General features: G+C 40.5%; 1 protein-coding gene across 1 annotated transcript; it reads right to left on the bottom strand.

The window, feature by feature from the left end:
• Window positions 1-18,223: 18,223 nt before the first annotated feature.
• LOC132637608 (uncharacterized) lies at window positions 18,224-46,452 on the bottom strand. Its single transcript, XM_060354673.1, has 5 exons — window positions 46,098-46,452; window positions 44,816-46,053; window positions 44,432-44,683; window positions 19,284-19,366; window positions 18,224-18,602 (listed from the first exon to the last, which is right to left on the bottom strand). Exons 1-5 carry the CDS (start codon window positions 46,450-46,452, stop codon window positions 18,224-18,226), a joined length of 2,307 nt encoding a protein of 768 aa, XP_060210656.1.
• Between the last annotated feature and the right edge of the window lie 25,637 nt (window positions 46,453-72,089).

Below are 72,089 nucleotides of genomic sequence, written 5' to 3'. Positions count from 1 at the left end.
TGCAGCAGGCCACCCGGCTTCTGATGTTCAATCTTGACCTGCTGACAATTAGGACACTGGGCGACAAACTCTGCAATATCCCGCTTCATACCGTCCCACCAGTATAAGCATCGGAGGTCATGGTACATCTTCGTAGACCCAGGATGGACCGAATAGCGAGCATAATGTGCCTCGCTCATGACCTGCTGCCGAAGGCCTGCAATATCAGGTACACACAACCTGCCTCTATATAACATAGTGTCGTCCGGTGAAAACTCGAACGGAGTCCTCTCCTTATCATAGGCTATGTCCCTGTACCGAGCTAAGACAGGATCCTCGAACTGATGCCGCTTAATATCGTCCCTGATGGATGACTCAGAAACCCCTCGAACAGAAATCTGTGAACCTGAAGCCCTGGAGCTCTGGCCTGCTCCTGAATACCCTGGGCTATCAAATCTGCGACCGGTAGACTGGGGAGGTGCGCTCTGCGCCGGCTGAGATGAAAATCTGCTAGGCTGCTGCGGCTGTTGGGGTTGTCTGCCCCGAAAATCTCCAGATGACCTGGCCCTCTTGGGCTGTCTCCGATCCTGGCCCCTGTCAGGCTGGTGTCCCCCTTTACCCCGATCCTCCATGCCCTGGGCGTGGGCCTGAATACGGGCAATGTCCATACCGGGCTGAGCAGCCAATACTAAACAGCTATCAACAAAATACCGATCCAGCCCCATAATATATCTGTACATCCGGTCTGCCATAGTAGCCACCACAGCAGGTGCATATCGGGCCAAGGAATCAAACTCCAAACTATAGTCCCGGACACTGCGGCCTTTCTGCCTCAATAATAAGAATCTATCAGATCTGGCTCGTCGCAACTCTAGGGGCAGAAAATGTCCAAGAAATGCCTGAGAAAAATCGCCCCAAACTGCTGGAGGAGCGCCGTCCCCTCTGGATAGCCCCCATGACTCGTACCAGTTTGCTGCCACATCATATAACCGGTACGAAGCTAACGCGACTGACTCTGTCTCGGAAGCATTAATCAAATCTAGAGTGCGTCGCATCTTCCTAATAAACTCCTCAGGATCCTCCTCGGGCTTTGTCCCGAAGAACTCTGGAGGACTACAAGTCAAAAACTCACGGGCTCTCGAACTGTCACGCCTGACTGCCCAGTCACCTCCCAGTCCATGCCCCTGAACCTGCCCTGCCACAAGTCTCGTCAGCAACTGGACTGCCTCCCTCATAGACTGATCCTCAGTGCCTGGCCGCGGAGCTGGAGGCTCAGGTACTGGAACTGCGGGAGCTGGCGGTGGAGCCGCCCCCCGATCTGCAGCTACGGCTGCCCCTATCTCCTCCACGAGTGGCGGTGTAGAAGAACCCTCTGTCTGGGGCAAAGTCTCCGGAGTAATATGTGCCTGGGCCCTGGTAATCCGCTGGACCCGGCTAGTCTCTCCCAAGGCTGCTGACTTGGACTTTTGGGCCGCTGTTGCCTTTTTTGGAGGCATATCTGCAAACATAGCCACTCGTTAGGGAGGGGTCATCCTGATAACACAGCTCTATCGCACGATCTAAGACAGAAAAAAGGGTAGTATCCTAAATGCCCTGTAGCCTCCTATTTATAGGTGTGGTTCACAACACACCGATAAACAAGACTCTACTAGACACAGTCTGTGGACAATCCGAGGACAAACCGCTCTGATACCACTTATGTCACGACCCAACCCCGTGGGCCGCGACCAGTGCCCTAGCTGGGCACCTATACGCACCCGATACCCGAATTAGCATATTATCAGAATAATAATATAGTAATAACATTAGTGGATGCTACAGAATTTAACAGAAGAGCAGACTTGGCACACAGAAGCCGATAAGGCTATCATAAAACCAAACATCCCAAACATATGTACAGAACCCACACAGATGTATCCACAGACCTCTACGGAACATATCATAATCATAAGACGGGACAGGGCCCCGTCATACCCTGAACAAAGTACATATCCAGATAGCGGTGACAGACTGTACCAAAAGATGGGCTCTGTAGAAGAGAGCGCCCCAAAACAGCAGAAATGGGATCCTAAACGTGCGGATCAGCAAACCTGTCGTCTGTACCTGCGCGGCATGAAAACGCAACCCCCGAAGAAAGGGGGTCAGTACGAAATATGTACTGAATATGTAAAGCGGAATCACAGAAGTCTATCATAATGGTTACAGAAAATGAGTACAGAATCCAGAGTGTCAAATGCATATTTCCAAAACAGACAGAATGCGTACAGAAACATATGTCATATCATATCATATCCGGTCCCTGCCATGGGACTCGGCAGACAGAATGTGGCCACCCTCTCGACGCTGGTGCAACTATACAGAAGAATCAGAAAAAGGGGCGTGGCCCCGTATCATAAAATGTCATATCAAAATGGCCATAACAGATCAGATCAGAATAGGCAGACATGGCACATCATACTCCATAGACCCATGTACACGTATACCTGCCCCCTCACATTGGGACGCGGCGAACAATGCAGAGAATTACGCTTGACAACATATCCTGGCCCGGGCTCAGTGTGGGAAACATTGGGACATCCACGAATGGAGTAGTGAGAGACTAATGCAATTTAAAAATATCATAAGTGTTTTCAAAGACTCGATGAAGCGTAGCAAAGACAAACAAATCAAATGGAGTCGGACGGAATCATATTAAATGTATTCCGGATATCATAATAAATTACAGAAGTATAACTTTCCCGAAGTCATTCCGAGTGTCAAAATAATTTATAATATTTAACAGAATATTTAAAATAATATTCGTTAAGTGATTAGTAGGGTAATTAAAAATTTCTTTCAAAAATCGCTTAAAAAGGAAGCTTTAGCATATTAGGGGCAAAACCGTAAATAGCGGTCCCGCCTTGGGACAAACAAGACGGCGGGCTCAAATTGTGCCCTCTAAGCATATAGTATCACCTAAAAAGGTTATACAGACATTCTTTGACTTTCTGAATCATTTAGAGCAAAATTGCATAATTTCAGAAAAAGCGTATCAAAATGGTTCAATTCTACTGAAGGAAAAACTGAAATTTTGTCTTGCGGGATTCCGAGGGCCAAGAGGTCGTTCGAGGCCCGGATCCGACCCTAACACACTAGGGGCATGCCAAGGGAAGAATTGGGTTTGCTTTACATACCTTTTACGCTCCTTAATCCTTTCCAAACTCACTTCCCGTTTCGTCAAAAAACTGCAATTGGTCAAGTTTACCAATTGTAAGCTATGAATACCAAAGTTCCAACTTAATGCATATTGCGCTACCGAAATTTTGGCAGCACTTCCCCTATACATATAGCACCCCGAGAATTCAACTCGGCTATAATTCATCAACAACAACCCAAACGACAACATCAATAGCAACAATAAACATTAAAAATACAAATATCCTTCAACTAGTCATTTTTCTCACAAGTTGACATAATCTTCAATTCAACCCAAACTTTCGAACTAACATCATGATTTCACATCCATTATCACTCAAGATCATCACAATATAGATTTAGAGACATTTCATATCATTTTCCTTAAGATATACACTCGATATACATAATATACAACTTTCCGCCAAAATCATAACTTATGCAAAACACCAAATCTTTGGCATACAACTTCATAACAAGTTTCCAACTTCCAAATTGATCAATGATCATCTTAATTCACAACCAAACAACTTCGTTTCCTTAATGTCGGAAAATCATACTAAAACGACATAAGTGTTTACATTCCAATTCAATACAAACTTATATCATTCTAACTTCATTTCCATGCCAAGCATTACAACAACACTCCAATACACTAAACAAACTTAATCCATTTCATTCCCAAGCCAAATATACCACACGGCCATATGCTTATTTTTCCATATCAACTAAATTCATCCAACTTTCAATTCCCATATGCATTTCATCACAATTACAACTAGAACATAACATAAATTCAACACAACTTGGCTATACAACATATATATACACACGGCTACAAGCCACATACCAAACCCACATTGCAAACTTCCATTTTTCCATACAATCAACACATTTCTATATACTACAACACAATCAAAACTTCATAACACAATAAAAAGGTAGAAATTCTTACCTTTTCTTCAAGTTTTCTTCACTTGGAGATGTAGTCACTTTGATGATTCTAATGCTCCCCACTCCAATCCAACTACCAAGTTACAAAGGAACCTTCACTTAGTAGGAAATCAACAAGAATTGAATTTTTAAGACAAGATTTTTGCTAGCCAATTTTTCATGGCAAACCCGAAACCCTCTATCTTCTTGCTCTATTTTTTTTTGTTCTTGTTTATCATCTTTGTTGACTTGTCTTGATATTATCCTAACATATACTAGTTGATCACATGACTAGCACATGATCAACTAGGTGGGTTTGGGCCTAATTAAATGGCTTGGCTGGCCACCCCTACTCTCTTTGGGCCTCAATTTGTTTCACATTTTACAAGCCCAATAACTTGTGAATCATATTTTGTAATTCCCGAAACTAATTTCCAAAATTCCAAAATTACCCTTAGCCTTGTCCCACACTTTCATGACTCTATTCTTTCATGCATAACTCTTATGTTCAACAAAATATCAAATTTGACCCCATATCTCAAGAATCCATTATTTATCAATTTGTTTTCCAAACGTGTGAAAACACGGGATATAACACACCCCCTATCTCATATCGTATTATTATTACTAAGTGGGCCGTATGAATTGTACTATATTTGTTTTTCTACTTACCATTAACACTAGTAGCATAGTTATAAACATAGGCTAACAAACTCGGCTAGCACTTTATACAACAACGAGGACCATCAAAAGTACAAAACATCTAACTGTACATATCTGTCTACGAGGCTCTAAACATAGTACACATATACATAGGAAGGGCCGAGTACTGCCGTGCCCGAATATATACACAAAATAGTACCAAGGAACTGAGGCTCCGAGACAATTGGAGCGCTGCCACTTACTGCTGATAGAACTCCTAGGAATCAGGTCCGTCTACCTGCTGACCTGCGCGGGATGAAACGCAGCGTCCACAAGAAGGGACGTTAGTACAAATAGTGTACCGAGTATGTAAAGCATGGAAGATAATACAACAGAAACATAGAGTATGATTATCAATATCATAGGGTCATAGGACATATAATGAGACGAGAAAGTAACCTGTACATCGGAATACTTTTTTTCAAGCCGGATACCATGCATGCCTGCCCGTCTTTTGAAAACATTTCTTTTTCATATTCATAGAAAATAGAGCATATTACACATCGTATCATGTCATAGCATATCATAGCACCGAACAATGTCGGCTCGCCCACATTGCGCCGAAATACATCGGCTCGCCCATATATCCCGCGTCCGGGCATCCCGCGTCCGGGATGATAAGCCAGCTGACCAGGTGGCAATGAAACATGTTTCCCTTTCCATCCCCATGTATCCCTTCCCCCCACCCCATGTACATATTCATATTTCATATACATATATCATATAAGCATGCAGGAGAGCCCAAAGAAAATCATGTAGCCATCGGAGTGACGTAAGGTCGGTGACCTCCGATTACGTTATGGAACAATCGTGATTGCTTTGTCTCACTTTGAAGGAACGAGTATTTTAAGGCAAGACTACCAACGGAGAATAGTGTTAAAAGAAACATAGAATGAAATCATGGATGTCATTGCAATCAATTCATCTGCTTTAGAGCCTTTAGAGAGTGTTATCATAACCAAGGAATAGAATTAAAATCAAGAACTAGTTTGATACTTTCGTATTCCTATTGGGTCCTTAGCTTAAGACTCTTAGTCATGGAATCATTCTTGTCATACTTATCATAGACGTATTCTCTTCCTTAGCATCATCGTCATCATGGTCATCGTAGAAATATTTCCATTAGATTAGTCCAGTACTTATCGTTTGATAATCGGAACAAGGATCAAAAGTTTCCTTTGGATTCTACTCCAAAATAAGTCAAACGGAGCAATAGGGAAAATCCGGAAACAATGGGCCCACCTCGGGTCAAATGAGGCGGCGTACCAAATTTACGTACATTATATTTCATGACGTCACTTGTGAGGGTTTTGAGGTAGTCGGGTCATATTTATGCAAGTTCTAGATGTTTAGGAAGTTTTTCCAACATTTTACACAATTTCTAATTCAATTCTACTGAATGAAAAAGGGGAAACTTTAGGTGCGGATTCCGGAGAATGGAGTTGTCCCCGAGGCTCGTATCCAACCTAGTATGCCTAAGACATGCCATAGAAGGAAGGGTGAAGCCTTACATACCTCTTTCCGCTCCTTATGCTATTCCGAATTCAAGTTGCAAATCCGCCGAAATCTACAAATTGGTCACATTTACCAAACTTGATTAGAGCATTTAGAATTGGAATCTTAAGATAACACTTGTCTACCGAAATTTCGGCAGCACTTCCCCTGTAAATACACCATCCCCAAAATTCAACTTAGCCAATTTTCATCAACAACAATCCGGGAATTCAACCCGGCCAAACTATCAACATAATTTCAACAACCACACTAACAATTTCCATATTCAATCCAAGATACATTATAACAACTTAATCAATTTACTACTTCTTCCAAAACCTTCCAACTCCAATAAAAACAATAACAACCTTATAATATATATTCCAACAACACCATACTAATATCATTATCTTCCATGCATGTAAGAACATAATATTCAATTTACATAATCTTCCAAGACAAGCCTCCAACTACTAATACTTCACTAAGCTCATTAGGCTTTTATTTGCAATATAAAATCCACAACACAACAACCAACATACCAAATAAAACTTGCTCACATTCCTTCACGATTCACCAAATATACACGGCTATACATCATGCATATACAACTACAACCTCTCCAAAATCATTCAACTTCCATTATCAATATAACATTCAAAACAATAACAACCAATTACTAGATAAAATAATTAAAACATGATTTCTACACACACCCATGTTACCTCACGGCCACCACCCCCACTTCCATATTCCTCATGAATTTCATCCATCTTTGTACACTAGAACATGCAAAAATATCCATAACATGTAAAGAGAATGAATTCTTACCTTTCTCCTCACTTCTTCACTTGGCTAAAACTTCCAATTTGCAAGAATATGAATTTTTCTCCTTCCAAAAACCACCCCACCTTGCTAGGAATCCTTCAATTGGTAGGAAATGATTTTTGAAGAAATTTTTGTCAATTTCCTTGGCAATTTTTGCACTTGGCCGAAATGGCCCTTGAAGCTTCCTTTTTTTTTTTTTTTTTTTTTTTTGTGTTCTTGGTTTCTTGAAATGTCTAGAGAATTCTATGAATTTTATGAAGACTTGGTCTTCTTTTAAGTCATTCACTTAATTCCCGTATGGGCTTGGCCCATTAAGAAGGAAGTTGGATGGCCAACCTTGACCCAAAGTGATCTAGCCCATTTTTATTTTTTTTGCACTTCATGACAAATTTTAATTTTTCCAATTTCCAAATTTTCCCTTCGTCTTCCTCCATATTTCCACGAGTCATATTGCGAATATACCTTTTTACCCCTATCCTTACTAATACTTCCACTTCAAGATTTTCATAAGCAACTTGTATGCTTAACAAAATAAAAATATGGCCTTGCTTATTGTCTTCCCGCGATTGTCTTGAATTTTCCGCTTTCCCAAAAATACGGGATATAACAACATCACCCCGATAAAGTATAGTTATCCTTGAGTCTTTATGCATGCACTATGATGAGCATATTATGATGATGATATAACACCGCGCCTATATGGCCGGGAAGTCACCGCTATGGCGGGCAGCGTATACACCATTGCTAGATAGCATGGGAAGACACCACTAGTGGGCGGCATGAGATGATACCCCGGACGCGGGAGGCCTAGACGCAGGCTAATGATTATCACGCCGATCCGATACGGACGGACAGCTTATACATTTATGCATTTATGATATGATGATGATTATGAGTATGCCAGCATGCATCATTTCCTTTATATTTGACAGTAAGATACAAATGTTCCTTATTGATGCTTCCTTTATTTCGTTGATGTATCATTATTATTTATGCATCTCATACTCAGTACAATGTTCGTACTGACGTCCGTTTTCTTTGGACGCTGTGTTCATGCCCACAGGTAGTCAGGGTGGTGATCCTGATCCAGATTCGTAGAAACTATTAGCTGATTTGAAGAGCACTCCATTTTCCGGAGGTGCCATTGATTATTCTTTTGGTTTATATGTATATGTATATTTTGGGGCACGACAGGCTCTTGTCCCGTCCATATGTGTAGCAGTCGAGTAGTGGCTCGTAGATGCGCAGTGTGGGTTGTATGGTCTGACGAGGTTGCTACTATATATATATTACTTTGATGACCAAAAGGCTTGTGCATATAAAAGTATTTATGTTTCCGAATTAAAGATAATATTCTTATAATTTTGATAAAAGAACGTTTAATGAGCATGATAAGTAGTAGAACGAGGGGTGCTCGGTGGTTAGCCCCGGGTACCTATCACGGCCCCTAGTTAGGTCGTGACAAAAGTGGTATCAGAGCAGTTCAATCCTAGGAAGTGTCTACGAGTCGTGTCTAGTAGAGTCTTGTTTATGGTGTGTTGCGCGCCACATCAATAAACAGGAGGCTACAGGGCATTTAGGAAAAATGATCATCTTTATTCTTATGAGATCGTGCGATAGAGCTGTGTATAAGATTTTATCCTCCCTAATAGTGTGTTGTGATTTCAGAAATGCCGCCAAAGGGAAAAGCTACAGCCGCCCAAAAGGGCAAGAATACGACAAAAAGGCAGGTAGAAAGAGAGTTGCTAATGAATGTAGAAGAGGGAGATTCACACAATGAGGCCCTATCTAATACTTCCTCTACCCCGCCCAATGTAGACGAACAAGGAGGAGCTTCAGCTCCAGTTCCTCCACCGGTTCCTTCGGGTCAACAAGTAACTGAGGCTATTCATCTATTGACACAGTTTGTTCTCGCCCAGGAACAGCGGCAAAATGCGGGCCCAAGTGATCGGTCAGCTAGTACCAGTGCCCGTGATTTTATGAGCTTAAACCCTCCTTAGTTTTTCAGGTCAAAGCCGGATGAAGACCCACAAGGTTTCATTGATGAGATGTTGAGGACCTTGAAGATTATTCATGCCTCCGAGACTGAATCTGTGGAGTTGGCATCTTATAGACTCTGAGATATGGCGGTGTTGTGGTATAATAATTGGCTAACATCAAGGAAAGAAAATGTGCCTCCTCCCGTGTGGCAAGAATTCGTAGATGCTTTCATTCGCCATTATTTGCCACCCGAGGTCCGCCATGCTAGAGTGGATAGATTTCTAAATTTGAAGCAAGGAAATATGAGTGCCCGGGAGTATAGCTTGCAATTTAATTCCTTGGCTAGATATGCCCCGAATATGGTGGCCGATATGGGAGATAGGGTGCACAGGTTTGTGAGTGGCTTGGGGCCACATTTGTTCAAGGATTGTTTAACGGCCTCATTACAAGAAGGGATGGATATTTCTCGAATACAAGCCCATGCCTAGAACTTGGAGGGACGACAACAACCACAAAGAGATGATCGCGACATTGATAGAAGGCAAAGCAAGAGGGATAGATCTATGGGGGAAGGCAGTGATTATAGAGGGGGATCAATGCAGACATATTCTAGACATTCAGGCCAGTCGGTGACTAGTGCACCTCCTCGATTTACGGGTAGGAGATTTGATCGCTCCTTTCGTTCAGGACAAGGTCAGAGTTCGAGGGCCGCAGATTCTCTGTTCAGGGAAGATTATAGTCAGAGGAGACCTTCAGTACCGCGATGTAGCCAGTGCAGTAGATTACATTCCGGATAATGTCACCAGGGTTTGGATGCTTGCTATGCCTGTGGTCAGGTTAGGCATATGATGCGAGATTGACCGTCGACGAGCGGTAGAGTTGGGGTTCAGCCCACAGGATCAACAGTTGGTTCATCTTCAGTGCGCCCAATAGGGAAGACTCCCCAGATATCAGCAAGTCTAAGTAGAGGCAGAGGGGGAGCATCTACTTCAGGTGCCACTCAGCCCCGTGTTTATGCTTTAGCCGGACGACAGGATCTCGAGTCCTCCCCAGATGTGGTTACAGGTACATTATGCATATTTTCCCATGATGTATATGCCTTGATAGATCCGGGTTCTACTTTTTCCTATATTACCTCGTATGTTGCTGGTCGTATTGGGGTGTAACCTAAGCCAATCAAACCTTTTAAGGTAACTACTCCGGTTGGTGATCCCGTGGTAGCTAGACAAGTGTATAAAAACTGTGTACTTGTGATATGCAATCACCAGACCAAAGCTGATCTAATTGAGCTAGACATGTTAGATTTCGATGTGATTATGGGTATGGATTGGTTGGCCTCATGCTATGCTAATGTGAATTGCCGACTGAAAATAGTTTGATTTCAATTTTCGAGAAAGCCCATGCTTGAATGGAAGGGTAATACAGCCTCTCCAAAAGGTAGGTTTATTTCCTACCTTAAGGCAAGGAAGATGATAGCTAAAGGCTATATTTATCATCTAGTACGAGTTCATGACACCAAAACAAAGTCACCAACTTTCCAATCCGTTCGGGTAGTGAATGAATTTCCGGATGTATTTCCTGATGAGCTTCCAGGTCTTCCTCCAGAAAGAGAAATTGACTTCGCCATTGATGTGTTGCCGGACACCAAGCCTATTTCTATTCCTCCTTATCGAATGGCTCCGGCAGAATTGAAAGAGCTAAAGGCGCAATTGATAGATTTGCTTGAAAAGGGGTTTATTAGACCCAGTTCATCACCGTGGGGAGCACCAGTCTTGTTCGTGAGAAATAAAGACGGTTCCCTACGAATGTGCATCGATTATAGACAGTTGAACAAGGTGACGATAAAGAACAAATATCCTCTCCCAAGGATTGACGATTTATTCGATCAGCTGCAGGGTGCCAAGTGGTTTTCTAAAATAGACATGAGGTCGGGCTATCATCAAGTGAGGGTTAAAGAAGAAGATATTCCTAAAACAACCTTCAGAACAAGATATGGCCATTATGAGTTTCGGGTGATGTCGTTTGGGTTGACTAATGCTCCGGCCGTGTTTATGAATTTGATGAATAATGTGTTCAGGCCACTCTTGGACCTATTTGTGATAGTATTCATTGATGATATCCTGGTATATTCTCGCACGGAATCAGAGCATGCAGATCATTTACGTATCGTACTTGGAATTCTTCGAGCTTGAGAATTATATGCAAAATTTTCAAAGTGCAAGTTTTGGCTGAATTCCGTAACATTTCTGGTCCATGTTATTTCAGATGACGGTATTCGAGTTGATACTCAGAAAATTGAGGCTATGAAGACTTGGCCAAGGCCTACGACGCCTACAGAGGTTCGCAGTTTTCTAGGATTGGCAGGATACTACAGAAGGTTTGTAGAAGGGTTTTCATCTATTTCAGCTCCATTAACGAAGCTAACCCAAAAGTCAGCTAAATTTCAATGGAATGATGCGTGTGAACACAACTTCCAAGAGTTGAAGGACAGATTAACCTCAGCTCCAGTCTTAACACTTCCAGAAGGGTCCGATGGTTATGTAGTATACTGCGATGCTTCGGTGTTGGATTAGGATGCGTGTTAATGCAGCATGGTAGAGTCATTGCTTATGCTTCGAGGCAGCTGCGGAAACATGAAAAGAACTATCCAACTCATGACTTCGAATTAGCTGCAGTTATTCACGCGTTAAAAATGTGGAGACATTACTTGTATGGTGTGCATGTTGATATTTATACAGATCACAAGAGTCTACAATACATTTTCAAACAAAAGGAATTAAATCTGCGGCAAAGGCGGTGGTTAGAATTATTGAAAGATTATGATGTGAGTATTTTATACCACCCTGGAAAGGCAAATGTAGTAGCCGATGCGCTTAGCAGCCAATAAATGGGCAGCCTATGCGAAGTTCCTTCGGAAAAGAAATAATTGATTCATGAGCTCCATCAGCTAGCTAACCTTGGAGTATGTCTAATCGATTCAGGTAGTGCAAGAGTTAGTGTTAACAATCCCACGGTTTCGTCCCTGAATGTGGAAGTGAAAGAGCGTCAGCATGAAGATCCTATGTTAAGCCAGTATAGATCCTATGTTAAGCCAGTATAGATCTCCATTTAAAACTTCGATGGATGAGATTCTTAGATACCAAGGCAGGCTATGTTTTCCGAATGTTGCAGAATTGCGTCGACGAATTCTGGAAGAAGCCCATTATTCTCGGTATTCTATTCACCCAGGTGCAACAAAGATGTACCACGATCTCAAATTGATATATTGGTGGGATGGAATGAAGAGAGACATAGCAGAATTTGTAGCCCAATGCCCAAATTGCCAACAAGTAAAGATCGAACATCAAAAGCCAGGAGGGTTATTGCAAGCGATGGAAATTCCTACGTGGAAATGGGAAATTATCAATATGGATTTTATTGTAGGATTACCCCATTCCCGAGGAAAGTGTGATTCTATATGGGTAATTGTGGACAGATTAACAAAGGCATCTCATTTTTTTCCAGTTAGGACCACATACTCAGCAGAAGATTATGCGAGTTTATATCTCAAAGAAATTGTGCGACTTCATAGTATTCCACTATCCATTATTACAGATAGAGGAGCACAATTTACAGCCAAGTTCTGGAAATCTTTCTAGGAAGGTTTGGGTACTAAAGTAGGGCTCAGCACGACATTTCATCCGCAAACGGATGGGCAAGCCGAGCGTACTATTCAAACCTCGGAAGATATGCTCCCGGCATGTGTGATGGATTTCGCTGGTAGTTGGGATGATCACCTACCCCTTATTGAGTTTGCATATAACAATAGCTACTATTCCAGTATTCAAATGGCTCCGTATGAAGCTTTATATGGAAGGAAGTGTAGGTCCCCAATTGGATGGTTCGAAACAGGAGAAGTGCAGCTAATAGGCCCTGAATTGATTCAGTAAGAGGTAGAAAAAGTCAAAGTGATCCGAGATCGATTGTTGACAGCCCAAAGTCGCCAAAAATCTTACGCGGACAACCGCCGGCGAGACTTGGAATTTTAGGTTGATGATTGGGTATTTTTGAAGGTGTCGCCAATGAAAGGGGTGATGAGGTTTGGCAAGAAAAGGAAATTGAGTCCCCGCTACATTGGACCTTATAAAATTATCCGTAAGGTGGGCCAAGTAGCCTATGAATTAAACTTGCCTTCAGAGCTTAAGTCAGTTCATCCAGTCTTCCATGTCTCAATGCTCCGCAAGTGTATTGGAGATCCCACGAAAATTATCCCAATAGCTGATGTGCAAGTGACAGAATAGCTAGCATATGAAGAAGAGCCCATTTCCATTTTGGACAGGCAAGTGCGAAGACTTCAAAACAAGGAAGTAGCTTCAGTCAAAGTCTTGTGGTGAAACATCAACCGAGAAGAAATAACTTGTGAAGAAGAAGAGAGTATGAAGTTCAAGTACCCGCATTTATTCCAACCCCCAAGAGAGATTCAAGATGAAATACAAACATTATAAGGTATGTATGCTTTCTTTTATGCTTTTGGTCGTGTGTGGCCAATTTATGTTGCTATTATGTTGTGGCCCTGGGAGGCAATGTTATTATGGGTTGTTGTGACAGGATGGTAATGCCATATTATAGGGGAAACTCTGGCAAAATTTTTGTAGAATTCCCGAGTACTTAACATTCGAGGACGAATGTTCCAAAAAGGGGGGGAGAATGTTACACCTCGGAACTTTAGGTTGCTGAGCGGTGAAAGGACTAATGTAAGTTAAGGTGTACATGATGTTCCAACAAGTAAGAAGGGATACTTAATAATTCTAATTAAGATTCCAAAGAAGTTAGAGGCAAGGGAGAAAAGTTCGTTAAATGAAACTCCACCACAGTTCTGCGAAAGGGGGGTTCGACGGTCGTTCTTTATACCATCGGACGAGTCGAGCTTCATCGATTGTCCTGTAGAATTGAGCTAGAGAGAAGACCATTCGACGAACAGGTCGACGCTTCGTCGATCAGTTCAACGGACCGTCCTTCTCACTGTAGAATGAAAAGAAACGACAGATTGCTCACTGGAAATTTAACGACTTCGACCACCAGATCGACGCTCCGTCGATCGTACCGTATATCTCGGTCGGGACTGATTTCATGATTTAATATAAGGACAATTCCCCCATTTTATTTCATTTCATCTTCCACTCTCCTCTCTTCAAGAAACCTCTAGAACCTTCTCCATCATTCATGCACAAGAAATCAAAGGAAATCCATGATCAAATACACCAAATCCATGAAATCAAGTGTATGAAACCCATTAAAAGTTCATCTACACTAAGAAAACTCAAGGGAAGTGAGTTAGGGTTTTGGTGCAAGAAGAGAAGTTTCACTCAAGGCTTATTCCTACACTATCTAAGGTGTGTTTTATGGTATTTACATTTTATTTAAGGCATTGAAAAGTTGAAACACTTGGATTGTAGAAGGAGGTAGGAGATGGGTCATGAATGAGTGAATAGTGTCATTGTTGAACAATTTGTTGGGATGAATTATGAATGTTGGTATGTTGTGATTGAAAATATGTTATTGATGATATTTATACCATGGAATAAGTATTAAATAGGAGAAAACGCGATAGTGAGCAATAACCATAATTGTGGAGAAATTGAAGGAATATGGTGAATTGTGTAAAATGTAGATGATTGATGATTGTTGTTGCGATATTGTGAATATTGTTATGAACGTTTGGGAGTTGATATAGAATGTGGGAAAAGTAGTAGAAACAAAGGAAATGCTGCCCAATTTCTCCTAGAAATAGTAAAATGCTCTTATAGCCGAGTAACTAATGTTAATGCGAATCCTCTTGAAGGTAGAAACGCGAGCAACGAAGGAGGACGATCAAGCGATAGAATAGTTAAACGACAAAGGTATGTGAGGCTAGTCCTTTCTTTCTATGGCATGAATCCTATAGTATGACTTTCCTTCCTCTTCATGAATCTCTTAAATTTCGGAAAACTATGAGCCTGTATTCATGAATAGCTACACAAGGTAAGAGTTATGTTATGAGCTCAATAATGATGATGATGAGTTAAAGTATAGAGATTCTAGATGTTCATGATATGATGTTCCTAAAACGTTAATGATGTCATTTATTGCTTACACTCACCTTATATACTATTCCCTTTAAGGTGAGGCAGAATGTTAATGAGTGGTTCATAATGAAATCGGGGGATCACGACCTTACGTCACCCCGATAAAGTATAGTTATCCTTGAGTCTTTATGCATGCACTATGATGAGCATATTATGATGATGATATAACACCGTGCCTATATGGCTGGGCAATCACCGCTAAGGCGGGCAGCGTATACACCATTGCCAGATGGCATGGGCAGACACCACTAGTGGGCGGCATGAGATGATACCCCGGACGCGGGAGGCCTGGACGCAGGCTAATGATTATCACGCCGATCCGATACGGACGGGCAACTTATACATTTATGCATATATGATATGATGATGATTATGAGTAAGCCAGCATGCATCATTTCCTTTATATTTGACAGTCAGATACAAATGTTCCTTATTAATGCTTCCTTTATTTCGTTGATGTATCATTATTGTTTATGCTTCTCATACTCAGTACAATGTTCGTACTAACGTCCGTTTTCTTTGGATGCTGTGTTCATGCCCACAGGTAGACCGGGAGGTGATCTTGATCCAGATTCGTAGAAGCTATTAGCTAATTTGAAGAGCACTCCATTTTCCGGAGGTGCCATTGATTATTCTTTTGGTTTATTTGTATATGTATGTTTAGGGGCACGACGGGGTCTTGTCCCGTCCATATGTGTAGCACTCAAGTAGAGGCTCGTAGATGCGCAGTGTGGGTTGTATGGTCTCACGAGGTTGCTACTATATATATATATATGTATGTATGTATATATATTATTTTGATGCCCAAAAGGCTTGTGCATATAAAAATATTTATGTTTCCGAATTAAAGATAATTTTCTTATAATTTGAGTATGATATAAATAGTAGAACGAGGGGTGCTCGGTGGTTAGCCTCGGGTACCCGTCATGGCCCCTAGTTGGGTCGTGACATTAATATAGCAGAGTTGACAGAAATATGAGAAAAGGTAAATGAGATTCAGCAACCGAAAATAGTGACATAACACATTCAGAACTTCCAGATTAAGTGATCCCTGAAAGGAAGTTTCTCACAGTCACAATCAGAAATTCAAGTCAATTACTTACTAAGTTTTCTCGTTGGACTCCTGTTAAGATAACATTTGGAGCATGTAGCCTTTTTCGACTAAGAAATTGCAAGGAACGGATGAAGAAAATTCAGACAGTAGTTCTAATGATGGTAAAAACCAAAACACTAAAGAACGTAACGACTGCTTTGTTTTTCACAAGTAACACAAATAGTAGAGCAAAGTTCATAAACAAACTAAGGAAAATTTATATTGAGATATTTGGCATCGGCATAAGTCATTATCATAACTGAGTTTTGCAGTGATATAACTAATTATACAAAAGTAAAAAAGTACGCATGGGTAAGTAGACAAATCAATTATTGAGAATGAAAAAATTGTTCTTGTTCTGATGTTATTCGATCGGTTCAAAGATTTGACATTTAATAGCCCACAAATTCTTACATAAAATCAATCTGGCTATTGATTATGAAGTGAATGATGTTGCTTTGTAAGAATTCACCCCCTCATTTATCAAGTTCATCAAAAATGTTGTTGGAAGTATTAGTAGTAACTTTAAAGATAAGTAAAAGAAGCAATCGGAACCTGCAGAATGTTTGAGCTTGACGTCACTTCGTTGTGAGAGACTTCATCTATTCCCTTTCTTGATAGATTTGCTTCACATCTCCACTTTTGTGAGTAGTTCCTCGTTCCATATATCTGCATCTTCTAGCAAAGGGACCTACAAAAAAAAGAAACTATTTTCATAAAACATATCCAACTGGTTAATTCATTTACTTAAGAATCAAGAAGAAAGTAACTTTTGAATCTAATACAAGTAAAGTAATTATACAATTCATATATACGAATACAATTCGTAGCGAAATATTTCAAAAAAGGAAGATAACAATGCAGTTTGCTAACCTTCTTCAGGGGATAATGAAGGATTGATAAATGTAAGAGCACTTCCTTTTGGAGGCTGCATATACACTTCCAGTGATAAGACTGTATTACTTGTTTGATGGAGGGATTTCACTTTTTTGATTCAGTACTTTTATCTCATAGTTGGGCCAAGAATAATTGTTTTCTCTCAGTTGGGCCAAGAATAGTTGTTTTCAACATTTCTTTGAGGGCTCCGTAATAAATACATAGTATCTTTGTTTCGAGACATTCCTGTTTAAAATAGTTTATACTGTTGTTAAATTAATCTTATAGGTGAATATAATCTAAAAACCATACACCAGATCTACTTATTTTTTAATAAATACTTAGAACAGTAAATTACTCTAACAGAAATATAGGTGGGAGCAAATGGCATACATTTGAAACATATTTCTCTAACACAACCATAAATGATAGAGACTGATGTTGTCCAACATAAGTAATAACATATCTTTTGTGTCAGAGCATAAATCCTTTGGTAATGCGGTTGAAGAAAAAATGCAACAAAATATTTTCAGTGGTTTTCACATATATGATCAAACAACTTAGATATGTACAGTGCAACACCACTAAAAGTCATTTATACAAACCTGATGTTGCACTAAAGTATATAAGAAAGAATATATTGTATAAGATGGATTTTTTTTAAGCAAAGCCACCAGAAAGGTGGAAGTTTATTGATAAACAAAATATGTACATATCAATCCAAAAGTGATTGATCAAATAAATAAAACAACAACAGAAAAGAAAATCAACAAGTGGAAAATGGAAATACAGATTTAGTTTGAAACAGACTATTCACAACTAATAATCCAAGGGCCTTGACTTGATAACATCTATCACACCTTCAAAGTCTCACAGGTGGAATGTTGCAAATCAGTTGAATCATTCTTCAGGCCACTTAAATGTAGTTGTGTTCTTCTGTAGAAACCAACATCTGTGTGGAAGCAAGAACCACTCCCAACTTTGTACCATTGTCAAAAGATCATAAGTCCTAGACTGAACATGTGTAGCTTCCATATTAAGATATGACATCTTAATATAATTACTGCATCATTTCCTTCATATGCTCCACAGACACTCTTTGATCATTCATCATCCTCATGATATCATCCACCAACATTGAAATGCTCCAAGGGATCTTCCATTCAGCATTTAAAATCTTCTTCATGGTCATGGAATCAGTCTCTATAATCAATGGAAAAAGCTGCTTTTCTACACAGTACATCAATCCCATTCTAATAGCCTCAGCCTCAGCCACAATATTTGTTCCATCTGTCATAATTTTAGCAGCTGCATACACCAAATCTCCCTCTTCATTTCTGATACAAAAAGCAGCAGAAATTGATCCTGGATTTCCTTTAGCAGCTCCATCAGTATTACATTTGTAGAATCCAGCTGCAGGTCTCATCCATTTAATAACTCTGCATATAACAGTAGGCTTATATCCTTCAAAGAATTGAACAATCTGATGCTATCTAGTTGGAATATTTAGCCCAGGAAACTGAACTTTACATAACATATAAATGTTCAGATTTATGTCATATAGTACTCTATTCAGATTCATATTACCACCATGTAGCCTATTGTTTCTCCACTTCCATATTTGCCACACAATAAAAGCAGGCACTGCTTTGTATATGGCCTTCATTTTGAAATTGCATTTTGCTTCCCACCAACTTCTAATGGCATGTTTGACCTGAATACAATTCATGCTCAATCCAACCCCCATATTAAAGTATCTCCATACCTTTGTAGCCAAATCTCCACACAGAAACAAATGGTTTATAGCCTCAATGTGAGCAGTATGAAAGCAACAACACTTTGAGACTATTGGAATGCCAATACTTGCCACCACTTCATCAATTGTCACTTTAAACTTCCACAATCTCCACATGAAGAATGAAATTTTAAAAGGCACACCTTTGATCCACATATTCTGAAATGGTACTGTTCCATTAGATTTTTGTCTCAATAGTTGCCATGCACTACTTACTGTAAACCTCCCTGTACTTGTCATCATCCACCAAGGTCTGTCCCATTCATTTGATGCATATTTAATATCAATTTTCTGTATTATATGCTGCATAATATCTTCAGGAAACAGCTGCATGATTTTGCTGATATTCCATCCTCCATTTGACATAAGCTTAGAAACATCTTCAGCATGATCATTGATTTTCCACGACTGGGGAACCACATAGCTAAGAGCACCTAGCTTAGTCCAATTGCCAAACCAGATGTTTGAACTTCCAATCTTTGGCTCCCACCAGATTTCCTGCTCTATACTTTCCCTTGCTTCCAACATCATCTTCCAGACTTGTGACCCTCCCTTCCATTGAACCGCCTGAGGAATTTGCTTCTTACAGTATTTATTCCACATGAAATTAGCCCACAAAGAACTAGTGGTTTTAAACATCCACCAGAGTTTAGCATATAAAGCTTTGGACATGTCATAAATAGACCGGAAACCCAGACCTCCTTCATCATTGGGAATGCACATGTTAAGCCAAGATGCCCAGTGTCTGCATCTTCCTTCCTCCTTATTATTCCAAAAGAACCTGGCAAAGATCCTGTGTAGTTCCTTTATAACACATTTAGGAGGCCTTATAGCAGATAGAACATGAATTGGGATACTTTGAAGAACACTTGTAATCAACACTGCTTTTCCTCCGTAAGACAGTAACTTGCCTTTCCAAGTTTGTAACTTGTCTTTGACTTTCTTCAATAATTCGGTATAATTCACTTTCCTTTTCCTGGCATGAGTAATTGTGTCACGACCCAGCTAGGGGGCCGCGACGAGCACCCGGTCCTACCCCACCCGGGCACCCCCTTATCGTACATAACATAACATCTAGGTGAACCATAAGTCAATTCGTGCTTTTCTTATCGTTAATCATATTGATCCCATTAGACGACCATCATCATTTAACATATCATAGGCATCTATGCCACATCATAAGTACAAGGCCGACAAGGCCAACAAAAGATATACAAAACATGGGCCGACATGGCCGAACATCTCTACCCACATACACATGACTACGAGCCTCTAAGAGTATGACATATCGTATGAGCGGGACAGGACCCCGCTATGCCCATAATTATATACACAAAAGAATAAGTACCCAAAAGCTACGGCTCTGAAAGAAATGGAGCTCTGCTATGCAATCTCTGAATAAGCAGCTATGGATCAAGCCTGTCTCCCTGTGCACCTGCGGGCATAACGCAGCGTCCACAAACAAAAGGACGTCAGTACGAAGAATGTACTGAGTATGTAAAGCATGATCAACATCGATATATAAGCATAATGAACAACGTATGAAATAGCATAGGAAGGGAGACAATAATATCATCGTCATAGTACTTACCTGCCTTTCGTAGGACTTTCCATTTTTCATACGTATTAGCACATCTTCGTCGTCATCCGTATTCTATAATAGTACTCATACCATACTTGTGCTCATATTCGTATACATGTCCTTATTCGTATTCTTATACATAGTCTTATCACATTCATATTCATATTATATACCTAGTCATTTCATATACATAGCATTTACATAGCATACCCGACCTTATAGGATCGGTGTTTTATATATATAATTGGCCAACCAAGGCTCAAGAGCATGCATACCTAGCCCTACCAAGGCATCAGGGTTATCCGTACCATCTGCAGAGGTGTGCGCGCGTTTCGTAATCGTATACATACTCTATACATAGTCATATACATATAGTCTTACTCGGCGTCATAAGCTCGGGGTCTTATCATAGCCCTTCATAGGCATACATATACATATGTCATAGCTCGTAAGCATCTCTAATCTCATTTTACTCTCATCATCAATTCTATCCTCATCATTATCGTTACATCTACATTATAGACTTACTCGTCATACGAGGAACATAGTATAATCATAGTACATATCAAGGGTCGTGAGCTTATGAGCTCGGAATGTCAACCATGTGAAGATAACATACTCGTATAGAGGAATTAGAAACTTGGCCAAGAACCATGCCTTATGAAAGAAGGGTTAGCCTTACATACCTTTCCGTCGAACTATTCTACACTTGCACGTTCCCTTCCAATGCTAGCGTTTATACCTTCATTAACATCATAACAATGGCCATTAGTCATTCACATTATCCACATTATTTAGATTCCTCAATTTGCCTCTAATTCACCCACATTCATGGTCATAACACCCAACTTCTTCCATTCGTCTAAAGTGTTTAGTTCATGATCTTAATACCATTTATAACACATTCATATCACAACACAACAACATTCATAACTCAATTCAAACTATTTCTCAAAATGTCACTATTCGTCATTCATGACCTAGTTGACCACATTTTCTACAATCCATGTATTTTAATTCTCCAATACCTTAAACATCTTATAAAAATCATGAATATTACCTTAGAAGTTGTAGGAACAAGCTTTGGTTGATAATAGTCCTCTTTGAGCAAAACCCTAGTTTTTCTCCATTTGGATTTCTTGACTTGGATGATCCTTTATGATTCCCTTATCCTTGATTCACTTGTCTTAATGTTATTGTAGAGATAAGTTTTAGAGAGAAGTGGTGTAATGTGGAAATGAAATAAGACAAGTCTTGTTGGAATCCTACTAATTCAAGGCCCCTTTGCAACTTGGTGTAGTTGGTTTGGGAGGAAGAAGTCTTGTTTCTTCAAGTTGACCCTATATTCAAGTGAAGAAGATTGAGTAAAAAGGTAAGAATTTATCCCTTATTATTGTGTTATGAAGTATTGTTTGTGTTGTAGTATGTAGAAATGAGTTGATTGTATGGAAAAATGGAAGTTTGCAAAGTGGGTATGGAATATAGAATGTGGCCGTGTGTGTGTGTTAATGTGTAAGTGAAATGAGTTGAAATTTATGTTGTATTCTAGTTGTGTGCATGATAGAATTCATACGGAGAATGAAAGTTGAATAAATTTAAGGTTGAAGTGAAGGCTAAGACATTATGTCGGCAAGTAGAACTAGTTATGTCATATTGTGTATTATATTGATTGTTGTTGTTGTGGGTGTTGTTGTTGGGTTGTTGATGATTGTTTTGGCCGAGTTGAATTCTCGGGGGTGCTATATGTATAGGGGAGGTGCTGCCGAAATTTCGGTAGACATATATGAGTTAAGTTGAATTCGTAGAATCTATAACTCACAATTGGTAAACTTGACCATTTGCAGATTTTTGACAAAACGGGAAGTGAGTTTGGAGAGGCGTAAGGAGCTTGAAAGGTATGTAAAGCTACCCCGATCCTTCTTTTGGCATGCCTAACTGTATTAGAATCGGATTCGGGCCTCGAAAGACTTTCTGCCCATCGGAATCCGCAATTGAAAATCTCGCTTTTTCCTTCAGTAAGATTGAGCCCCTTTGGTTTGTATTCTTGAAAATCATGCAAACTTCCCCTAAACTACTTGGAAAGCTATAGAACGTCCGTAGAACCTTTGTAGGTGACCCCATAAGCTTAAAATATGTAATTTGAGCCTACCGCCTTGCTTTTCCCGAGGTGGGCCCACTATTCCCGGTTTTGCCCGTATTGTACTCAAGTCTTACTGTCGAGCGGGTTGTGAAAGAAATGTTTTGACTACCATTTTAATTACCTAACAAACGTTGTTTTAAATATTCCATTAAGTCTGATAAATTGTTTTGACACTCGAAACGACTTCAGAAAGGTTATACTCTGTAATTCATTATGATATCCGAAACTCATTTACTATGATCCCTTCCGACTTCATTGGATCGGTTTGTCTTTGATATGCCTCATTGGCCTCCATGTACTGTGTCGGTTCTTTTATGCTAATTACTAACGTCAAGTGACTTTTATATTTGAAATATTCTGTCATTTTGCTAATTTGGGTTATCGGGTACGTCTGGGTGTCCAGCACGGAGGTTTACGGTCCGTATTCCACTATACGGCTCGTCCTCCATGGGCGTAATTAACCAATTCCAGAACTAGAAGCTGGGCTGCCTTCATGGTGGTTTACGACCATGGTTTACGGGCCGTAAATCACTTTACGGTCCGTCCACCAGGTCGTATTATACCTTTTTCTATTGCTTGCTGGACCAAGTCTGGCCCTATCAACTTAGTTTCTCCGGTTTCAAACCACCCAATTGGGGATCTACACTTTCGCCCATATAGAGCTTCATACGGTGCCATTTGAATGCTAGAATGATAACTGTTATTGTACGCAAACTCAATGAGTGGCAAATGGTCATCCCAATTTCCTCTAAAATCTATCATACATGCCCGTAACATATGTTCAAGAGTCTGAATAGTACGTTCAGCTTGCCCATCGGTCTGGGGGTGAAATGCCGTGCTAAGGCGCACTTGGGTCCCTAAACCCTCTTGGAAAGACTCCCAAAACTTAGTTGTGAACTGAATCCCTCTATCGGAGATAATAGATACCGGAACGCCATGGAGTCTCACTATCACTTTAAGATAAAGCTTGGCATAATCTTCTGCCATATAGGTCGTTCTGACCGGTAAGAAATGTGCTGACTTTGTGAGCCTATCCACAATCACCCATATGGAATCATATTTACGTCGAGAACGGGGAAACCCTGTAATGAAATCCATATTAATCACTTCCCACTTCCAAGTTGGGATTTCTATAGCTTGCAATAAGCCACCCGGCTTTTGGTGCTCGATCTTCACTTGTTGGCAATTAGGACACTGAGCTACGAATTCCGCTACGTCTTTCTTCATCCCATTCCACCAATATATAGACTTAAGATCATGATACATTTTCGTCACTCTGCGGTGAACGGAGTAACGGGAACAATGAGCTTCCCTCAATATTTGGTGACGTAGACCTACCACATCGGGAACACATAACCTGCCTCGACATCAGAGAACTCCGTCTTCCGAAATATCAAATGATGACTCCTCCTTCTGAGGGAGTGTATCTCTGTAATGCATTAGCATGGAATCCTCATATTGTCGCTCTTTGACTTCCGCTACTAGCGATGAAACTGCTGAATTCTGAATAGTAGCTCCGCTGCTACCTGAGTCCACTACTCGGACTCCTAGGCTCGCTAACTGTTCAAGCTCACGGGCTATCTCTTTCTTTTCTGGTCGTACATCACTTAGACTTCCCATCGACCTACGGCTAAGAGCATCAGCCACAACATTTGCCTTTCCGGGGTGGTACAGGATTTCAACATCATAGTCTTTTAGCAACTCTAGCCATCGTCGTTGCTGCAAATTCAACTCTTTCTGCTTGAAGATGTACTGGAGACTCTTATGATCGGTATAAATATCCACGTGGACACCATATAAGTAATGTCTCCATATCTTTAAAGCATGGACCACCGCGGCCAATTCTAAGTCATTGGTAGGATAATTCTGCTCATGTTTCCATAATTGTCTAGAAGCATACGCAATCACCTTACCATTTTGCATCAATAAACAGCCTAGCCCAACGCCTGAAGCATCACAATAAATAACATATCCTTCCAATCCCTCTGGAAGTGTCAAGACTGGGGCTGAAGTCAATCGGTCTTTCAACTCTTGGAAACTACGCTCGCAAGCATCTGTCCATTGAAACTTAGCTGACTTCTGAGTCAACTTGGTGAGTGGCGTAGAGATAGAATAAAAACCCTCAACGAATCTTCTGTAATAGTCTGCTAAGCCCAAAAAGCTATGAACCTCCGTAGGGGTCGTGGGCCTTGGCCAAGTCTTCACTGCCTCAATCTTTTGGCTATCCACTCGAATACCGTCAGCTGCAACAATGTGGCCCAGAAATGCCACTGAGTTCAACCAATACTCGCATTTGGAAAACTTCGCGAATAACTCTCGAGTTCGAAGAACTCCAAGGACAATACGCAAGTGATCCGCATGTTCTGCCTCGGATCTAGAATACACTAGGATGTCATCGATGAATACAATCACGAATAGATCCAGAAAAGGCCTGAATACATTGTTCATTAAGTCCATAAACACTGCCGGGGCATTAGTTAACCCAAACGACATCACTCGGAACTCAAAATGACCGTATCTTGTTCTGAAAGCTGTCTTAGGGATATCTTTATCCCTAACTCTCACTTGGTGATACCCGGACCTCAAATCAATCTTTGAAAACCATTTGGCACCTTGCAATTGATCAAATAAATCATCAATCCTCGGGAGGGGATACTTGTTTTTAATCGTCACTTTATTCAATTGCCGATAATCAATGCACATTCTCAAGGAGCCATCCTTCTTCCGGACGAACAATACGGGTGCTCCCCACGAGGATGAACTAGGCCTAATGAAGCCTTTTTCAAGAAAGTCTTTCAATTGCTCCTTCAACTCTTTCAACTCTGCGGGTGCCATCCTATAGGGAGGAATAAATATGGGTTTAGTGTCTGGCAACACATCAATCGCAAAATCAATCTCTCGTTCGGGAGGAAGGCCTGGAAGCTCTTTCGGGAACACATCCGGAAATTCGTTCACTACCGGAACTGACTGAAGAGTCGGCGACTCAGCTTCTACATCTTGAACTCGCACTAGGTGATAAATACACCCTTTCGTGATCATCTTTCTTGCCTTTAGATAGGAAATAAACCTACCCTTTGGTGATGCCGAATTTCCATTCCATTCTAAGACTGGTTCTCCTGAAAATTGGAAACGAACCATCTTGATTCTACAACCAACATTGGCATAACAAGAAGCCAACCAATCCATGCCCATAATGGCATCAAAATCTACCATCTCTAGCTCATGCAAATCAATCATGGTACGACGATCACAAATCACAATCACACAATTCCTATATACTCGGCTAGCTATTACCGATTCACCCATGGGTGTAGACACCTCAAAAGGCTTGATAGACTCCGGCTCAATTATAAATCGACCCGCAATATATGGAGTAACATATGATAATGTGGAGCCCAGATTAATCAAAGTATATACATCATGAGAGAATACCGATAATATACCTGTGACCACGTCAGGAGAAGACTCAAGATCTTGGCGTCCAGCCAAAGCATAAATACGGTGCTAAGAACCGCTAGTACTGGGAGCTCTGCCCCTACCTCTACTATGGCCGACTGGCGCATGTGAACCTAGCCCCGTAGGGCGTACAGATGCCGAAGATCCGGCTACCGACCCTGATGGCTGGGTCCTACCTTTACCATGCACTGAGGGGCAATCACGCATAATATGGCCCGGTCGACCACATGAATAGCAAACATCTGAACCCAATCGGCATTAACCCCAATGCGACTTCCCACACTGGGAACATCGTGGTATAGGTGGCCTTGACTGGCCTGAATCACCTCTAAACTAGGACCCTGAATAACTCTGACTCGGCCCGGGATGAGTAGATCTATCAAGGCTCTGGCCTGAAAACCATGGAGGTGCATTGGTCATAGAATAGCCCGAAGGTCTAGAGAACTGTTGCCTGTGTCTGCCTCTGGACTCACTTATTGGGCCCGAAGATCTGGCCCTCTTGCTATGTCCCCTATCCTGTTCACGTTCACTTCTCTGCTGCTGTAGGCTTTCCTCTAAGTTTTGAGCATGTGCCTGAATGCGTGCAATATCCATACCGTCCTGAAGGGACGCAGTCAAGCATTTGTCCATCAGATGGGGCCCTAGGCCCTTTACAAATCGGTGTACCCGGTCGCCCATATCTACTTCCATGGCCGAACCATACCTGGCCAAGGAGTTAAAGCGGAGACTATACTCCGTAGCACTCATGTTACCTTGCCTCAAATTCAAGAATTTATCGGCCCTAGCTCACCGAACTTCTGGAGGCATGTAGTGACGGAGAAAGGCATCGACAAACTCTTGCCATACCGGCGGAGGTGCATTGGCTCCTCGCGAAGCCATCCATACTGTATACCACTGGATTGAGATATCTCTCAATCTATAGGACGCTAGCTCTACCGACTCAGTGTCTGAAGCATGTATCAACCGGAGCGTCCTTAGCATACCATCAATAAAGTCCTGGGGATCCTCCTCCGGTTTCGACCCAAAGAATTCCGGGGGTTTCAAAGCAATGAAGTCACGGGCCCTTGCACTAACAACCCTGTCACCTTGCCCTGCGCTTGGCCTCTGAGTCTGGGCCGCGACCAACTGAGTCAATAAATTTATGGCCTCTCTCACATCTTGGCCCGAAGCATTCGGTGAAGGGGCTGGAGCTGGGGCTGAGGCTCCCACGTGCTCCTCGGTAATAGGCACTGTCTGGGAGGACTGAGATTGAGCCGCACTCTGGGACTCATCTTCCTCTACTACCGGTGGCGGTGCTCTTTCAGCCCGCTTTTGTGCCACCGTCTTGCCCTTTTGGGCTGCTGTAGCCTTTTTCTTTTTAGGCATCTCTGAAATACACAACACACGATTTAGGAACAATAATTTCTTACATCATAGCTCTATCGCACGATCCTTATGAAGAAAGAAGGTCATATTGTCACGACCCAGCCCCGTGGGCCGCGACTGGCACCCTACTTGGGTACCCAGACCAAATTAGGTATTCATTGCCAAATCCAAACTTATTTCAGAATTTCATAAAAATCGTATCAAACATAGCTTATCGAAATATGTCTTAAGCGGTCGCACAAATCAAATACAAACTGAGCGGCGGAATAGACATCGCCGGTCAAAAGTACAAACATAAGCATAAGGGCCATTTGGGGCCATCATAACAAGCAGACCGCTTTAAGACCAGAAAACGAAATCAAACCAACATATACAGGACCCTCACCCCACATATATGACTACAGGCCTCTACGAACTCAAAACAAAGACATATGGCGAGACAGGGCCCCGCCGTACCCAAATAGTCAAACGTACAGAATATATACAAAGCAAAAGGAGTCTGTACCAAAAGTGGACTCCGGATCAAAGAGGAGTACTCCGGAATAGCAAAGAGTGAAGCCTACTGCGGAGGGTCACCAATGTCTGTACCTGCGGGCATAAAACGCAGCCCCCGAAGAAAGGGGGTCAGTACGAAATATGTACTGAGTATGTAAAGCACGGAGTACAGAAATATGGATCAAAACTGAAAGCGAATCAGATAACAAAATGGAATACAAATCGGTATGTCAAAATCCGTATCAAAATCATATACGTATATATAATGCAAACGAAATCATGCAAACGCTTAGGAACGTGGTCGCCACTCCGACGCTGGCGCCACACACAGCATAACACCAGAAGGTTTCAAATCTCCGTACATCCCCGAACACAAACATAATCATAGGTGAGCGTATCGCATCACGGGCCATATCACAGCATAACTCCAAACGGAACCCGGCCCTATGGCGAAGCCTCGGGAACCGTAACACAGCATACGGCCGAATTATCATAAGGCGCACGAATCAAAACCGGCCCGGGAACCGGTGAACGAAGTCATAATAGGGCACGAGCGGAGTCGTGAGCAAACAAATGCAAATCATATTTCAAAATAGTCTTTCAAAACATAATGGTTTCATAAGTCATTCCATAATACAAAGTAATCGAATACTTAAACGATACAAGGGTTCGTTTCACAAAAAGTTTCCCAAAATGGTACGTATGGCTCAAAACGTAACTTAGTATATCATAATATCAAAAACATATCTCGTAGGAGGGAGTTCCAAAATCGAAAGTATCATATCAAACTTTATTCACACAGATAGCCCAATAAGGCAAATAGGGCGTATCGGGGTTAGCGGGCCCACCTCGAGTCAAATTGAGGTGGCGAACATATTTTCTGAACATTCATAGGCCAAAGGGTCATACACCATCATTTCTAAGTTACCCGACCACATTTCGATAGGTTTCGGACGAGTGGTGGCATTCTAGCCAAAATAGAGCCCTTAGGCTTCAATTGAATTGAACGAATAGTAACTTTTCTGTGGATCGGGTTTCGAGGAGCAGGAATGCTCCGGAAGTTCTCATATTCGCCTATAATACTAAGATATGCCAAACGAAGGAGTGGGAAGCTTTACATACCTCACAGATGTCGTATGCTCTCCCAAAAGTCCAGTCCCGTTTCGTCTGAAATCTGCAAATGGTCAAGGTTACCAATTGAGATTCTTAGGCTTAAAAATGCCTTTAACTTCATTTTTGCCTACCGAAATTTCGGCAGCATTTCCCCTATAAATCTAACATCCCCGAGGCTTAGCTCGGCTCAGAATACATCAACAACAACAACCCAAACATCATTCAACAATATAACCATATTCAAACTTCAAAAGCCTACCTTACTACACAAGTTGGAAATCTTCCATTCAAACTTCAAAATTCCAAATCTATTTCCATATTATTGTATTCATTCACTCATTCAAGATTATGCCATCACATTCAAAATACATTCCAAGCCATACACGAAATTGCCCAAAATCCATTATTTCCATAATTCTTCAAAACAACGAAAATTCACGACGAACATTCTAACTTGTGTCGTTTCATTCCGAATTCATTAATATCAACTATAACTCATATTTAAAGTCTTTAGCACTCTAAATATACAATGATATACACAATTATACCAAAGGTATACACTTTCCGATAATATCCGAAATCATTTTCCAACGCCAATTTAATTCATCAATCAATCATTTACGACACAAGGATCACAACAACACATTATACCAACTAAACAAGATCAATTCACCTCACTTTCTTCTCCCTATGGCTCACGGCCAACACACAATATACACACACACCCACGGCTTTCTATATACACCAAAGTTACGGGATTCTCGTCTATTCTCAATCCTTAACACATTCATATCAATTCTATAACATTAAAGGGGCAAAATTCTTACCTTTTCTTGAAAACCCGACTTGTCGTAAACGAGGTCCTTGTGCCAAACTAATTATACCCCGTTGAAGAGGGTCTTGAGTACTTCACAACTATGTAGAAATTAGGATTTTTGGATCACAAACAAGGCTTGGAGAATTTCTTTCTCTCCTCTTTCTTGGTTCGGCCGAAGCCCTTTTGTGGGGTGTTCTTGAATTTTTGATTTTTGATCTTGAAAATTCTAAGTGTTGTTGATATATATCCACATAATTGATCATGTGCTATGCACATGATCACTAAGGAAGAGGCTTGGGCCTTGTACATGGCCGGCCACTTCCATTCTTTGGGCCTCAATTTTGTGTTGCATTTTTCCTTGGCCTAATTCATAAAATGTCCCGTTTTGTAATTCCCGAAACTAATTTCCGAAATTCCAAATTTATTATCGGCCTTCCCCGAGGTCTTAACATTAATAATTCCATAACCAACATAGTCATATTCACTAAAATCAAATTATGTCCTTATAACACACAAGTCGTAATTATTTCTCGATTTCCAATTATACGAAAACACGGGACATAACCTAAAATGTCCGCAACTTCTTGTTTATAAGTGTGGCGCGCAACACACCCATAACCAAGACTCTACTAGACACGGCTCGTAGACACATCCTAGGACTGAACTGCTCTGATACCACTTTTGTCACGACCCGGCTAGGGGGCCGCGACGAGCACCCGGTGCTACCCCACCCGGGCACCCCCTTATCGTACATAACATAACATCTAGGTGAACCATAAGTCAATTCGTGCTTTTCTTATCGTTAATCATATTTATCCCATTAGACGACCATCATCATTTAACATATCATAGGCATCTATGCCGCATCATAAGTACAAGGCCGACAAGGCCAACAAAAGATATACAAAACATGGGCCGACATGGCCGAACATCTCTACCAACATACACATGACTACGAGCCTCTAAGAGTATGACATATCGTATGATCGGGACAGGACCCCGCTATGCCCATAATTATATACACAAAAGAATAAGTACCCAAAAGCTACGGCTCCGAAAGAAATGGAGCTCTGCTATGCAATCTCTGAATAAGCAGCTATGGATCAAGCCTGTCTCCCTGTGCACCTGCGGGCATGACGCAGCGTCCACAAATAAAAGGACGTCAGTACGAAGAATGTACTGAGTATGTAAAGCATGATCAACATCGATATATAAGCATAATGAACACCGTATGAAATAGCATAGGAGGGGAGAAAATAATATCATCGTCATAGTACTTACCTGCCTTTCGTAGGACTTTCCATTTTTACGTATTAGCACATCTTCGTCGTCATCCATATTCCATAATAGTACTCATACCTTACTTGTGCTCATATTCGTATACATGTCCTTATTCGTATTCTTATACATAGTCTTATCACATTCATATTCATATTATATACCTAGTCATTTCATATACATAGCATTTACATAGCATACCCGACCTTATAGGATCGGTGTTTTATATATATACTAGGCCAACCAAGGCTCAAGATCATGCATACCTGGCCCTACCAAGGCATCAGGGTTATCCGTACCATCTGCAGAGGTGTGCGCGCATTTTGTAATCGTATACATACTCTATACAGAGTCATATACATATAGTCTTACCCGGCATCATAAGCTCGGGGTCTTATCATAGCCCTTCATAGGCATACAAATACATATGTCATAGCTCGTAAGCATCTCGAATCTCATTTTACTCTCATCATCATTTCTATCCTCATCATTATCGTTACATCTACATTATAGACTTACTCGTCATACGAGGAACATAGTATAATCATAGTACATATCAAGGGTCGTGAGCTTATGAGCTCGGAATGTCAACCATGTGAAGACAACATACTCGTATAGAGGAATTAGAAACTTGGCCAAGAACCATGCCTTATGAAAGAAGGGTTAGCCGTACATACCTTTCCGTCGAACTATTCTACACTTGCACGTTCCCTTCCAATGCTAGCGTTTATACCTTCATTAACATCATAACAATGGCCATTAGTCATTCACTATTCATCATTCATGACCTAGTTGACCACATTTTCTACAATCCATGTATTTTAATTCTCCAATACCTTAAACATCTTATAAAAATCATGAATCTTACCTTAGAAGTTGTAGGAACAAGCTTTGGTTGATAATACTCCTCTTTGAGCAAAACCCTAGTTTTTTTCCATTTGGATTTCTTGACTTGGATGATCCTTGATGATTCCCTTATCCTTGATTCACTTGTCTTAATGTTATTGATGGCTTATAATCCTTGAAAACTCATATAATAAATGTAGAGAGAAGTTTTAGAGAGAAGTGGTGTAATGTGGAAATGAAATAAGACAAGTCTTGATCCTCACATTTAATGAATTAAAAAATCTGTGTTGGGTGAACAGTGGTCGTCCATGGAGGTTTACGGTCCGTATTCCACTATACGGCTCGTCCTCCATGGGCGTAATTAACCAATTCCAGAACCAGAAGCTGGGCTGCCTTCATGGTGGTTTACGACCATGGTATACGGGCCGTAAATCACTTTACGGGTCCGTCCACCAGGTCGTATTATACCTTTTTCCTCAGCTGGCAGGAAGTTGAAGTTTGCATGCCAGTTTTTGACCCGGCAGTTTACGAACCGTATACCAGTTTACGGTCCGTATTTGCACTTTACGACTACTGGCAGAAAGCTGAAGCTTTTGTATGGCAGTTTACGACTGCCAGCTTACGACTGCCAGTTTACGGACCGTATTGCACTTTACGGTCCGTATTTTGCAATATACGACCACTGGGCAGTTGCAATTCTGCAACTTCCCATATTTCTTAGACTTCTCATTTTAATCACCCCCGTCCATGCACATGCATTGTGTTATGACCCGTGTTTTCACACGTTTGGAAAGACTTGAATTACATTGGATTCTTGAGATATAAGATGAATTTGATATTTTGTTGAACATAGGAGTTATGCATGAAAGAATAGAGTCATGAAAGTGTGGGACAAGGTTAAGGGTAATTTTGGAATTTTGGAAATTAGTTTCGGGAATTACAAAATGTGATCCATAAGTATTGGGCTCAAAAAATAATTGAAGCAAAGTGAGGCCCAAAATGGGGTGCTTGGCCGGCCACTTTGGCTTGGTCCAAGCCCATTTTATGGGTCATGTGCTTGGTCATGTGACCAAGCACTTCAATACTTATATAATTGAAGACTATGATAAGTATGAAAGGAGATAACCAAGAACAAAAAAATAGAAGAGGAGAAAGAAGAGGGTTTCGGGTTTGCTAGGAAAAAATAGGTACCAAAAATCTTGCTTCAAAAATTTATTTCTTGTTGATTTCCTACTAAGTCAAGGTTCCTTTGTAACTTGGTATAGTTGGATTGGAGTGGGGAGCATTAGAATCATCAAAGTGACTACATCTCCAAGTGAAGGAAACTTGAAGAAAAGGTATGAATTTCTACCTTTTTATTGTGTTGTGAAGTTTTGATTGTGTTGTAGTATATGGAAATGTGTTGATTGTATGAAGAAATGGAAGTTTGCAATGTGGGTTTGGTATATGGCTTGTAGCCGTGTGTATATGCATGTTGTATAGCCAAATTGTATTGAATTTATGTTATATTCTAGTTATGATTGTGATGAAATGCATGTGGGAATTGAAAGTTGGATGAATTTAGTTGATATGGAAAAATAAGCATATGGCCGTGTGGTATGTTGGCTATGGAGTGGAATTGATTAAGTTTGTTTAGTGTATTGGAGTGTTGTTGTAATGCTTGGCATAGAAATGAAGTTAGAATGATATAAGTTTGTATTGAATTGGAATGTAGAAACTTATGTCGTTTTAGTATGATTTTCTGACATTAAGGAAATGAAGTTGTTTGGTTGTTAATGGTGATAATCATTGATGAATTTGGAAGTTGGAAACTTGTTATGGAATTGCATGCCAAAGATTTGATGTTTTGCATAAGTTAAGACTTTGGCGGACAATTGTATATTATGTATATCGAGTGTATATCTTAAGGCAATCGATATGAAATGTATCTAGAACTATATGGTGATGATCTTGATTGTTGATGAATGTGAAATTATTGATATTAGTGAAAGTTTGGATTGAAATGAAGGTTATGTCAACTTGTGAGAAAAATGTCTTGTTGAAGGATATTTGTGTTCTTAATGTTCTTTGTTGATGTTAATGTCGTCGTTTGGGTTGTTGTTGATGATTTCTAGCCGAGTTGAATTCTCGGGGTGCCATATGTATAGGGGAAGTGCTGCCGAAATTTCGGTAGCCAAATATGATTAAAGTTGTAATAATGGCATTAATAACTCACAATTGGTAAACTTGACCAATTGCAGTTTTTCGACGAAACGGGAAGTGAGTTTGGAAAGGCTTAAGGAGCGTGAAAGGTATGTAAAGCAAACCCAATTCTTCCCTTGGAATGCCCTTAGTGTGTTAGAGTCGGATCCGGGCCTCGAAGGACCTCTTGGCCCTCGGAATCCGCAAGACAAAATTTCAGTTTTTCCTTCAGTAGAATTGAACCATCTTTGATACGCTATTTCTTGAAATTATGCAACTTTGCTCCAAATTACTTGGAAAGTCATAGAATGTCTGTATAACCTTTTTAGGTGATACCATAAGCTTAGAGGGCATAATTTGAGCCCGCCGCCTTATTTGTCCCGAGGCCGGCCCACTATTTCCGGTTTTGCCCCTAATATGCTAAAGCTTACTTTTTAAGCGATTTTTGAAAGAAATGTTTTGATTACCTTACTAATCGCTTAAAGAATATTATTTTAAATATTCTATTAAATCTTATAAATTATTTTGACACTCGGAATGACTTCAGGAAGGTTATATTCCTGTAAATTATTATGATATCCGAATTGTATTAGTTCTGATTCCGTCCGACTCCATTGGATTTGTTTGGCTTTGATACGCTTCATCGAGTCTTTGAAACCATTTATGATATTTTTAAATTGCATTAGTCTCTCACTACTCCATTCGTGGATGTCCCAATGTTTCCCACACTGAGCCCGGGCCAGGATATGTTGTCAAGCGTAATTCTCTGCATTGTTCGCCGCGTCCCGATGTGAGGGGGCAGGTATACGCGTACATGGGTCTGTGGAGTATGATGTGCCATGTCCACCTATTCTGATCTGATCTGTTATGGCCATTTTGATATGACATTATATGATACGGGGCCACGCCCCTTTTTCTGATTCCTCTGTATAGTGGCACCAGCGTCGGGAGGGTGGCCACATTCTGTCTGCCGAGTCCCGTGGCAGGGACCGGATATGATATGATATGATATGACATATGTTTCTGTACACATTCTGTCTGATTTGGAAATATGCATTTGACACTCTGGATTTTGTACCCATTTTCTGTAATCATTATGATTTGACTTCTGTGATTCCGCTTTACATATTCAGTACATATTTCGTACTGACCCCCTTTCTTTGGGGGCTGCGTTTTCATGCCGCGCAGGTACGGACGACAGGTTTGCTGATCCGCACGTTTAGGATCCCATTTCTGCTATTTTGGGGCGCTCTCTTCTACAGAGCCCATCTTTTGGTACAGTCTGTCACTGCTATCTGGATATGTACTTTGTTCAGGGTATGACGGGGCCCTGTCCCGTCTTATGATTGCGATATGTTCTGTAGAGGTCTGTGGATACATCTGTGTGGGTTCTGTACATATGTTTGGGATGTTTTGTTATATGACAGCCTTATCGGCTTCTGTGTGCCAAGTCTGCTCTTCTGCTAAATTCTGTAGCATCCACTAATGTTATTATTATATTATTATTCTGATAATATGCTAATTTGGGTATCGGGTACGTATAGGTGCCCAGCTAGGGCACTGGTCGCGGCCCACGGGGTTGGGTCGTGACAAAAGTGGTATCAGAGCAGTTCGTCCTCGGAATGTCCACAGACCGTGTCTAGTAGAGTCTTGTTTATCGGTGTGTTGTGCACCACGCCTATAAACAGGAGGCTACAGGGCATTTAGGATACTACCCTTCTTTCTGTCTTAGATCGTGCGATAGAGGTGTGTTATCAGGAAGACCCCTCCCTAACGAGTGGCTATGTTTGCAGATATGCCTCCAAAAAAGGCAACAGCGGCCCAAAAGGCCAAGTCAACAGCCTTGGGAGAGACTAGCCGGGTCCAGAGGATTACCAGGGCCCAGGCACATATTGCTCCGGGGACTTTTCCCCAGACAGAGGGTTCGTCTACACTGCCACTCGTGGAGGATATTGGGGCGGCCGCAGCCGCAGATCGGGGGGCGGCTCCACCGCCAGCTCCCGCAGTTCCAGTACCTGAGCCTCCAGCTCCACGGCCAGGCACTGAGGATCAGTCTATGAGGGAGGCAGTCCAGTTGCTGACGAGACTTTTGGCAGGGCAGGTTCAGGGGCATGGACTGGGAGGTGACCGGGCAGTCAGGCGTGATAGTTCGAGAGCTCGTGAGTTTTTGACTTGTAACCCTCCAGAGTTCTTCGGGACAAAGCCCGAGGAGGATCCTGAGGAGTTTATCAGGAAGATGCGACGCACTCTAGATTTGATTAATGCTTCCGTGACAGAGTCAGTCGCGTTAGCTTCGTACCGGTTATATGATGTGACGGCAAACTGGTACGAGTCATGGGGGATATCCAGGGGGGACGGCGCTCCTCCAGCAGTTTGGGGCGATTTTTCTCAGGCATTGCTTGGACATTTTCTGCCCCCAGAGTTGCGACGAGCCAGATCTGATAGATTCTTATTATTGAGGCAGAAGGGCCGCAGTATCCGGGACTATAGTTTGGAGTTTGATTCCTTGGCCCGATATGCACCTACTGTGGTGGCTACTATGGCGGACCGGATGCACAGATATATTATGGGGCTGGATCGGTATTTTGTTGATAGCTGCTTAGTATTGGCTGCTCAGCCCGGTATGGACATTGCCCGTATCCAGGCCCATGCCCAGGGCATGGAGGATCGGGGCAGAGGAGGACACCAGCCTGACAAGGGCCAGGATCGGAGACAGCCCAAGAGGGCCAGGTCATCTGGAGATTTTCGGGGCAGACAGCCCCAACAGCCGTAGCAGCCTAGCAGATTTTAATCTCAGCCGGCGCAGAGCGCGCCTCCCCAGCCTACAGGTCGCAGATTTGATAGCCCAGGGTATTCAGGAGCAGGCCAGAGCTCCAGGGCTTCAGGTTCGCGGACAGATAGGGGTTCTGGTCAGATGAGGCCACCCAGGGTTCAGTGTTCTTTTTGCGGCAGATACCATACGGGAGAGTGCTATAGAGCCACCGGTGCATGCTTTTCTTATGGCTGTCATGGCCATTCTGTGAGAGATTGCCCGTATAAGGGTAGTTCGGGTGGTGCAGCGCAGCCTACCGGATCAGCCGCTGGGTCTTCATCTTCGTCAGTGGCTATGCGCCCTACGGGGCAGGGTATTTCGGCACCAGCGGGTCGTGGCAGAGGCCGTGGTGGAGCTTCTGGTATTAGCGGTCCTTCGAACCGCATTTATGCTTTGGCCAGTCGCCAGGATCAGGAGGCATCTCCTAATGTCGTTACAGGTACTTTATTGGTCTTCTCTCGGTCTGTGTATGCATTAATTGATCCAGGTTAGACTTTATCATATATTTCACCTCTTGTTGCCGGTAAAATTGGTATTATGTCTGAACCTATAAAGCCATTTGAGGTAGCCACACCGATAGGGGACTTTATTGTAGCGAAACAGGTTTATAAAGACTGTTCTGTGATTGTATGTGGCCGTGATACTAAGGCAGATCTGGTAGAGTTAGATATGACTGAATTTGATGTTATTATGGGCATGGACTGGCTAGCTTCCTGTTATGCTAATGTTGACTGCCAGAATAAGGTGGTTCGCTTCCAGTTTCCCGGGGAGCCAGTTATAAATTGGGCTGGTAATACAGCATCGCCGAAAGGTAAGTTTATTTCATACCTTAAGGCAAAGAAAATGATCAGAAAGGGTTATATCTATCATCTGGTTCGGGTGCAAGACTTGGACGCCGAGATGCCGACACTTCAGTCAGTCCCCGTGGTTAATGAGTTTCCAGATGTTTTCCCCGACGAGCTTCCAGGTCTTCCTCCAGAGCGAGAGATAGACTTCTCTATTGACTTACTCCCAGACACTCAGCCTATCTCTATTCCTCCGTACAGAATGGCGCCTGCAGAATTAAAGGAGTTGAAGGAGCAGTTGAAAGATTTGTTGGATAAGGGTTTCATCAGACCCAGTACTTCGCCTTGGGGAGCCCCGGTATTATTTGTGCATAAGAAAGACGGGTCGCTGCGTATGTGTATTGATTATCGGCAGCTGAATAAGGTAACTATAAAGAATAAATACCCCCTCCCCAGGATTGATGATTTGTTTGATCAGCTGCAGGGCGCTAAGTGTTTTTCGAAGATAGATCTTCGATCCGGCTACCACCAGGTACGAGTACGAGAGGACGATATCCCTAAGACAGCTTTCCGGACCCGATATGGGCATTATGAGTTCAGGGTTATGTCTTTTGGACTTACTAATGCTCCCGCAGTATTCATGGATTTGATGAACCGGGTATTCAGGCCATTCTTGGATATGTTTGTAATTGTATTCATTGATGATATCCTGGTTTATTCTCGGTCTGAGGCGGAGCACGCAGATCATCTGAGATCGGTATTAGGGGTACTCCGGCATCAGAAATTATATGCCAAATTTTCTAAGTGTGAATTCTGGCTGTCTTCAGTGGCTTTCTTGGGGCATATTATTGCAGCTGATGGTGTCCGGGTGGACACACAGAAGATTGAGGCCGTGAAGAATTGGCCCAGACCTACGACGCCCATAGAGGTACGCAGTTTCCTGGGGTTAGCAGGTTATTACAGGAGATTTGTGGAGAAGTTTGCTTCGATTTCAGCGCCTTTGACAAGGCTGACTCAGAAGGGAGCTAAGTTCCAGTGGTCTGACGCTTGTGAACGGAGCTTCCAGTTGCTGAAGGAGAAGCTGACTTCAGCCCCAGTTCTGACTCTTCCAGAGGGACCGGACGGGTATGTTATTTATTGTGACGCTTCTGGTATGGGGTTAGGCTGTGTATTGATGCAGCACGGCAGAGTTATAGCGTATGCTTCCCGGCAGCTCAAAAAGCATGAAAAGAATTATCCTACCCACGATTTGGAGCTCGCAGCGGTAATTCATGCTCTGAAGATATGGAGACACTATTTATATGGCGTTCATGTGGATATCTATACTGATCATAAGAGTCTCCAGTATATTTTCAGACAGAGAGAGCTTAATTTGCGGCAGCGGAGGTGGCTGGAGCTTCTGAAAGATTATGACGTGGATATTCTGTATCATCCGGGTAAGGCTAATGTTGTTGCAGATGCGCTCAGTCGGAAGTCGATGGGCAGTTTGGCCGACTTACAGCCAGACAGGAAAGAGATAGCCCGTGATATTCAGCAGTTGGCTAGTCTCGGGGTTCGTCTGGCCGATTCTGGAGATACCCAGATTTTTGTTCGAGGGGTTTCTGAGTCGTCTATCAGGGACGATATTAAGCGGCGTCAGTATGAGGATCCTGTCTTAGCTCGGTACAGGGACACAGCCTATGATAAGGAGAGGACTCCGTTCGAGTTTTCACCGGACGGTACTTTGTTACACAGAGGCAGGTTGTGTGTACCTGATATTGCAGGCCTTCGGCAACAGGTTATGAGCGAGGCACATTATGCTCGCTATTCGGTCCATCCTGGGTCTACAAAGATGTACCATGATCTTCGATGCTTATACTGGTGGGACGGTATGAAGCGGGATGTTGCAGAGTTCGTCGCCCAGTGCCCTAATTGTCAGCAGGTCAAGATTGAGCACCAGAAACCGGGTGGACTGCTGCAGGATATAGAAATCCCGACTTGGAAGTGGGAGGTTATTAATATGGACTTCATTACAGGTTTGCCTCGCACTCCACGGAAGTATGATTCCATCTGGGTCGTTGTTGATAGGCTGACGAAATCAGCCCATTTTCTTCCCGTCAGGGCTACTTATTCCGCCGAGGATTATGCCAGGCTCTATATTAAGGAGATTGTGAAGCTTCACGGAGTTCCTATATCTATTATTTCTGACAGAGGCGCCCAGTTTACGGCGCATTTCTGGAGATCTTTTCAGGAGGGACTAGGGACTCAGGTGAGTCTGAGCACCGCATTTCATCCTCAGAGCGACGGGCAGGCCGAGCGCACTATACAGACGCTGGGGGATATGTTGCGGGCCTGCGTTATTGATTTCAGAGGCAGCTGGGATGATCACCTGCCGTTGATTGAGTTTGCATATAATAACAGTTACCATTCCAACATCCAGATGGCTCCGTACGAGGCTTTATATGGCAGGAAGTGCAGATCGCCGATCGGCTGGTTTGATATTGGCGAGATAGAGTTGATTGGCCCAGATATGGTCCAGCAGGCCGTGGACAAGGTGAAACTTATTCGAGAGCGACTGTTGGCAGCCCAGAGTCGACAGAAATCATACGTGGATAAACGGCGTCGACCGTTGGAGTTTCAGGTAGGCGATTGGGTATTTCTGAAGGTATCGCCTATGAAAGGCGTGATGCGGTTCGGCAGAAAGGGTAAGCTCAGTCCGCGTTATATTGGGCCTTATCAGATTGTTCGGAAGGTTGGAAATGTCGCCTATGAGTTAGATTTGCCATCTGATTTGGAAGCGGTACATCCGGTATTCCATGTCTCTATGCTTCGCAGATGCATTGGTGACCCTTCCAGAATTTTCCCTGCGGATGATATTCAGGTGACGGAGCAACTATCGTACGAGGAACAGCCCGTATCTATTTTGGATCGTCAGGTAAGAAGGCTCCGGAATAAAGACGTAGCCTCTGTTAAGGTACTGTGGCGGAACGATAATAGGGAGGAAATGACATGGGAGGCCGAAGAGGAAATGAAGAAGAAATATCCTCAATTGTTCCCTATGCCCACAGGTAACCTTAAATCCTGCTTAATTTCATTTCAATGTCAATCGTATGTCCTATGTGTTGTTTGTAAGCATGAACTCCCCCAAAGTATTTTCCAACCCTATAAGATTAATTTTACATTCGAGGACGAATGTTCTAAAGGGGGGGAGGATGTTATGACCCGTGTTTTCACACGTTTGGAAAGACTTGAATTACATTGGATTCTTGAGATATAAGATGAATTTGATATTTTGTTGAACATAGGAGTTATGCATGAAAGAATAGAGTCATGAAAGTGTGGGACAAGGTTAAGGGTAATTTTGGAATTTTGGAAATTAGTTTCGGGAATTACAAAATGTGATACATAAGTATTGGGCTCAAAAAATAATTGAAGCAAAGTGAGGCCCAAAATGGGGTGTTTGGCCGGCCACTTTGGCTTGGTCCAAGCCCATTTTATGGGTCATGTGCTTGGTCATGTGACCAAGCACTTCAATACTTATATAATTGAAGACTATGATAAGTATGAAAGGAGATAACCAAGAACAAAAAAATAGAAGAGGAGAAAGAAGAGGGTTTCGGGTTTGCTAGGAAAAAATAGGTACCAAAAATCTTGCTTCAAAAATTTATTTCTTGTTGATTTCCTACTAAGTCAAGGTTCCTTTGTAACTTGGTATAGTTGGATTGGAGTGGGGAGCATTAGAATCATCAAAGTGACTACATCTCCAAGTGAAGGAAACTTGAAGAAAAGGTATGAATTTCTACCTTTTTATTGTGTTGTGAAGTTTTGATTGTGTTGTAGTATATGGAAATGTGTTGATTGTATGAAGAAATGGAAGTTTGCAATGTGGGTTTGGTATATGGCTTGTAGCCGTGTGTATATGCATGTTGTATAGCCAAATTGTATTGAATTTATGTTATATTCTAGTTATGATTGTGATGAAATGCATGTGGGAATTGAAAGTTGGATGAATTTAGTTGATATGGAAAAATAAGCATATGGCCGTGTGGTATGTTGGCTATGGAGTGGAATTGATTAAGTTTGTTTAGTGTATTGGAGTGTTGTTGTAATGCTTGGCATAGAAATGAAGTTAGAATGATATAAGTTTGTATTGAATTGGAATGTAGAAACTTATGTCGTTTTAGTATGATTTTCTGACATTAAGGAAATGAAGTTGTTTGGTTGTTAATGGTGATAATCATTGATGAATTTGGAAGTTGGAAACTTGTTATGGAATTGCATGCCAAAGATTTGATGTTTTGCATAAGTTAAGACTTTGGCGGACAATTGTATATTATGTATATCGAGTGTATATCTTAAGGCAATCGATATGAAATGTATCTAGAACTATATGGTGATGATCTTGATTGTTGATGAATGTGAAATTATTGATATTAGTGAAAGTTTGGATTGAAATGAAGGTTATGTCAACTTGTGAGAAAAATGTCTTGTTGAAGGATATTTGTGTTCTTAATGTTCTTTGTTGATGTTAATGTCGTCGTTTGGGTTGTTGTTGATGATTTCTAGCCGAGTTGAATTCTCGGGGTGCCATATGTATAGGGGAAGTGCTGCCGAAATTTCGGTAGCCAAATATGATTAAAGTTGTAATAATGGCATTAATAACTCACAATTGGTAAACTTGACCAATTGCAGTTTTTCGACGAAACGGGAAGTGAGTTTGGAAAGGCTTAAGGAGCGTGAAAGGTATGTAAAGCAAACCCAATTCTTCCCTTGGCATGCCCTTAGTGTGTTAGAGTCGGATCCGGGCCTCGAAGGACCTCTTGGCCCTCGGAATCCGCAAGACAAAATTTCAGTTTTTCCTTCAGTAGAATTGAACCATCTTTGATACGCTATTTCTTGAAATTATGCAACTTTGCTCCAAATTACTTGGAAAGTCATAGAATGTCTGTATAACCTTTTTAGGTGATACCATAAGCTTAGAGGGAATAATTTGAGCCCGCCGCCTTATTTGTCCCGAGGCCGGCCCACTATTTCCGGTTTTGCCCCTAATATGCTAAAGCTTACTTTTTAAGCGATTTTTGAAAGAAATGTTTTGATTACCTTACTAATCGCTTAAAGAATATTATTTTAAATATTCTATTAAATCTTATAAATTATTTTGACACTCGGAATGACTTCAGGAAGGTTATATTCCTGTAAATTATTATGATATCCGAATTGTATTAGTTCTGATTCCGTCCGACTCCATTGGATTTGTTTGGCTTTGATACGCTTCATCGAGTCTTTGAAACCATTTATGATATTTTTAAATTGCATTAGTCTCTCACTACTCCATTCGTGGATGTCCCAATGTTTCCCACACTGAGCCCGGGCCAGGATATGTTGTCAAGCGTAATTCTCTGCATTGTTCGCCGCGTCCCGATGTGAGGGGGCAGGTATACGCGTACATGGGTCTGTGGAGTATGATGTGCCATGTCCGCCTATTCTGATCTGATCTGTTATGGCCATTTTGATATGACATTATATGATACGGGGCCACGCCCCTTTTTCTGATTCCTCTGTATAGTGGCACCAGCGTCGGGAGGGTGGCCACATTCTGTCTGCCGAGTCCCGTGGCAGGGACCGGATATGATATGATATGACATATGTTTTTGTACACATTCTGTCGGATTTGGAAATATGCATTTGACACTCTGGATTTTGTACCCATTTTCTGTAATCATTATGATTTGACTTCTGTGATTCCGCTTTACATATTCAGTACATATTTCGTACTGACCCCCTTTCTTCGGGGGCTGCGTTTTCATGCCGCGCAGGTACGGACGACAGGTTTGCTGATCCGCACGTTTAGGATCCCATTTCTGCTATTTTGGGGCGCTCTCTTCTACAGAGCCCATCTTTTGGTACAGTCTGTCACTGCTATCTGGATATGTACTTTGTTCAGGGTATGACGGGGCCCTGTCCCGTCTTATGATTGCGATATGTTCTGTAGAGGTCTGTGGATACATCTGTGTGGGTTCTGTACATATGTTTGGGATGTTTTGTTATATGACAGCCTTATCGGCTTCTGTGTGCCAAGTCTGCTCTTTTGCTAAATTCTGTAGCATCCACTAATGTTATTATTATATTATTATTCTGATAATATGCTAATTTGGGTATCGGGTACGTATAGGTGCCCAGCTAGGGCACTGGTCGCGGCCCACGGGGTTGGGACGTGACACATTGCTCACCTTGTATCTCATCTTAACTTAGCCAACTTCCTCGTCTCACATCGGATACTTTCGAAATTTCGCCTAAGGTCATCAACGTCGTTTCTTGCTCATGGACATCATGTACTCATATTCATCACTAGTTTATTCTCTTGCGTTCCAACGGAAAATTTTTCGAGGTGTAACAAATTGGTACTCCAATATATGTAAAAGGAAAGTTTCCTCTCACAAATCCTGTTACTGCTGCAACCTGCTGACTTAACTCATCTCATACTTTGCTGAACATATAAAAAGAACTTTTCCTCTTATTTATCAGCTGTCCAGATATTTTCTCATATTCCTGAAGAGTATCCATGATCATCTGTAAAGATTGGTTTTCTGCTGCAGAAAAAATGATTGTATCATCTGCATATGCCAGATGATTCAGGTCAGCAGTCCATTTTGGCATCCCATATCCAACAAAACCAGGCTGATCAAACAAAGAATTTAATGCCCTTGAGAGAACCTCTGCAGCTATAATGAAAAGAGCAGGAGAGAGTGGATCCCCCTGCTTGACACCCCTTGTAGAATGAAAGAAACCATGTGCCTGGCCATTTAGGAGTACTGAATGCCAATTATTTGCCAACAACCTCCATATAAGGTCAATGAAAACTGAGGAGAATCCCATCTTTCCCATCACTTTACAGAGGTATAACCATGAGACCCTATCATATGCTTTTGTCATATCCAACTTAATCACAACATTTGCTGGTTTTCCTCTCTTCCTTATATCAGTTACAATTTCTTGTGTCAACAATACATTCTCAATTATATTCCTGCCCTTAACAAAACCAGATTGGTTTGGAGAGATGACCCTTGTGAGTAACTTGTCTAGTTTGTCATGAACAACTCTTGATATGACCTTATTGATAAAGTTGCTAAGACTTATAGGTCTCATATCAGAGAATGCTTCAACAACATTCTTTTTTGGCAGCAAAACTAGATTAGTGTGAGTGATTGACTTGGGAAGAGTCTGTCCTTCAAAGAAATCTTTAACAACACTAAATACATCAGCCTTGATCACCTCCCAACACTTCTGATAAAATATACCAGAAAATCCATCAGGGCCACAGGAACTGTCTCCATTTAATTCAAATACAACCTTCTGTACTTCCTCCATAGTAGGTTGTTCAGCAAGTAGTATATTATCCTCCTCTATAATCAACTTAGGAATATTAGTAAGAATTGGAGAATCTTCACTAACCTCCTCATGAGTAAATTGCTTATGGAAAAAATTAACAGCTTCAGCAGCAACACTATCAGCATCCTCTAGCCAATGTCCAGTATCATCTTTAACCCTCTTAATCTGGATTCTTTTCCTTCTTCCTTTTACCAAACTATGGAAATATCTTGTATTCTTATTACCTTCAGAGAAACAGTCCATCCCAGCTTTTTGCCTCCAGAATTCTTCCTCATAGTGAAGATACAGTTTAAGTTCTGCTTGTGCCCTTTGCATGACCATTCTATTCTCTTCAGATGGATTCTCCTCAAACAACTGCTCTTTAATCTTAACTATATCCTCTCTTATTACTAGTTGTTTAAAAATGTCCCCAAAAGTAGTCTTACTCCATGCACTTAAAGCAGCTTTCAGTTTCTTCATCTTGAGTTTAAATGACAGAAACACATCATCAGATAAGACTGTTTCCCATTGCTGCTTAACAAAGTCAAGAAAAGTATCATGTTCCACCCAGAATTTGAGAAATCTGAATGGTTTGATAAAAAATTTCACTTGATCTCCACAAGATACAAGTAATGGTGCATGATCAGAACCAGTCCTTGACAGATGTTCCACCTCTAGATGTCCAAACCAATTCTGAAAAGTATCATTATGCACAATCCTGTCCAATCTCTTAAAAATGCAGTCATTGGCAGCCCTACCATTCCACCAGGTGAAAGTACTCCCTTTGAAAGGCATCTCATGCAACTCACAGGAATTCAGACAAAAAGCAAAATCTTCATATTCTTGTGGCAATACTGGCAAACCTCCTATTTTTTCTTCTTCATTCAATAAAACATTGAAATCTCCACCAAGAAGTATAAACTATCCCACAACTGCATTCTCTCCACATCTGAACATTTAGCATACACCATTGTAACCACCATATCTCTATTCAAATCATGAAACTGCAGCTTTACAGTAATGGATTGTTTAGTATCCAACAGAACCTCAACATCAACATTGTGTTGCACAAAAAGCCAGATTTTACCATTACAGTTGGAATTAGCATAAGGCATTCCAAGTCTCCTTCTATATTTATGAATCTGTCTCTGATGCTGGTAAGGTTCCATCAGAGCTACCAAAAAGAACTTGTGATGCTTATTTAACATTTGGACTCTATGAAATGCTTGTTGGGACTTTACTGATCTTATGTTCCAGAATAAAGATTTAACAATCATTTAACAGCTTTCTTAGAGTTACTCCTTGTTGAATACCTCACTGGTTGAGGAACATCAGAGTTTTGCTTTCTTCCTTTTCTTGGCCCTTTGCTTTGTGATTTTGGAGATAATCCTGCTTCTACACACATCTCGCGAAGTTTCAGATCAATAGCATCACCATCAGCATCTTCCTTCTTATTGTTGAGCAAAGTCAAGTTATCATTTTCCTCCTGTAACTTGTGAGAGACTACATCATGTAAAGCTTTATTAGGAGATATCCTTACAGCAACACTCAAAGGCTGAACATCTTTAATATCAGGAATACTGGCCAAAGCTAAATTCCTTTGTTCAGCATCAACAACTTTCTCAGGATAGTAGCCAACCAACTGCAAGTTACAATTAGAGTTGAGTACCTCCTCTTTAGAATTATCCTTCAGAATTAAAGCCTGAGCAGAATCCTCCTGATCCATGGAACCAGTCATACTTAGCATCTTCTCATTAGAACCTTCATTCAAATACAGCTCACCTGCCTGAGTACATTCAGACATCTGATTTTCCATAGAAACTTCAGAGGCCTCTTTTACATCATGAATCCTATTAACATCAAAACTCTGATGAAAATCTTCATCTGCATCCCTACCACCCCTATTTTCATCTCGTAGATGCTGATCATCTGTATCTACAAGTGCTAGCAAACTGTTAACTAGTACATGATTTTTATTAATCAAGTTATTCACCCCATCCCCCAGCTCATGCATAACTTCCAAAAGACCTTTATTTTGGTCAACTTCATCTTTACCCCCATATTGATTAAATAGATCTGACACTCCTTCTCCAACATTAAGAACTTCATAGATTCTTCCCTGCACCAATACAGACTCTTGAACATCTTCAGATAATTCAGTATTCTCCTGTTCTTGACAGTCATGAGCCTTTTTTTAACCATAATCCACTTTAACCTCCAGAGATTATTCTTTGTCATCCAGCTGTGGATTATTAATCACTTTTTGAACATGATCCTCATTAGGCTGCTGTGTTATGGCAGTAGCTACTACAGCTTCACTATTAAGCACCTTAGCAAGTTCACCCTCTTCCAGAGACTTGGATCTATTTTTAGCCTGATGTTTGTCCAGAAGCAAACTTGCAGCTTCTACACCATCATGCACCTTATTATGATCCTTCTTGTCATCTACAGAGGCAGCAGCAACCCTTTGTTCTACAGAAACATCCTCTTCTATCACATGCTCCTCATGACTTTTATTCTCATTACTCAACTTAGTAACATCAGTATCCTCTATTCCTTGGTTCAATACCTCAAATTTGTTTGACACCTTAACTTCTTTGTTTCCATCATCCTTCCTAGTTGGAATCACTTTGTTCTTGTGCTGCCCTTTGTTTCCAGGGTAAGTTACCACAGTGCCACTGGATAATACTTTTGGCAAATATTGTTGCACTGGTTTTTTCCACCCCCTATATCCTTTAGATCTACCTTGTTGGATCTGCCCTTGTTTACTTGTTCCAGGCTCACCTACTACAACTACAACCTTTCCCTTGTTCTGATTCCCTTCTACATTATCTGTCACTCCATTTTCTAGCAGTTCTGGATGAAGCACGCAACACTCTTCATTGGAATGACTTTGTGAAAAACACTTTGTACAATACTTTGGTAGGTAGTCATATTGAATATTAACTTTAATATACCTGATCTCCTTTGTAACATCATCTTCAATCTCCATCCACACAGACTTAGGCAAATTTGCAAGCACATCTACCTGCACTTTCACTCTTACACAATTTGGCCTAGTTTTGTTGATAGTAGCAGCATCTAGTTGAATTGGCTTACCCACAACTGAAGCTAATGTAAACAAAGATTCCTTGACAAAAAATGTACGAAGAAGGCTTGGAAACGAAATCCAAGCCATAACAATTGATGTCTCCTTTTTAATATTGAACTTAGAATCATATATTAATGGTCGCATTTGATAAGAATGACCATCCCTTGACTTCAACCAAAAGAAACTTTTTAATGAGATAGTAATAAAATCTTCCCTTAAATCACATCTTGTTAAAACATGTCTATCTCTCAAAAAGCCTACACTACAGTTACCCTTTACTCCACACAGCTGAGGTATAATAGATCGCAACTCATCTAGCTCGGGCCATCCATACGAAAACTTACCAACAATGGCATGTTGTAGGTTTTCAATCCTCTCCATTTGTAGTACTTCAGAAGATGCCCATTTTATGACGTGTTTACCATCTATAATCTCAAACTTCTTCATAGGAATGGATTCACACGAGTGCATGGGATTTTCAACAGTGTCATGCATTAGGGTATGACGATAATTCTGTACTGTGTTCGTAGGGATTACTGTTTGTGACTGCTATGAATTGCTGGACGAGGAGGGAGGAGGGAGGAGGGAGACAGGAGGGAAATCATGAGAAGAGAAAGGCTGACCAACCACCAGATGCGGTGGCTGGCCAGTGGCCGGAGAGGCCATAGCACTGTTAGGGTTTTCAAACTAGGGTTTGCATGGGAGGAGAGAGAAGAGAATTTTACCTTGCCTAATCCTTTACTATTCCTTTATCACAATCATCTTTATTTTCTTGTATAAGATGGAAATAACCAATATCACAAAGAAAATTCGACTACATATGTCTAGCAATTAATAAAGTTATAGATACAACTACCATATGTAGTCTCACCCTAAAATAAAGAAGTCACCCTAAACTGAATAGTCTCTATTAATAAAGACTTAAATGAAATGTGACGTTTTGAATTTCAATACATGTGAAATTTGAGAGAAAGATATTAGGTCAAATATGTGTTTATATGTGTGTGTGTGTGTTAAAGTTTCGGCTAATTTGAAAGGAACATCACTTGCTATGGGTTCATCCAAACATATCGGAAGTTGTATACATATAATGAAGTCGTACACAATATAAACATTTGTCAATAGGAAGAATAGGACTGGGGCTTTGAGTTCGCTGACCAGCTTTATCAACCACATGCTATTTTTATTTGTCCACCATATGCTATCGTTGTTTCTCCTCTATCTTGAAAGTTGTAAAGCACCAAGCATAGTTATATTCCTAAGGAACTGATTTAAAAAGTGATAATCTTTTAGTCACAATGAATGCCCTCAACTTCCACTTCTTCACCATCAAATGTCACAGTATCATATAAATGAACCTAAGGCCTTTATAATGGACAATGGGAGAAAAATAAATTTTTGGATAATATAGCACCAACCTTAGCAGTTTTATTTTAAAAATCTTGTCCAAAAGTAGCAAGTTTCTAGAGTAGTTCTTGTAGCTTTACATAATTATATCGAGACCTAGGAATTATTTATTAAAGAAATCCCCATCACACAAAGTAAGTGGAGTAAACTAAAAATTCAGCTTTCCAGTCCAAATAGTCACCTGCAAGAGCAACTTAGCATATCAGGAACTCAAGGGGAAACACGCGCTCCAATTGTTACAAAGTCACAGACCTTCGGAGCAATTACACATTCTTTATTCTAATTCAATCCAAAGAAGGAAGAACAATGAACTAATGGAGCTTCCAAATAGATCTCAAAAGACTAACATGGGACACAATAAGGAAGCCCAATATGTAATAATGTCTGGAACAACTAAGAAAACTTGTTGAGGTTCAGTTCAGTTCAGTTGTTTCAGGCATATAATCAAATACCTTAGATGCATTCTATGCATAATGATGTTATAGTGGTAAGTTAGTAACTTAAATATTATATTACCCGAAGTACTCGTAAGATAGAAATTAGCAAAAGAGGACAAGAATTTACTTTGTAGAACCACCGGCTAAAAAAACTAAGAAAAGCACATGATATAAGGCAAACCATTGTTCAAAATGAACTAACAGAACAACATTCAATCATATAATTTGTCGCCAATATCATAAATTTGAACCGGGAAAAACCCTAATTAGATTTGATTGCCGAGAAAAGCCTGATTTTGATTCATCAAATATCCAAAATTTTGCACATAGGTATCTGTTTTCAAACATGCATCTGCAAATCAGATACAATGGGGTAAAACTAATAGATACCATTATAGTTTCATTTTCAAGAGCTGGCAAAATTTGAAGAAGAGATGGTGGAGAAAATTCGCAAAAAATACAAATATAACAAAATCAAACCCTAATCTGAAGGAGAAGAAAAACTTACAACAAAACAAAAATATAGCAACATCTAAGCCAAAGTTGAATCAAAGGCAGACAAATTTAAAAATAATTGAAGAGTAGTAACCGGCAGAAACAGAGAAGGAGAAGGCGAGAGAGAATAGACATCTGGAGTAGATTCTACAATCTATAAGATAAGAAGAATGAAGAAGAAAACGTATATACACCAAGAATGTCTTTAGTTCCAGATTTTCCCCTTGTTAGTAAATCTGAATTACAAATTTTCCCGTATTCGTCCTCCCAACTCTCCAACAAAATATTTTCTTTGTGCGTCGGTAACAAAAAACATGCTTTTTGGGGGGAGAGATACTATTTCACCAATCGAGTCACAGGTTTCTAACATATTCATAGCTAACGATTTTCCACAAAGTGGTGACGAAACGTATAACTTGTACAAATCTATCCATTTTCCAAGTCGATCCAATCCATTCGTTCGTAGAGCTATTTACTCGATTGCAGACATTTCTGGAACACCTCGAACAGAGGGGCAAATAATCAATTTTGAAAGAACTTATTGTCAACCTGTTTAATGGGAAGAATTGCTCAGATACCCGTGAGTGAGGCTTATTTGGGTCGTGTTGTAACTGCCCTGGCATATATATATATATATATATATATATATATATATATATATATATATATGTATGTTAACTACTAACATTAAATGGTTGGCCCAGATAAAATGTGATCTGCTATGGTTTAAAGTTACCAAATTAGACACCTTGTAAAAAATGAAGATTTATGTGTAGATAACCGGATGTAATTCTAATTTAATGATGGGCTAAACTAGAATTACATAAATTAAATTCAGTTATAAAAAGGGGGTTATGGTCCCCAAATTAGACGTAAGGTTTTCTTTACTTGTCACGACCCAGCCCCGTGGGCCGCGACTGGTGCCTGAGCTGGACACCCATACACACTCACTTACCAAATCGATATATCAAGGACTTATCCGTATTCAGCATACATTAAGTTATGCAGATATTGAAATCAGATGTCGTCTTAAGCGGTCATATATAGCAAAATATCACACAGAAGCCGACAAGGCTGGCGGAAAACACATCGCCCGAATATATATACATCCATACACACACATATGGGTCGTTTCAGCCATCACAGCAAACAGGACCGCTTAAGACACAAATCACAGACATGACCACACAATGATGACCCATGACCGACATATATGTCTACAGGCCTCTACAAACCACAACAGAAACATATGACGGGACAGGGCCCCGCCGTACCCCAAATAGTCATATATATACAGAAACATGTACAACAAAGATATGTACCAAAAATATGGGCTCCGGATTAAAGGGAGCTCTCCAAAGTAGCAGAATAGGTATCCTACACTGGCGAGTCACCAGAACGAACGTCTGCACCTGCGGGCATGAAACGCAGCCCCCGAAGAAAGGGGGTCAGTACAAAATATGTATTGAGTATGTAAAGCATGAAATACAATAATTCAAATCATAACTGAAGTAAGGAGTATAGAAAAGGATTACGGAATCAGTATATCAAAGCCTGTTCTGAAAACATAAATAATGCAAATAAAAATCATGCATATGGCTCGGGAACGTGGTCGCCACTCCGACGCTGGCGCCACAACACATCATACTCCAGAAAGTTTCAAATCTCCGTACAACCCCGACACACATCATAACATCATAACACATCATACGCCATAACACATCATAACACCATATATAGGCGGTACCCGGCCCTTTAGTAAGTGGCTCGGCGAACCGTAACACATCATATTGCCGAATATAACATAGTGCGGACGACGACAAAACCGGCCCGGGACTCGGCGAACGATATAATAGTAGTGTGCACGAGCGGAGTAGTGAGAAACCATATGCATATAAATAAATAAATAAATTCCAAGACTCGATGGATAAATATATTTACCGACATCTGAAAGCTCAAAAAAAAGTATCGGGTCAATCGGAATTAGAATACGAAAGTTATGAGCTTTTGAAGTACAGAACCTTCTAAAAGCGTTTCAGAAGCCATTTTTGGGAAAGTCAAGTAACCATCATATTAGGTACCTTTTGGATATCGTTATGGATCAAACTAAATGGAGCTTTTTGAACCATGTGTACGTATCAAAATATGTATCAAAGACTTTAGTCAAATTAATCATCTTTTGAACAACATTCGGAAACATATCAACTAGAACTCCGAACATCATAAATACGCATCAAACCATATGGAGTAGCTTATGGAAGTCAAGGATATTAGCCATCCTAGTGGCTCTAAGAATAGGATTTTCTTTAAAATCATACATATATGTCATTTGCTCGTTTCATAAGGGTCATGCCAAAAGAAAGAAAGGTTAGGCTTTACATACCTCCCTCGCCTCCTAAGCTAATCCCAACTCAAGTCTCGGGCTCCCCAAGATCTACAATAACGTTATTAATTACCAAACGTTAGCTACAAGTACTTAGAAATTCAATTCTAACTAGCACTTGTCTACAGAAATTTCGGCAGCATCTCCCTTGTAAATACAACAACCCCGAGAATTCAACTCGGCCAAATTTATCAACAACCATACCAACAATCATTTCAACAATACCAACAATCAACTTGGAACATATTTTAACATTAGTAACCTGCTCAACATTCAAAAAATCCAACCAACTCTATTCCACCCGAAACTCTACAAATACAACAAAAGCTACCACAACACATTTTCTTATTTCCAATTCATAAACTATCACAACAATTCATACTCTAGCAACTTCCTTCTCACAATTACATAAAACCATATTAAAATCACATTAATTCCTACAACAACCCACAACAAATTTCAATGCCGACTTGAACCACTAAACCTTCATTTACATCATAAAGGCCACAACAACACAACTAACATGCTAAATAAAATTAATTCATCTTTCCTCCACCATACAACACCACACGGCCACAATTACACACACACACCCACACGGCCCACACACAACACATAATATTTCTATGATTTTCATTCATTTCTACTTACTACAACATATATAAACCTTCCATAACATAAAAAAGAATACGAATTCTTACCTTTTTCCTTAAATTTCCACTTGACTAGAATTTTGAACTTGCCACCAAGAGTGGTTTTCTTGCTTCAACAATTATACCACGTTGAAGAGGACCTTTGAATTAGTAGGAATACTAGAAGAAATAAATTTTTGGATCAAAGTTGAAGGCTTCAAAATTTTCTTCTTCTTTTCTTTTCTTGGCCGAATGGCCTATTTTTGGCTCTCAAGTTTTCTTTTCTTGAAGGTTCTTGAAGGAAAATGACAATTTATGGGGGATTTATCCCTTTTATTCATTTGGATTAAAATTCCCAAGTGGGACTTGGCCCATGCCTTGGCCGGCCACACTTGGGCTTTGTTCTTTTTTTTTTTGTTTTTTCCAAGCCCAATTATTCATGACTAATTTTTTGTAATTCATGAAACTATTTTCCAAATTTCCAATTTTGCCCTTAGCCTTCCTCAATATTTCTGCATTAATATTTTCATGAACAACTTATGTATTAAATAAGATAAAAAATATTGCCTTATCTCTTACTAGTCACAATTATCTCAAATTATCCAAATGTGCAAATTACGGGATATAATATTACTGACATCCCATCGCCAGTGAAAGAAATAGCGGCTCACGTCTAGGTTTGGAAGACCAAATCCGTGAGACAAAAGAATCATACTCATTACTATTGATTCAGGTACGCTACCACATTCAATCTATTTTTCTTGATAATTTGACATGATAGGTCTTGTGGTAGATGTATTTATCTACAGTTTTGTTCTAACAATTGGTTATCAGAGCTTATATCTTGTAAAATCATGGAGAATTACTTTGGTTTAATTGTTGTGCAATATGAGTTTTCGAACAGAATATATGACGTAGTCAAAGTTGAAGCCGTTTTCTATTTTTGAAGATCGAAGTCTATAGTCAAAAGGATTTTAGTTTATACTAGAGTCTAATGGCCCACTACTATTGTGCATATGAATTTGATTGGTGGAGATATGCTCTCTCGCCGCCAGAAAAGATTTTAGTGTTTATGAAAGAAGAATATGGATCCTTTGTTCAAATGGAGTTCAGTGATCTTTTTGTAAGTTTTGTTTTTATCTAATAATTCATTAGTATTTGAACCCTTGCATATGAATTATCATGAATCAAGAACAAGTTATTTGGATTTTATGCCTTATATTCATCATTGTCATAATAACTTATTTATGTTATTATATATGGATTGAGACTCTGGATGAGCGAGAATGTCATTTTCTTCACATAAGGTTTTTTAGAGGATTTAACCTACATGTTGCTACCAAAAAAATTATTTTAGGTTCTATGACTTATTTATTATTTCTTTGGTTGTTTTAAAATCAACATAAAAAAGGGAAATTTTAGGAAACTATAATTCACTGACTTACATTGTAAAAATATAGCCATAACTTACATTTCTTTTGGCCAAAAAATAATAGGCTCAAAGGTGTAGAATAAGGTCTTGATCTTCTCCCCTCAAATTTTGAACCTCCATTAAATATAACTCTCAAATTCAAAAGGAGCTGAAAAAGAAAACAATGATCGAACCACTAAGTCTTCAACTAAAACACAATGAACACAATAAGAATATTAAGGTAACCAAATGGGTCTAATTTAGACGATAAGAAAATATAAAATCGAAATAGTCGTACTGAGTAGAAAGAGAAAACAGGGGATGTTGACTACCCGCAAACAGGGGGAAAATTAAGATGAACAAAATAAATACTATATTAAGTTTTAGTTGAACAAATCAAATCCATGAGGGTGATGAAAAATTATATTTGTAAGCTAATCCATCATTGTTGAACAAACATAAATAAATGAGTTTAGATTTCGAATATGAATTTATGAGAAATTAGGAGTGGTGTTATTTAGACTTGTTAGAAACATATAATACACTATTATACACTTTTATACAAAGAAGTGTACATTATCTATATGGGTGTACAAAAGTATATAATAGTGTACAAGAGGTGTTTATACACTCATATACGCTAGTATACAATATTATACACTATTATTCAAAAACGGACTTCGTCTCCTTCCTTGAATACAAACATCAAATCCATCGAAAAACACCACAAAAGCTACACCAAATAACCCTAAAATTCAGATTTAGGCTCCTCAATACGTACCCCATCTTTTGCAATATATTCAGTCAAAATGGAGCTTATTTGCGGAAACTTGATTATCAAACGTTGAAACAACAAGCTTCAACAAGGCCGCCTATGTAGTTTCTGCTTCTTGTTCACATTCTCAGCCTTAAATCAATGGTTAACAACGTTTTCAGCTTCAAACAACATTCTCCAACATATTCCATTCAACAAATTCTATCTTCTCAAACCAAAGCAGCTATGTATACTTGTTTCCAGGTTTGTTCTTCAAACTAAATCACTAGAGTAAGCTACTCCCAAAACAGAGAAACACATATTTGAAAATTCCAGATCGAAGCAACAACCAAATTCTTGTTCTGTTTTCTTCTTCACATATTTGATCAAATAGTGGGCCAAATTGCGTAATATTTTAAAATATGGGTAAACTTTGGTAAACTAAATGGTCAATCTATACTGAGGCGTAATTATTCCAAAAAAGAAAGGGATACTGGCAGCACCTTTTAGAATAAACTTCAGCGGCACCGTTTGTATATTTTGGAAAGGATATTCGTACATTCCTTTTGGAGAATTTAAATTTGAATATTGGTATAGTCCAAAGTCCTCTCTTATGAAGATTTCTTTTAAAAAACAAAATTGTGTGTAACCTATGTGAATATTCATAGGTCCAAAGGAAGATCAATGTGTCACGCCTCGAATATGGGCCTGGACGTAACACGACACTCGATTTCTGACTACGTGCGATTGAGTGAATCACATGCTTGCTGAATCAACATGAGACATGTACTATTGCAGAATATGATTTAAAACATGAAAATTTGAATGAAGCATGTAGTTTGATAATAACTATTAAATTTTGCAAATACTGTCTGAAAGTATAAATGCAAAATTAGTCTGAAAACATAATAAGTATGTAGCCAAAATGGGCTATACGACAACTGAATATCTTACATTACATGCTAGACCAGTCTATGAAACCTCTGAACATGAGTCTTAATACTAAACTATTTACCGAGACAAGGTCCCCGACATACCTGACTGCTTAACGTTAATATTGGAAAAAAAACAACGGTACGAATGAAATGGGGCTCACTAGATAGCTGATACGTGTGAGTCCTACCATGCGGTCCTATCTGTAACACCCCGTACTTTAGGGCTAAGGTTTGAATTGTAATATGGGGATATAACGGAACCATGATAGGAGGTATATGAAGTGTTTTGAAACCTATAAAAGGTAGAAGATGAGTATTTGGGAAAATTAGAGTTGGAAGCTACACTACAGACCATATTTTCTTACTTTAAGCAATTATAAATGTCACGACCCAAAATCTCAAGTCGTGATGGCATTAGCCCCACCGTGCTAGTAAGGAAACACAAGCCATTAATGTACCCTTTTTAAGCTGAAAACTAACTGTGGAATTAAATCATAAAAGTCAATTTTCAAGTCTTAAACAATCTTAAATAAAATACTTAGAAAGTTATCACATTAATCACAAAATATGATGTCACCCGCGCACAAAGACTACTAAAGATTAAAAATAGTGCGAAATACATCGATGAAACAGTCAGAAATGAGGAAAGACAGAAAGTAATAAATAGAAGAGAGTCCGGAGGTGTCCAGAACAATAGTGCCCACCTCGATCTCTCAGAAAACCTCTTAACGGGCAACCTGGTATACACGAGCCCCACTAGTAATAGGGACCGAATCTACACACAAATAGGTGTAGCAAGTGTAGCATGAGTACAATAATCACGGGTACTCAACAACATCGTTGACCGACCCAGTCCAGAACGGAGACGAGGGTTGTTTTACGATACCACAACCATACTAGTCTTCCATTAGTCTGAGATACAGATGTCATGCCCCAAAACCCACCCTAGACGTGATCGGCATCCAACGTCATGCACAACATCGGAAGAACCTAAACGACACAATAAAAACACTTGAACCCGCCAGGTTCAACATTCGCCTCCAACAGTTTATAAAATAAAGTTAAACAAATCATACGTATATGAATTAAATCAGCGAAAGTCTTTATAACTTAAATAATTCAACCAAAACATGATTGTGTGCCCGAAAGAGTTAAACAACAACTCTTCTTCTACCTACATTCGATTGTATACTAAGGAGCCTCTAAGAATAAGGAATAAATGTCTAATTCATCGGGATGCAGCACGGAAACTAATATAAATAATTGGAATTAAATAAATAGGGTGTCCCACGAATGAATGTGTGGCTCACCAAATTAACAGCAACCGCAAGTCCTTCATAAACGTCCGGAGTATCAAGAACCCGCTCTTCTCCGTCACTTAACATACCATAAAAAACAACAATGGTATGCCTGAGTACTTCGTACTCAAGGAGTGCCTCGGGGACAATAAGTAATAAGAAAATAGAGTACATAATACATAAAGAAATTAGTCATGAAGATCATGTGAAACCAATGTAAGAAAAGTTAATCAGTTTGTGTATCTCAATAAGCATTATCAAAATCGATTATAAGGCCTCTTGTCAAGGTACAACTTCAAATATGCCTTTCAGTTGATCATAATTAACGACAAAAAATCCATGAGAAAATAAGAATATCACACATGCCAATACAGGCCCAAGAATCAAGCACATCGAAGGGGTGACCATAGAGGTTCCCTTGTCACAGCCCACCACACCAGATTATGGAATTCTCGGTGGCTATCCTTCCTCCCGAATAGCTAGGCATTAATCGCACTCCGGGTAGTGAACCCGGTAGTGGCCACTCTTCCTCCCGAATGGCTAGGCAATTACCATACTAGGATCCATAGTGGTTACCCTTCCTCCCAAGTAGCTAGGCCAAACATAACAACAATGTTCATAGCATAGAAGCCGATTCAGAATTTGTCTAAAGGTATGTCACACCATCAATTAACATTAAGGTTCATTATGCCATATTGTAAAGATAAATCATTTCAATGAATGTGTTGAAAACGTTTACACTTCTTTAACCAATATTTCAATGTCATAATTCATCATGAAAACATTAATACCAATCCTTAGCCATCATTATTGATTATCTCTTATAGAGGAAAAACGATTATGATTTCATATATGTATATAGATGATAATAAAATCAAGGTTTAATGTGGGCTTGTCCCCTCACGCACACCAACCATAATCAAACCAAGGAATTAGGGTTTTGCATGAGAAATTCACCTCTTCATTCAATAAATAACCTTTGAGAAGAAAACATATATCCATGATGAGGTTTTTAAAAGAGAGACACACAAATTACCTTTATATTCAAAAAGGATTTTATTTTTAAAGAGACATACCTTAATTACGTTATTCACATTTCAACAAATTACTTTCCCATAGGAGAATCACCCAAACCCTAGCTTGAATTAGATTATGCAGTTACTCCCTTGAATTTGGAGGTTTTGAGAAGTAATTTTCGTACTTAGGGTTTTTGAACAGTTGAAAAGTGATAAAATTAACTGAACCCCGCTTTTATAGTTTCTGGTCAACGCGGGAAAAGTTCGTCCAAAAAGGACGGGATGTACTTCTATGTACGGGCTGTTCTTTCAGGCCGTACTTCCAAGAATTTTACAGTGAACAATTGTTGAGACGCGGGGAAAGGACGGGCAGAAAGGACGTCCCGTCCTTTAAAGTACGGGCCGTACTTTCCCTAAAATTTCCAAAAACTTCAGATTATTGCTGATCAAAAGACGTCCACAGAGTACAGGACGTTCTTTGAAGTACGGCCCGTACTTTTTTCGTAAAATCCCCCAATTACCGTTGAAATGGGATTTTCATCCCAACACTCCCCTATTTGATTTCTAAGTCCCGAATTTTGAACACAACCTAACTTATAAGGTTCAAAACAACTCATATAGCACTTTCATATTCCATACGAATTTACGGAATGTTACATTATCCCCCCTTAAGATCATTCATCCTCGAATGAGAATCAAAGTTTAGAAGGCATTCAATAAACCACAAGCTGCTTCAAACAACACAGGCGATTCATCTAAGGATAATTAAAACGCTAGCTCATACCTTCTATAGGTAATAAGTGAGGACATCTTTTCTTCATTTCCTCCTCATCTTCCCAAGTAGCTTCCTCAGTATTATGGTTTTGCCACAACACTTTGACTGACGCGACATCCTTTGTTCTCAACCTTCTAACTTGACGATCTAAAATCTGAATTGGTTCTTCTTCATAAGTCAGAGCTTTATCAATTTCAATATCTTCATGGTGCAACACATGGGAAGGATCAGGTTTGTACAATCTCAACATCGAAATGTGAAACACAAGATGCACTATGGCCATATCAGATGGTAACTTCAACTCATAAGCAATCGTCCCAACTTTCCGAACAATCTCATAAGGGACAATGAAACGAGGACTAAGCTCCCCCTTTTTACCAAACCACATTACTTCCTTCATGAGAGACACTTTTAAGAACACCTTGCCTCCAACAGAAAACTCTAGCTCACACCGCCTCATATCTGTATAAGACTTCTGTCTACTCTGAGCTGTCTTGAGTCATTGCACAATAAGATTAACCTTCTCAATTTCTTCATGAACTGAGTTAGGACCCAACATTTCTATTTCAGTTGGTTCAAACCAACAAATTGGAGACCGACAACGCCTCCCATAAAGAGCCTCGTAAGGAGACATCTAAATACTTGCTTGGTAACTGTTGTTGTACGTGAATTCCACAAGAGGTAAATGTTCATCCCAATTTCCTCCCAAATCTATAACACAGGCTCTCAGCATATCTTCCAACGTTTGAATAGTTCTCTCTGCTTGCCCATCAGTTTGAGGATGAAAGGCAGTGCTAAATTTCACTCTAGTTCCCAAACTTTCCTGAAAGGATGTCCAAAAACGAGCAGTGAATTGCGTACCTCTGTCTGATATGATGGTGGTACACCCCAAAAAATTTCGCGCTACAAGATCGTAGACGGCGTGGTAGGAGCTCGGAAAAGAGTAAAGTTATACAAGGATTAGGGATGAAGATTAGATGATCTGAGTATAAGAATACATATATGTATGACATTTGGAGACCATAGGGGGTGAGTCGGTCCATATGTTGTTTGATGAAAAGACCTCGTCGCTGTAAGCCAAGTGGGGCCCACACGTTGGAGTTTTATAAAGGACATATGAAGAGATATATGAGTAGTAAATGAAAAGTTGAGAAAGTCTTAAGAAGGACCCACAAGCCAAATATGGGCATAAGCCCTCCAAAAGGACGATTTAACGAAACATTTTCGGATGATCTGACTTGGAGCGGCCACAACACTATTATAAGTTTGGAATTTGGAACAATTCCAAGAATGCAGGTTGTAGATAATTGAATTAGCTTTCCAACCATAGGTCGTGGGCCCTCACACGATATTGGGATCAAGAGTTATGACCTTTTTACTGAACGAAGGCGCAGGCAGAAAAATTAAGGTTGCGCGAACGCGCAGAAGAAATTCTAACTCGGTCCAAGCAGAACCTGAACTGCTATTTAAAGGGGGAGACCCCCTCATTTTCGACCAAACACACCCAAAACATCTTCAAATATTCCAGAAATTTCCCAAACCTTCCAACCATCAACTTTTTAGCCCAAAACCAGGTATAATTCCCAAATCCCGGTCCAGGCGACGTATAGTTGCGATTACAAAATTGTGTCTTGAGGCATTGTGGCTTAAGCTGAAGGTGGAGTAGTGAAGATGTAGCATTATTATCGAGATAAAGGTATGAATCTCTTGTTATTAACGTTAATCTTGGTTTAATTACGGAGAAGGAGTTATTAAATTGTTGTAAATCAATTCTGTTGGTGGAAATATGGGACAAACACCATATGGGCTGTTCAATGGAATAATTTGATATGGGAAATAATGTTATTGATTTTGGTATTGTTATTATTGTGTTGGTTGTTGAATTGATAATTCGGGCTAGGCATATAAACAGGGGAGATGCTGCCCGATTTTCAGTAGAATATAGAATAGTTTGATTTGAAACTTGGAATAAGTGTGCGATAAAGAGGCTAACGTCAGTGTAAATCCTCTTAAATGTAGACTTGCGAGCTCAGACGAATAAGCGTAGCTAATAGGAGGTTGAACAGGTATGTTAAGGCTCGTCCCTTTCTTTCAAACGCATGATTCCTATGTTATGATTCCATAAATGTTTCCATAACCGCCTTGTTTTCATAAGCTCGAAGTTCATGACTCTTAAAGCCTCTTTTGATGTTATATGGAATATGTTCTATGATGATTGTGACGATGATGATGATTCTCTTCTGTTGAAACTCCGAAGCTATGATTTGAGGGCATTATGAAATTATTGAGCCATTCTATGAATCCCCTAACCTTGTTGATGGTCTCACCTCATGTTACTCGTTCCTTCGAGGTGGGATATAGCGATGATAACGATTCTATTTCCAGTGCTACCTAAGTTCATGATTCTCGAGACTCCCGTTACATCGTCGATTTCATCTTACGATGGTTGATTCTTCAAGGAATGATATAGTGACAATGGTAATGCTAATGATGACGTTGATTTCGTTTATGTATTTTTATGTGTGTGTATGTATGTATGTATGCATTGCATCCCACTGATCAGTTGGGGATAACACCGAGTCCCAAAAGGGTCGGGTAAGATAGCACCGAGTCCGGAAAGGGCCGGGTAAGATAGCACCGAGTCCGGAAAGGGCCGGGTAAGATAGCACCGAGTCCCGAAAGGGTCGGGTAAGATAGCACCGAGTCCTGAAAGGGCCGGGTAATATAGCACCGAGTCCCGAAAGGGCAGGGTCAGATAGCACCGAGTCCCGAAAGGGCCGGGTGAGATAACACCGAGTCCCGAAAGGGTTGGGTAAGATAGCACTGAGCCTACATGGCCGGGTATATATATATATATATATTATCGCGCCTTAACGGCCAGACGAGATATTATATATGGATATGTATGGAAAAGTCTTTAACCATGTACCGAGTATGTAAGGCATGAATAGTAACTGTTTAAGAAATACCGAACAGGGAAAATTAATATAATGAACATATCAGGATAAGTAACATAATAGGGATCAGCCTGTGCCTCTGAATGTCCTTTTTAAGGCGAATGTCGCGCCTTAACAGCCATGCACGACATTCGCCTTAAAAAGGGCATTCAGAGGCACAGGCTGATCCCTATTATGTTACTTATCCTGATATGTTCATTATATTAATTTTCCCTGTTCGGTATTTCTTAAACAGTTACTATTCATGCCTTACATACTCGGTACATTGTTCGTACTGACGTCCCTTCTTGTGGACGCTGCGTTCATACCCGCAGGTGTAGATAGACGAGACAAGGATCCTCCATAGTAGGCTGCCTTCAGGTACCAGTTCTGATTGGTGAGCTCTATCTCTTCCTAGAGCACTGCCGAGCATAGATATATATACATATGTATGATTTTTTTCAGGGTATGTCGGGGGCCCTGTCCCGACTTGTATACTTCAGTCATGTTCATAGAGGCTTTGCATATAGTTCCTGTGTATAACTTAGTCATAGTGTGACGATAGTAGTGTTGGCATCATGGGTCCAATGTACATATACGTATGCATGATATTATGTTCGCATTTAGCCTCTCGATCCAATTTTTTCCATTTGAGACAAGAAGGATGTAAGTTATAAGTTAGTTCGCTCGGTTTCCGTAAGGTGCAGGGTGCCAATCACGCCCTACCAAGGGTGGGGCTTGATAAATTGGTATCAGAGCAGTTCTGTCCTTGGGTTGTTTGCAAGACGTGTCTAGCAGAGTCCTGTTTATGGGTGTGAAGCCGGCCATATTTATAAACAGGAGGCTGCAGGGTATTTAGGAATCATTGACCTTTCTTTCTATCTTAGATCGTGCGATAGAGCCAGAGTCTAGGAAGGATCGCTTTTGACCCTTTTTTCCTGTAGGTAAGTGCAGACTGACGAGTGATGAAGAGATCAGCTTCAGACAGTGGGGGTGCTAAGAAGGACCCTAGAGTATATCCAGGACCCTAGGCTCCAGGACCCAGCAAGAGGAGCCTTAGTTATTCTTTTGAGACTGATCCCTCGGAGGACCCCCCAGAGGAAAGCTATGATACAGATCCATCAGAGTATTTGCCTAGAACACTGGAGGAGGAGGTCTCCGAGGTCATACCAGCTGCTCCTATGGTAGAGCACTACGTCAGACCAGCCTCCCCGGTGAGTGTTATAGATTACTCCAACCCCCTATCCTGGTCGTCAGTAAACCAGGAATTGCTCGGTTATCTATATTCTTCGGACTCAGATGAGAGAGATGATGAAGGCCAGACGAGCAGATGGTGGGTAGACGACGATGAGGAGCACACTTCAACTTATAGTCCACTAGATCATACTAGAGACCGATCGGCTACAGGTATATGAGCCTTTATTGGAGTTTTCTATGTATGTGTATTTGCTGTAAGAATATTACTTAATAGCGGCGGGAGAAAATCCAAAGGGGCTGATAACCAAGTGTTTATAAGTAATGGCGACCAAGGTCTTTTCTTGACCATTGGGAATCTGGAAACCTAGGATGGAAAGTAGTCATACGCATAGGTGAACGGTGAATAATCAGGATTGAAAAGGACAAAATAGTAATTGTGTAGTCGGAAGACTAAGAGACCCTATCTTATTCGGAGGGAGACGCGTTACGAGAATGGTTTGGAATCCGTTAAGACTTCAACTTGCTCTAGATAATATGATGAAGGCCATGCAGTAAGGTGTGTGCGGCCAAACCAGCACTAACGCCCCGGATTTCATCAGAGTTTCAAGGTTAAGCGTGCTGGGGTGAGAGAAATCCTAAGATGGGTGACTCCCTGGAAGTGTACTAAAAATCTTACAAAGTCAGACATAGGCGGTAGATGGTAAATTAGAGTAGCCTAAGGGAAACTGGAGTAGGCGGGGTGGTTAGAGACCTTAAGAGGTCGCGTAGGACGAGGCAGACTAGATCGGTGAAAGGAAAGAAAGTGCATCACAACTCTAGAACGAGGATGAGTTTGAATAGTGTTTGGAAATACTTAGTGTTTGGAAATACTTTGTAAGAAAGATGTTAGTAAATACATATATATATGTAAGTGTATGACATTCCTTATGTGGTTGTATCAACGGGTACGTGTATCCCAGCAACCGACGTTGCGGTATGTGGAAGACATTAATTGAATAAGGTAACGAAGTTCAAGTGGCAAAAATGGTACGGATACTACAAGGTAAGTTGATGTTATTCTTACTGCAGGTCAGAGTTGAAAGGTCCTAATGCAAGAACATCGGGGAAAGGAAGGAAGTGAGTATATATATAGGAAGTGAAGAGATTAGAATGTCTTGAGAAAAGAAGAGAGAAGTGAGAAATGAGAGTGAGTAAAGCCTTCAAGAGAGACGACAGGCAAATCACGGGAATATTTGGGTAAAAATTCGATGGTAGGCATGTGAAGGGGATAAAGTGTGGTAGTATGGAATAAAAGAAGAATGTGTGAGGGCTAGAGAACATATTTCGATAAGTGGGGCAAAAAGGATAATGACCACGATGAGGAATGTGATGTAAGAGAAAAGGATGATTAGGCCTTGCAACGATGCTAAAAGATTTTCAAATCTCGAAAGGTAGATATATAAAGGGATAAATGTGTGGTCAAATTAACACGGTTGCCTCGGACATGCGGAAGCTTTTCTAAAAGATGACGTAAGAATAAGACGGATTTGCACGTTTAAAGGAATATTTCTGTTACACTTCGAAATTCCGTATGTGTTGCCTTGCGGATAGGTTAAGGTGAGCTTAAGATGATTATGAAATCCCTATGAGGTTAAGCAAAGGATTAGATAGCTTGAGGTGCATACAATAAGATTTCGAGGTTCTATGAATATGTGAATTTTAGTTTGTTGAAGGAAGCGAAATGTAAGTCGTGTTCGGAAAGGTTCCGCTATGATTGAGCTAATGTTTATGTGATGATGTCTTGAAGGGATATTATAGAGCCTAATGTAAGGTTAATGAAGTATTAAACAAGTGTTAAGAAGGTTATATAAGGATTAGAGATCAAACGAAACGACGGGAACAACTTCAGAAAAGCTGTGAGTTCCACGGCCATGTTTCACGGACCGTGAAACCTTCCACCGACCGTATATTGGTCCGTGGAATACCCAGCAGAGATGATGACTAGCCAGTGGTGAACCACGACCAGTTCCACGAACCGTGAAGTGTTCCACGGACCGTGAAAGTGTCCGCGGAAGTCCCGACGAACTGATTTTCAGTGTTTTTATAAATGGATGCCTTGGGTTCTTTTATTTCATTTTTCATCTTCCACAAGTGTTAAGAGCTCAAAAACCCTTCTCTAAGCATATTCCACTCAAGTCCAAGAAAACTCAAAGATCAAAGACGAAAACCAAGTGTTTATGTGTTAGAAAGCTTCCAAGGGTTAGAGGACCACAAAAGATTCCATTGGAGGAGAACTAGGGTTTGGTTCAAGAGAAGTATTCCCACCCGAAGCTTGTTGCTACAACATCTAAGGTACGTTTTATGGTATTTACATGTTGTTTAAGGTAGTTGGAAGTTGAGACACTTAGATTGTAAAAAGGATATAGAAAATGGGTCTTGAATGTAAGAATAGTGATGTTTGTGAGTAGTAGCTTGAATTGAGTCGTAATTCTTGATGTGTCATGAAATGAATATGTTATAAATGACGTTAAGAACATGAGATCGACATTGTATGTGAATGAACGTAATCGTGTGATATGACCATGGATATGGGTGATTAGAAGCAAATCGAGAAATATAGATAATGTGGGTAAATAAAGACTATTGTTATGATATTGTGAATGTATTGTTGACGTTTGGAAGTTGATATTTGGTATGGAGGAATGTCGTATAAATAAAGGGGATGCGGTCCAATTTTCTCTAGCCTTAGTCATATATGCTAGCTATCGATTTCTAATGATAGTATGACTTTAATGAAGGTAGAAACGTGAGCTTCGGAGGAGAACGTGCAAGTGTAGAATAATTGAACGGAAAGGTATGTAAGACTAACCCTTCTTTCATAAGGCATGGTTCTTTGGCCAATCATCTAAATCTTCTATAAGTCTATGACGTATTCCAAATGATTCTATCTTCAAAAGCTTCTAAGCTTACGACTATCGATATGTATTACGATTGTACTAAGTTCCTCATATGATGAGTAATCCTATAAGGATAGATGTAATGAACGGATGATAGTGATAATGATAATGATAACGATGATAATAGCGATGACAATAACGATGACAATAATGATAGTGATGATAATAGTAAGGTGCTTATGAGCTATTATGTATGTGTATCTATGTATGACTATTATGGAATCCCGAGCTTATGAGGCCGGGTAGGATATGTATCTATTTACGTAACGCGCACACACCTCTGGAGAAGGTACGGATAACCCTGAAGCCTTGGTAGGGCCAGGTAGATATAAACCTTGAAGCCTTGGTAGGGCCAGGTAGATATAACCCTGAAGCCTTGGTAGGGCCAGGTATGTGTAACCCTGAAGCCTTGGTTGTCCAGGTATGTTTACGATATAAATGTGTATATGATATGGATATGTAGATGGTACGTAAAAGAGTATGAATACGGACGTTATACGAATAGGAATAAGAATAGGCATATGAATACGATTATGGATACGAAATGTAAATGAGTACGAAAACGAATACGGAAACGGTTATGGATGTATGTACACAACCTCGTAGTAGAAATGGGAAGTCTTTATGACAAGCAAGTAAGTGCTTATGATGATGACTCTACTATCTCCCATCTTATGCTGTTTCTTATGTTGCTTATTATGCTTTCATATTGATATTGATCATTCTTTACATACTCAGTACATTCTTCGTACTGATGTCCTTTTGTTTGTGGACGCTTCGTCATGCCCGCAGGTGCCCAGGGAGACAAACTTGATCCATAGCTACATTCTCAGGGACTATATAGCGGAGCTCCATTTCATTCGGAGCTATAGCTTTTGGTATTGATTCTTTTGCGTATATATTTATGGGCATAGCGGGGTCCTGTCCCGCCTATATGATATGACATACTCTCCTTAGAGGCTCGTAGACATGTGTATATGGTTAGATATGTCTGGCTTTGTCGGCCTATATTTTGTATATCATTTTGTTAGACTTGTCGGCTTATGTACATTGATATGGCATGGATGCCAATGATGATATAAAGGTATTATTGTCCAATGGGACTAGCATGATGGATGAATGGAAATATATGTTTTATTATGTGGCTCACCTAGGTGTAAGTGTAAAAGTACGCTAAGGGGGTACCCGGGTGGGCTAGCACCGGGTGCTCGCCGCGGCCCTCCGGTTGGGTCGTGACAATTTCACGAACTTCAGGGGCGATACTGTAATTAACAAGAGGAGAAGAATGCTCGAGAAGGAAGGAACCCAAGGAAAGTTAAGGATGAAAATAGGAAAGGTATACCAATGGGCTGATCGAAAAAAAAGGAGAGGATTTAGCAGCAAAGTAACTGGAAATCTTTAACCATGGAAGTAAGAAGGATACTTTAACGAGTTGGCGGTAGGAAACCGATCAATCACCGAGATAAGAATGAGGATGGTGGGGCGATACATATGATTAGAAAATTAATGACATGTGGCAAGAATTCCTGTAAAGACCGAGAGATTCAATTATAAAGAAAATAGAGTGTAATGTAGGGAACGTGCATGGAGGACAACCTGGCCGTGACATCAGAAAGATGGATGAAGACTCGATGAACGAGGATAGAGATAGTGTACATTGTAAGAATTCCGTGCTAAGAGCAAAAGGTAGCAGGACACTCGGAAAACGTGGATGCACAGCTGCAACACAAACACGTAGTTAAGAAGAATTATAAATAAGTGAGTTAAACGGGCGAAAGGACTAGTGATGGATGGAAGGGTATGGAAATATTGACAAAAGAATGATGATATAAATAGAAGAAGAACTCAGGGTAAGAAGTTTTAGATATGTTGTAAGCAAAGTCGGGAAGAGAGACGAGGAATAAGGTATAATCGAAGACTTCATAAATGACGCAGTGAATCTCAATGTCCTCATTAACTTGCGAGTCCAGGAACCGTTAGTCATAAAAGAGAGAGGTATGAAAAGATGGAAAAGAAGGCATCGGAATTAGATCTAACCCTTATAAGTATTTCAATTGAATACAAGAGTGTAACTAGTAAAAAGATAGATAAGTCAAACCATACTATGATGGAACCCCGGCCATAAGAAAATCGTGAAGGGCAGCAGATAATTATCGAAGACGGTGGATACTCGAAGGCTATTTGAGTATAAGGACCTCCTTAATAAGGGGGAAAGAACATATTAGACCTGACAGGAATTATGGTGTTCTCAAGCTTCAGAAGAAGAAATTTATTAGCTCGGGGCCAGAGTTCGAGGCGTATTGGCACATCAGGAAGGTCCTAGAAAGAAGCATAAACAAATTGACAATAAGTGTACCATGAGGCAGACATAGGGAGAAAGTGTGGAAGACACCGTCAGAGAATGCTTCACGCCGACATGAGCTGCGATATTTCTAGACCAGGGTTTGAATCCCTCGCATCGGGTAAAATTGTGTCGTACCTAAGTATGCAGTGATATGCCTAAAAGGGTAATAAAAAGAGCAATAAAGGTCTCCAAGCTAAATTCGCCAAGGGTGATAGAGAGAATGACGAAATCAAAGGACACTTGGGATGATAACGACTATTGTAACAAAAGCAACAACGATTGGTAGTTTGGTAGTTGTTTGAAGAAAGGAAGAACACTGCTCTTATGAATGGAAATAAAAGAGTTCACCGGATATTAGAAAATATTTCATGGACCACTAATTATACTGAATATGAGAGCATATGCTATGGAATTATATGAACCGTCAACGTGAAGCTATGCCCAACTACGATGGCAAGAAGGTCACACCGGAAAGACAACACAAAATAATGACTGATGAAGTGATCGCCGGTACAAGGGAATCGAAGACAAATGTATCTACGTTGCAAGAGAATCGTAATGAAGTGAGAAATGCCGTAGCCCTATGCTTCTGGGTTGTATTGTGAGATTGAGGGAAGGAGGTTAAAGAGAAAGTTGTAGCAGGAGCTCAAAGATGTTGTTAGCTCTGGAATTTAGTTGAACTCGAATTATGAGTTTGCAACGTAGATAATAAATGCGAAGGATAATAAATGGCGAAGAAACATTATGTATATACGTATTTTGGATATTGATATAACTAGTCTTGGAAAGGAACTGGGAGGAATAGCTTAAGGAACATAACCATTACGCTCACTAGCGACAAAGTTATGCTGGGTAAACATTTGAAATATAAGGGTAAGAGAGATGGCGACAAGGATGTAAGGATTAATGAGCTTGACTAATGAACTACAAAGAATCGGTACAGTGTATATCCAAGATCACCAGATATCAAAAAGGAAAGCCGAGCCGGCACCGAAGGAATAAACACAAAAAGGGCACTGTATATGAGAAAGGTAGTTTCCTAACTAGCTGGAAAATAGGGAACGAGAAAAAGAGAAATACTTATGGGATAATGAATAGTTACGACACAGCATGTCAAGACTACAATAATGGAGACAGGACGAGAGCGAGATACTAGCTAACTTCTGATTATGTACATGAGGGTAAGGAAGTGAAAGAAGTTAACTGAAGGCAATGAAAAAGTTAAGGGAGAATGAGAAGATACTAACCCAAGTTATAGTTTAAGAAAACGGTAATCGGACCCTAAGGGAAGAATAACGGTTCTAAGGAATCAAAGATGGTGTCGTCGGTTGGCAATACTGCAACATTCAAGGACGAATGGTTCTAAGGGGCGAAGGATGTTACACCCCGAAAAATTTCGCGCTACAAGATCGTAGACGGCGTGGTACGAGCTCGGAAAAGAGTAAAGTTATACAAGGATTAGGGATAAAGATTAGATGATCTGAGTATAAGAATACATATATGTATGACATTTGGAGACCATAGGGGGTGAGTCGGTCCATACGTTGTTTGATGAAAAGCCCTCATCACTGTAAGCCAAGTGGGTCTCACACGCCGGAGTTTTATAAAGGACATATGAAGAGATATATGAGTAGTACATGAAAAGTTGAGCGAGTCTTAAGAAGGACCCATAAGCCAAATATGGGCATAAGCCCTCCAAAAGGATGATTTAAGGAAACATTTTCAGATGATCTGACTTGGAGGGGCCAAAACGCAATTATAATTTGGAACAATTCCAAGAATGAAAGTTTTAGATAATTGAATTAGCTTTCCAACCATAGGTCCCTCACACAATATCGGGATAAAGAGTTATGACCTTTTTACTGAACGAAGGCGCAGGCAGAAAAACTAAGGTTGCGCGAACGCGCCCAAAGGGGGCGCGAACGCGCAGAAGGAATTCTAAGTCGGTCCAAGCAGAACCTGAACTGCTATTTAAAGGGGGAGACCCCCTCATTTTCGACCAAACACACCCAAAACCTCTTCAAATATTCCAGAAATTTCCTAAATAAAGAGGCTAATGTCAGTGTAAATCCTCTTAAATGTAGACTTGCGAGCTCAGACGAATAAGCGTAGCTAATAGGAGGTTGAACAGGTATGTTAAGGCTCGTCCCTTTCTTTCAAAGGCATGATTCTTATGTTATGATTCCATAAATGTTTCCATAACCGCCTTGTTTTCAAAAGCTCGAAGTTCATGACTGTCAAAGCCTCTTTTGATGTTATATGGAATATGTTCTATGATGATTGTGACGATGATGATGATTCTCTTCTGTTGAAACTCCGAAGCTATGATTTGAGGGCATTATGAGATTATTGAGCCATTCTATGAATCCCTTAACCTTAGTTATTGTTTATGGTCTCACCTCATGTTACTCGTTCCTTCGAGGTGGGATATAGCGATGATAACGATTCTATTTCTAGTGCTACCAAAGGTCATGATTCTCGAGCCTCCCGTTACCTCGTCGATTTCATCTTATGATGGTTGATCATTCAAGGAATGATATAGTGGCAATAGTAATGCTAATGATGACGTTAATTTCATTTATGTATTTTTATGTGTGTGTATGTATGTATGTATGCATTGCATCCCACTGATGAGTTGGGGATAACACCGAGTCCCGAAAGGGCCGGGTAAGATAACATCGAGTCCCGAAAGGGCCGGGTAAGATAACACCCAGTCCCGAAAGGGCCGGGTAAGATAACACCGAGTCCCGAAAGGGTCGGGTAAGATAACACCGAGTCCCGAAAGGGCCCGGTAAGATAACACCGAGTCCCGAAAAGGCTGGGTAAGATAGCACCGAGTCCCAAATGGGCCAGGTAAGATAACACGG

Source organism: Lycium barbarum, chromosome 4 (genome assembly GCF_019175385.1).
Source record: "Lycium barbarum isolate Lr01 chromosome 4, ASM1917538v2, whole genome shotgun sequence".
Taxonomy (NCBI): Eukaryota; Viridiplantae; Streptophyta; class Magnoliopsida; order Solanales; family Solanaceae; genus Lycium; species Lycium barbarum.
This window is presented reverse-complemented; position numbering and strand designations above follow the sequence as displayed.

Excerpts from the sequence above, each read along its gene's own strand:
- LOC132637608 (XM_060354673.1), bottom strand. The coding sequence starts at position 46,452 with ATGATTGTTAAATCTTTATTCTGGAACATAAGATCAGTAAAGTCCCAA. Across the intron at positions 44,684-44,815 it reads GCAGGAATATAATTGAGAAT|ATGGGATTCTCCTCAGTTTT; the intron begins GTATTGTTGACA and ends GTGATGGGAAAG. Across the intron at positions 18,603-19,283 it reads ATCAGCAAAATCATGCAGCT|AGTTATTAAATGGATGAGAC; the intron begins GTTTCCTGAAGA and ends TGTTATATGCAG.